This window comes from Tamandua tetradactyla, chromosome 18 (assembly GCF_023851605.1).
Source record: "Tamandua tetradactyla isolate mTamTet1 chromosome 18, mTamTet1.pri, whole genome shotgun sequence".
In the NCBI taxonomy this organism is placed as follows: Eukaryota; Metazoa; Chordata; class Mammalia; order Pilosa; family Myrmecophagidae; genus Tamandua; species Tamandua tetradactyla.
In genome coordinates this window covers 69,147,169-69,214,588 of record NC_135344.1, presented here as the reverse complement: position 1 = coordinate 69,214,588, position 67,420 = coordinate 69,147,169, and the positions used below count along the sequence as shown (strand labels likewise).

The window sequence follows — 67,420 nt, the reverse complement described above, 5'->3', positions numbered from 1 at the left end:
GTAGAGAAAGCAGAAGACTTCGCTGTGTGGTCGCATCCCTTTCTGCCATCTTGTCTTAGACTCCTCTCTTTTCATCAACCACTCACCTTCCCCACATCAGCGCCAATTCAGGGACTTCGTTCACAAGAGTTCTGGGCCTGTGGGATCCCGGGCTGGCACTACTCTCTGCACAGTGTGCCTGCTGAAAGTGGCAGATGGGTTGTGTAGGCAGCAGTTGCACAGAACCCAGAAATAGGTTCCACAGTATTTGCATATATATAAGCTATGGGTGCAGTATAATGGGCTTCTGAAACAGCAATACTATCCAAAGGCCAGCATTGTTTCAAAGTAGGCACTAAAAAGTTAAAAGAACACAAACCAAACTAAAACAAAAGCTCTTCTTACTTGGCATGCCTTCCCTCCTAAACAATCTGAAATTACCGCCAGTATCAGGCCATTGGAGACTCCTTAAAAAGCCTAAAGAAGCTCAAGAGAACATATTACTCTGGACAGGACATCAGCAACTTATTACACATAGTTATTCCAGAGTTCAAGGGAAAGGAAGGACAGGCAGATAATGTTGACTCCAGGACCTTCCAAGAACGTATTGAACAAGAGTCCCAGGTAACCGAGAGCTAGGAGATCGCTGATAAAGATATAGTTAATCTACTTGACAAGCTTATCAAAGGCCATTAGTGGTCCACCTTTGCCTTACCTCCCTATAAGAGGCAGATATCTGGCACAGCCATGGAGCCATGGGATTTCTAAACATTCCCATCACATATTTGAATCTAGTTTATGCTAGCCCTTGAAGAACAAGGGAAATGTTTGAGAATGGCTAGATATTAGAATGAGTCATTTTTAGTGAAGATAAGTCTTATAGAGATTTGGATTCCTGCAAAGAAAACATTTACAGCTTAGTCATTTAAAAGCCAAACTGCCAGCACTTTACTTATTTTTAGTTAGAGAAGAGGGATTGGCATTCACCTTTTCTAGGGGTTAACTCATTTTATGAAAGAGGTGTAGCGGATGATTAGACTCCCTGAGTTCAAATCTGTGCTCTGCTCCTTGGTGATGACACGAGACTCACAGCTATTTATAATTTAGCTTGTAAAATAAAGACACCAGAGGTTCTTAGGACACTGGGTGTTTGGAATATGAGTCAGGACATACCTAGAATTAAAGCTGGCACATTGCAGATTATTGCTAGTTGTTACAATCATCATTGAAATCATCACCCTTATCTGAATTTGGATGGAAATTCTTCCTGAGACAGCAGAAGAAAGGGATTTTACTCATTCCTGGAAGAAGGGAAAACTGAAGCAGCAATCGCCGTTGATTGTGTTACCAGGCCTGAGTGGAAAAGGGTCTCCAGACAAGTCAACAGCTGCACTTTTTTGCTTCGGCAACAATACATCTTAGGTTTTCTGGTTTCATTTTCTTTAAAATATTCTGTTCCAATTTGCTATAAACTTCTGGAATATCTCAGAAATTCCAAAATTATGGCATCTACACATCTCCCAGATGGCCTTGTCAGGCAAAGAAAACACAAAATTCCTATAAGTCATCCTATCCTGAGTTTATGTTAAAACTATGGCCACCTTAGTACACTTTCCATTTGCACCTGCCAGGGCTCTTGCCAGATTCCAGCTTACACAGATGGGACATTTGTCCTTATGCATTACTTATTTGATTCCTTAGAAGTTCAGGTCTGTTTCTTGCACCGAAAAAGCAGAGGATGTTGGATCTTTGTCAAGAAGCTTACAGAATCAAAGCAAACCTGAAGAGAACATTCACAAAGGCAAACAAATTATTTCAAATGAGACAATGATGTGTTCTTAAGGACAAGATACCGTTTTTTTATTCAAGACCCAGCTCAAGTATCGCATGCTTTGTTAACCTTTCTCAATCTCCCCAATTGAGTAATACTCTCATTCTCACCTTTGTCATGTTGTACTTTATCCAACTACAAGTTGGATATTCCTTCCCCCTTTCCATGCTCCCTCGTTCCCCTTGCATTATGCAGTCTCACTGTAGAATTACTTTTATTAGTCCCAGCGACTAATATAGTATATGGCATAGAGTCAATGTCCAAAAATGCCTGTTAACATGGTGAACTTTATCTGCTCACAATATAAGTTTCTTCTCTCCTTGTCAGTATGCAAAGCACCAAGATTCCTAGCTCACTTGCAATTAGTGCCCAGTTGCAGCACCCTCCAGGGGGATGAGGGCAGAAGGGATGGGATGGCATGAGATCCGAAGACTGTGACCAGCACTGAAACTCCTTGTTAAAACAGTGGACCCTCCATCAGCCTAGGTTCTCAAGTAACAGTGAAAGAGCAGAGCTCCCTGCTACTCACTTTGGAGGTGATTGAAAAATAAACCTCTGTAATGTTAAGCCACTTGGAATTTTGTTGTTGTTGTTATCACAGCATAGTCTGACTTATCCTGACTAATATACAATGGATGAGAAATTTTTTCACTTCACTGGATTCAGACATCAGCTTGGAAGCATCTTAGTGTTATAGGCAAAGCACTCTCTTAGGATTCCAGAAATAAGATGTGTGCATTTATGAATCTTCACTTGGGATTTTAACTCCCTCGGGGGCAAAACTAGGTTGCTGAGCCAGAATGATGCTAAGCTTCATATACTTCTATTCCATGGATGTGAAGAAATACCTACCTATAGGGTCAAATGCTGAAATTTAAGAGATTACTGATTCCTGGGCCATAAATTCAAAAAGGTCACTGATCACCACAAATCCAGGGTGGAATCTCATTTATAATTCACCCAGAGGCTATATAGTTCCTTAGCAAGAGCTCTTCTCTCTCTGATCGACTTCCAGAAGAAAATGGATTTTGCAAAAGTATACCTACCTCTCTGAATGATCTGGTGATTAAAGACAGATTTCATCCATCACACCCAACCCCCTGGGCAAACTGGCAACATAAAAATAGGGACTCCTAAGGGACTGCTACCTAATAGTGTGAATGCATCCCAAGGGAAGTATCAGCTATTGAGGAACATGAGCTTGTGGATTTAACTAAATGGGTGGGTCTGACTTGGCAGCCAGTCATTTACGTAGATGGTTGTGAAATCAGGCAGGCAAATCAAGGAGCTCAGGGTTGCAGGAAGGTCCATTAAGTGCAATCTAGCCCAGCCACCTTTCTCCCGATGCTTAGGGCCATTTAAGTCAGGGTTCAGTCTGGCTTTTGCAGACTAGGTTAGGCATTCTTCCTTCAATGGCAATGCCTTCACTGCAAGTTTCACAGCATAAAGATCCAGGAGCTCTCTCTCTGCTGATTCTGCTCTCACAGGAGCAATGCTCAGGGCTGATTCTGCTCTCACAGGAGCAATGCTCAGGGCCCAAGAAATGATGCCAAGGTCCCAAGCTGTGGCAATGGCCCCTGCCCTGTTCTTCAGAAAACAACAAGGCAAAAGCAACTTGGGGTGGAGAGAGGGACAGCCTACAGAAACTCTGAACTTCCTGTACAACTTCTCTACCAACCTACCATGGCGCTAACCCATAAATAATTAATGATAAATAAAAGCAACTGAGCAATCCCTGACCGCCCTTGCTTTGTGTGGCTGTGGCCATTTGTCAGGCTGAAGATGGGACAACGTCACTACTCCTCCCAGCATTGATTCCAGTGGCTTCCAGCACGAGCCGGTCACCTGAGTCCCTTCCTCCCCACACAAGATGAGGGACCCGGGGTGGGGCCTGGGTCTCCATCGTTGTCAGTCTCCCAGTGCTGAGCAGGTCAGGGTTGAGGACCACAGATTGGCTCCAAGCTGAGTTAGAATGGCTGCTCTCCTCTCTCTGAGTTACCTTTAGTGTTGGACATCAACAAGCCAGGGGCTGTCGCATCCCTCAGGCTCTCACAGGGCTGCAGCACTTCAGTACAGTTAGGACCTCTGTGGCCACGACAGGGCAGCGCTCACCGAAAGGCCCTGGCTACTGCTAAGATGCCCTGTGAGAGCCTGAGGGATGTGGCGCCAAGATGCTACAGCACAGCACCTTCCTCTGGCCTCTTCTAACAGGTGTCCCTAAGTCATTTCTTTAAAGGAAACCTTTCTTTTGCTCCCTAGCAATTTCCAAAAGGCTCTCCCATATATCCCATTACTTTGAGGAAGGCCCGTGGGTCTCATTCCTTTGATAACGGGTACATTCTGGGGCCTAAAATGAAAGATTAGTACTCCCTGCCTAAACTACACCCAGTCTCCAAACCCTGGCCCCCCTCTACCCGAGGCCTGGGCAAATTCAGACCCCTCAGTCGTGCTCCGGGGAGCGGGAGTGCTGGTCTCTTCCCCCCACACACTCCAGAGGAAAACGCAGGGACCCCTCAGATTAATGCGTCATCAACAAGTACCTGCACTGGGGACTCATCATGGGCCTAGGGCCTGTTGCGCCCTTTCAAAATATACAAATGTAATGCTCTCAACACCCCTCTGGAAAGAAATTGAGGCTGAGACCTTGAGCCATTTGTTCAAAGATATGCAGTGCTGGAGATGAAACCTACACCCCTATATAGCTGACCCAAAGCCACTGGCCCGGGGTGGGAGGGGAATTCAGATACCAGCTGTTATGGGTAGAGTTACGTCCCCCCAAAAAGATGTGTTGAAGCCCGAACCCTGATACCTGTGAATGTGACTTTATTTGGGAATAGGGTTGTGCGGATGGAATTGTCTGAATTAAGATGAGGTGTTGTTGAAGTAGGGTGGGCCCTAAATCTGATGGGGTGGGGGTCCTTATAAGAAGGGGAGCAGGGACTCAGACACGCAAGGGAAAGAGGCCATGGGATGACTGGAGGCAGAGGCTAAGAGGCTGGAGCTGCAACCCAAGGATTGTCAGCAAATGTCAGAAGCTATAAGAGGCAAGGAAGGAATCTGCCTTACAGGTCTCAGAGGGAGCAGGGCCCTGCCGACACCCTCAGTTTGGAGTTCCAGCCTCCAGAATAGTGAGACAATACATGTCAGTTGTTTTTTAAACCACCCTGCTCATGGCACTTTGTTATGGCAGCCCCAGGAAACTAAAACACTAGCCTTGGTACTCTGTAATAGTCACAATAGTAGATACATAATATGAGAACAGTTCAACAATATGTGGAATTATTATATGTTCTGTTCTGGGGTGGAACCAAGCAGCATTCAGACATAGGAGACAAAAGGGATTCATTGGTTGACTACTCCCTATTCCTTTTGACTTCAGGGCAATTCAAGGGGTTCCTTGTTTCCATTTGTGACTGCGCAGGATGGCTTCCCCAGGGAGGGGAGCAGGGCGATTGAGAATTTCAATAGCGATGTTTCTTAGAGACAACTTCAGAGATTTCAACATGTCGACCTCAAAACAAGATTCAAATTAAAAAGTACTTGGAATCCAAGTATTGGGAACATCCTGATCATTTGGGGTAGATACACTGGAAATTTAATTCAGTAGCTCCTTCTGCAACATTTGAGCTGTGGCTCCAAACTGGTGGCCTCTCTGGCCTTGGGTTGTTGACACCAGCCACTCTGTCAGAGATGGGCCTCCTCGGACCTCTGCACGGTCACCCCTCAGATGCCCCTTTGAGGCCAAGTGTGGGAAAGTGGGAACACTATAACTGCCTTTAAAATTAATTCCACATGGGGGCAGGCCACGGTGGCTCAGCAGGCAGAGTTCTCGCCTGCCATGCCAGAGACCTGGGTTTGATTCCGGGTGCCTACCCATGCAAAAAAGTAATAATAATAATTCCACATGGGACATGACACCCAGGGATGAGCCTGGCTCTGGCACCATGGGATCAACAATGACATCATGACTAAAATGTGGAAAAGAAGTGTAACAAATAAGGTTATCAGTGGATGAGAGAGTTCAAATAGAGCCAAGAGGCTATTCTGGAGGTCGCTCTTATGCAAGTTTCAGTTAGACGTTGCTACTTAGCACAACTTGCCAACCCCCTACCAAAACCATCCCTGCCAACCCTAAAGGACACCTAGGGTGTTATATGAGATTCTACAAAGGTTCCATGCACTAGGGTGACTCTCCAGAAACCTATAACGGGTCCCTGGACCAGATAAGTCCTGATGCAGAGGGGCCAGCCTTTCCAGAACATCAATTAGATCCATCCCCCTATCCCATATTATCGACAGCCCCTTCCAACATGAAAAAGTTAGAATGGGCATAGCCCAGATAGCCCTAAAGAGTGGGAGAAAGATCAAAGGTGATGGTGGAGTTGGGTGGGTTTAACAAATAAGTATGAGTGCTGAATCATTGAACTGATATTTCTTTTACCCTCCAGTACCTTAGAGCAGCTAGAAATAAAAGTAAAATTGTGAAACTGTAACCCATCCAAAACTCTGAAATCTGTTCTACAACTAATTGCTGTGATGTATTTTGAAATTTATTGGTTTTATATACGTATGTTATTTAAAGAGAAGGAGAATAACAGAGAAGATAGGATTTAACAAATGAGTCGGACTGCTGAATCATTATATTGATATTTCTGTTGGTCTCCAGTGTCCTGGTAGCAGCTAGAAGAGAAAATTAAAAATCATAGAACTGTAACCCATACCAAACTTTAAAATCTGTTCTACACCTACTTGTTAAAATGTACTTGGAAATTTATTTGCTTTTTTGTGTATGTTATATTATATATATATATTTTTTATGTTGGAACAAAAAATAATTCCACTATGCAGCTTTAATCTCATGAGTTGGGAAGCCAAAAACTTGAAGAAAAAAATAGTTTTTTCTAAGAAGAAATTGTAATATACATATAATGAAAGAAGCAAGTGTGAGGATTGGCTTGTGAAGAAAGATACTGAAGAGGGGCCAAGAGAAATGATTTGCAGTTAGTTTGAAAACAAAACTAGAGAGTAAAACCTCCTCGTGGCAGCTCTCTCACCCTCACAAGCATCTCCTTCAGGGCTGAAGAGGTGAAGGCAGGGCAGGCACTTCAGAAGTCAAGGCTAGACCCTGGAGCTCAGTCCAGCTTTCAAGGAGAAGTAGAAGAAGCTGGCAGAAACTACAGCAATTATCTTCTCTCTCCTCTTGCTCCTATACCAACTCAGCTTAGTCCTGCTTCTTAACACAGTCAAGCCTTATCTTTGATGCTTTAGAGACAAGAAGAAATACCCTACGAATACTGTGAAGGTGACATATCACCTTCTCTTTCTCTGCAAGCCTGTGAGTGCCAATCTCAAATCCCAGAGCCCACGTCCGAAAGGTGTTCTCGTCAGTGTAAGCAGAGAACTGACAAAAGCGAGTGCTCGTTGCTCATTTATTTTGCAGCCACCGTTTGTCTTGGAATAAACGCCCTTCTGGACATGTAAGAGGTAGATGGACAGCCAATGCTGAGATTACATGACACTTGCCAAGTGCTCCCCGGGTAGCCATTGACTGGAGCCCTCTAAACGAGATTTGTGTTGTGTCTTCCACTGAACTGGTGCTGAATCCAAAGCACCAAGCAGAGCTGTAACTTACTTTCGAGGAGTATTTAATCCAATCCAACATAGCTAACTTTCCGGGACATATTGTGCAATCCTTTCCTGAAGTGCACTTACAGGAAAAAAAAAATTATTTTCCTCTCTGTAGGGTAAATGGATGTTTAGGGAGAACAAATAAACCTTCCCAGGTTCATCGACTAGAGCTATAAACCCAAGAATTGCTTAATTGCTTACTCTCACAATAGTAGGCGACCTTGGGAGTGTAAAATTTGAGTCAATGCAGCCAACTAGCAAAAGACCTACTATTTTAGCTAAGCTGTTCTGGGGGTTGCGGGCAGCAGACCCCATAGCAGTGGCCAGCAGCTGGAATTCCCCCAGCTTTAGCCTCTTCTGCAGATGGGAGGCTCCTAGGATAACAGTGACCCAGAGTGTTTCCACGAGAAGAGAAGGGTGGGTCGCCCAGTCTGCAGCAGCTCACAACTGCTTCCCGGAGCGCTGGGAGGAATTTACATGCTCCTTCTTTTCCCTATCAGGATACCTTTCCTTTTCCTCTCAGAGTAAATATTACCTAGAGGCATGACCTCCAATTAATAGTAAGCAGAGCTATTTAGGATGATAGATGAACCCAGATTCATTTTACACAAATGACAACTCAGTGTCAGGTTCTTAACCTGCAATCCTGATCAAAGTCCACTCTTCTTCTCCAGACATCTTCTGGGATACGGCTTGGTTGTGAAAGTGACCACATCCATGGAATGTCATATTAAGTTCTCCTTGCAAAAGCCCACCTTTAGTTTTGCTCTGTTCCCAGGCCAAGATGGCGCTGGTGAAAGACTTACAAAAAGAGAACCGTATGGCAACAGATCTCCTCCTTTCTTGGGAGTCAAGAGAAACAATGGCTCAGCATACCAGGGACTCAGGAAGGGGTGCTCACTCTTCAGGAAAGCGTGGAAACATCTGCTTATAGGAACATGAACCGTGTCCCCAGGATCGGCCAAATCTCCTGCCCGCCACCACTTCTCCAAGCCCCTCACCAGAATGGGAACTAAAGGGTCTTCCATGGATAGACCCGCAGTGAATATGAGCATCCCCTCAAAAGAATGCCAGCTGCCATTTGCCTTTTAATGAAAGGAGGCACACTTTGTTAAAGGCCGCAAGATAGACCAGAGACTAGAATTTTCTAATCAGAACTAATCCCTCCAGGCATATAGCATTTGATACATCAAAGGCTTTATATTTGATACATCAAAGGCCTTCTCAGTAATTCTTTTGAGGAATCAAAAAACTATGCTAATGAATGTATGAGCTCTGAGATTTTAAATTAGAACCTTTTTTTTTTCCTGGCTTGGGATAAACTTTTCACAACTTCATTTGATGGGGGAAGTATCTGAATATGTGCTGTGCTTTAAGATGATCCAAGAGAACCAACTTCTCTTCAGCACCTTCCACGCTAGCTGCCCACCTCCATGATAGGCTAAGGATTTGATGTCCTCATTAAAAGACATGTTCCTCCAAAGACATAATAGTTAAAACAGAATACCCCTTAATGCATCAAGGTAGATTTCATTCGTCCACTTAGCTCACCTGTCTTTAAGGTAGCACTGAAGGATTGGGATTGCAACAGATACCTTTTAATAGGACTCGATTACATCATAGAGGTTCATTTCTTGGAGGTATTGGTCGCTGGGGCAAGAGGAAAACATCCAAAGAGGAAAGAAAAAGTGGCTACAAAAGGACACAGGATCACTGAAAGCAGGCTGATCATATCATTAATATAATTCTTGATTTGAAGACTCAGAAATAGGCTTTGAAGAAGACTTAACTTTTCTCCACCTACCTCTTACTACACTGTCTTTTACCCTCCTGGGCTTAGTTAGCATTTTATGAAATTTTTGTTTCAACACTAATTATAGGGCAGTAGTTCTTTAGTTTGTGTGTTTCCCTTCCTACTCTCTGCTCCTAAGGTAGTAAGACTCACGAGCTCCCCAAACACCTAACCCAATGCCTGGCCCACAGGGTCACTCAAAGGTCTTTTGAATGAATTATCCGGGTAATTCGGTAAGCTCAGAGAGAGTCAAGATAACTCTGATCTTCCTTCTATTTCATCTTGAACAAGGGGGCCTTCTTTTCCTTTGACAGCAGGACTTCTCAGCAAAGCTCCCACCTGCAAGTACCATAGAGTTATCTGGATCGTACCACAGGGGTGGGCAAAGGGCAAAAAGATGCCCTTTCCACCAGGTCATGCCAGGGCTTGGTCAGTCGAGAGCTGACCAAGGGTTTTCCAGAGTGCGGGGTTTCCACCTCCCGCACTTGGCCAGTGCACACTCTGCCTTTGTGCAAATACTGTATTGGTGCCCTGGGGCAGCTCATAGCTCAGTGGTCCCATTGCTTTGGATCATGAAGAGACCACTAACCTCAATTTAACACGAACCTCTGAAGCGTTCCACCTGTGTCATGTGAAGTATGTATTTGAAAGATTCTCACATAAGATTGTCTACATAGGAATGTTTGCCGAAAAAAATTATCAGTATAAAAGACCACCATGGATAGCCCTTTCAGTAAAGACTTACCCCAAAGGCCTGGATCACTACAATTGCTGCTCTGTGTAGGTTTTAATTAAATGACTTTGGGTGGTAAGCATAATGAATCACAGCCAAGATCACTCTCTTATAAAAACATCGGGAGGTTGATGAGGAAGTCTTTACTCCAGAGCATGATTCTTCACTTCATTACTTCTAAAGTAGAGAAAGATTAGAAAGCATTCCATTCTGGGTCTTGTGAGCATGGAAAAGTTTAGTACCTGAAACCCAATCATCCCCTGCAAATGTTGACCCTGGAGCACTCTGAGAAACTCTTGGAACCCAACCACACACTTTGGGGTCAAGGACTCAAGGCCTCGACGTGTAGTGTCCATAGGCCTGCTGGTCTCCCAAAGAGGAAGCCTGGCCTTGATACCAATAGAGAGACCAGGTTTCCTGTACTAAGCTTGACTTTCTTTAGCTTTTGTTCCCGCAGTGTCTTTTGCGCTTTAGAAATGTATTTGATTCATTATTGTTCCACTTATATCCCCTTCCCTGATGCTGCATAGCAGCAAAGACTTGTCCACCAAATTCATTTCTGGATGAAGGGAAGCAATTCTTCATCAAACATATATGCTGTCTTTCCTTTAAGTGTATCACATTGCTTTTTCCACTTACACCTAAGGCCATCTATTCTAAATCCCCAGCACCATTTGAAAAAGAAACCCACATTTCTGTCCTCAACCCTTCACAAGCTTTAATCATAAGCTCTCATTACACCTGAAAGCCCTTCTTACTACTCTTTCAAGTGACATAAAGCTCAGAATTTGATTTAAAGTTCATTCTGTGGAAACCGAGGACAAGGAGGTAGGAAACACTTCTCACGCAGTAAGCGCCTTCCACAAAAGGGAAGGTTTAGGGTACTGCCCTGAGTCAGTAGGGGCCTCCGTGCCTGTAGTCCATAGCTGGACTATTTGAAGAATTAGCATGATCCACAGCCCACTTAGAAAATCCAAGGACCTAAAGGTGGTTTAATAAAATTAGCCAGGAGTACTGAACTTGAAAATAGAAGAGCTCTGCAGAACCAGTTCTCACTGACACAGTGAAAGACCCATTTCAAATAAATACTTCATGAATTTCCTGGCTGCTATTTTTCTTGGCATTTTGTCTGTATGTAGTTGCGTATTGCTAACATCCTTAAGTTTGTATTTTAGTCATACACACCTAAGATTGTATTCACATCATAGCTCCAAAATGATCAAAGAAAAATTGCAAAATTGATTACTAAATTTATCATTAAAAATGCCCACATATTCACCAAATTCATTGACCACTATCTTTGCCTTCCCTGACACTAACAAAAATAGAGGCTTCAGTTATATTAAGAAAGAAAAGTCTGCTTTGGCATATTCCTTTTTACTGTAACTTGGGTGCTTCCACTATTGCTACCTGGTAATGGCTAATGGCCAATGCTAAGTGACTGGTGGTGTAATAAAATAATAAAAAGTGTAATAAAAATGCAAAGAAATCCCCACTGGCTCAAAGGCCAAGGGAACACAGTGTTTTGCTGAACACATCCCTTCAGCCCCTAATTCTTACTGGTCTGGGAAATGAACTGTTTTCAGCATGCCAAAAGTTCCACCTTGTATCCCACTGACAACTGGCTGCTGTATAGACAGGCAGGAAGAACGCAATTCAAACCTGAATATTTAAGAGTGCTAAGTATCTAGCTTTTCTGCCCTTTTATAACCTACACTGTAAGTAAGAACACTTCATTTGTGCCCATGATGGTATGTACACAGCGTCCAGTACATATTCTGAGGGTGAGAGTTTTTCCTAAGTATGTGTTCTGGAAACCATGCCAAGAAAAGGGGGTGGGGGTGGGGAGGGAGTATCAAAAGATTATGTCTAGACTTATTTCCTTAAACAATTTGTGAAAATGATTGAAGTTGGGAAAATACAGTTGTGGCCAGATTTGTGTACAGCTGAGAGAGTCCTCACTTTTGATATCATCATCAATCTTGAGATGAAGGTTGAGGGTGATGCAGCAGTCTGTCCTTCATTGGCACAGGGCACAGTGCTTCAGCAGCTAGGTCTTTACTCCACTGGAATGCCTGAAGAGCTCCCATTTTATCCAAAACTCTAAAAAGTCACAAAGGAAGAGAAAAGGAAGAAACAAAGTTTATGCTTTCCTGGAGAAGAGGAAAGTGGAATGGGAGTCCATTTACCTGGGGAAAGGAAACAGTACAAAATCAGGAACTAGCCAACCACAAAAATGGGCTTTAAGATCCATTCCAGGGAGGCAGAAGCCAGAGAGTATCTGTTTTAGTTTGTAAGCTGCTGGAGTGCAATATACCAGAACTGGAACGGCTTTTATAAAGGAGAATTTGATAAGTTACAAGTTTACAGCTCTAAGGCCATGAAATGTCTAAATTAAGGCAAGACTATGAAAATATCCAAACTAAGACATCTAGGGAAAGATACCTGGGCTCAAGAAGGCCGATGACATTCAGGATTTCTCCCTCTGCTGGAAAGACATGTGGCGACATCTACTAGCTTTCTCTCCTCATTTCATAAGGCTTCCCCGGGGTCACCTTCCTTCCGTATCTCCAAAGCTCTCTGACTGTGTGGGCTCTGTCAGCACGAAAGCTTTTTCCAAAATGGTTCCTTCTTAAAGGGCTCCAGTAAGTAACCCCACCTTGAATGGGCAGAGACACATGTCCATGGAAACCACCTAATCAAAAGTTACCACCCACATCTCCGTGGAAGCAATAAAAAAGATTCCATCCAGCAATACTTACTGAGGATTAAAGAAACGGTTGCCCCCAAGATTGGATCAGGATTAAAACATGGCTTTTCTGGGATACATAATAGCTTCAAACTGGCACAATATCTAAGGGGAGGTTCTTAAAATTAGTAACCCCTTTCTTTTTCCCCAAGAAATATGTATATTTTTTTCTCCTATCATCCAGACAGAAATTACATAGAGAAGATGTTTTCTGACCAGGTCAGGCTGAGCAAGTTTGCCCTCCTGGGCTCTGAGCAGAAATCATTCCTGCCAACACAGTTTTCAGCAGGAATCAACGCCTTTGAGAAAGCGTCCATGTACCAAATAGTCCACAACTCTGTGAGTTAACCAATGCCAAAGATGCAAAAAAACTTTTGATGTAATAAATGCTCATTACAATGTCAGAACATTTTATACAAAAATACCTTAGCCTTCTTACCAATGCTTGCTTTTTTATGCTATGCACATTATTTCGCAATGTTTTTCATATATAACTTATTTATTCATTTTAATTGTACTAATATATACATATCATAAAAAAATCTTTTAAACCATTTCAAGTGGATGATTCCTCGACATTAAGTACATTGACAATATGGTATAACTTTCACCACAATTTTCAGATTATTTTCATCATCTCAAAGCAACACTTATGCTCACACTCACACTCAAACCCCTGCTCCCCACTTCCCTTCCTGTAACCCTGATTAAACACTAGCAACCACTTTGTATAAGAGACTGTGGACGAAAGTATATAACCGTGCTCTCTCAGCTCAGGGCTTGGCACTGCAGGAAGTCTGGAAGGGCAGCCCTCCACGGCATATAGCTTAGGTGTCTGCATGACTCTCAGTTGGGGGCGTGGGGGGGGCCCAATTTAAACACACATGAAATGGGAAGCAAATCAGCTCTCCTTTCCCCGATACACTTAGTCCAGCAGAAACAGCAGAGTGGTTTCCCCCAAGAGGGGTCAGAAAATGAGCCCCAAGGGAGGAACCACTGCTGGCTGCCTGAACCTATCGCAGTATTGATCTGTAGGTCTCTACTTCTCACCTGTGACGCAATTGCATCCATGTGAAGGCAAATTGCTTGCAATTTCGCCTGAATTTCAGGCTCTGATTTTCATGCCTGCGTAGGTCTGTCTAAGGCAGCTTGTCCAAAATTTGCCTTCAGCCTGTACACATAAATCTTTTCCTGAGAGTTATCACCTAAACTAGGCAGCTGTGCATACAGGCAGATTGATGGCTGTATGCAATTTGGAGAAAAATGGATCTGTCTGGCCCCAGATATTGCACCATTCCCCAATCTCCTGACTTTTTTAGTTTCAGGATCTTTTCAAATTTTATTTTTAAGTTATAACAATGCCTCCTAAAGGTTTAAATTAAAATGCAAATGTATTACCTGGGAGAAGAAATGCTCTAAATTATTTGCATTTACTAATGAATTAGCAAGGATTCTTTTTCAGGATTAGAAAGTTACCTCCTTTTGAACACAGTGTCTTAATGGACTAGATCTTTTAACTGTTGTCTGGAGTGGGGGAGAAGGCTTGTGCAATAGGCCCCGCTCCCGAGGTTTTGACCAGAGAGAGTGCATGGAGCATCGGTTCAGTGTGATCCAGAGAGGACTGGGGGAAGAGAGTGGGGTAGGGAACTCTAGGACTGTGCCACCAGAGCAGCTATCAAACAGGCAGGAACTGTCTTAAACAACTATTTTGAAACTCCAGAGGCCAGTAGAACACTGTATGGCATCCAGGGAGCAGCAGGAGAAAGAGGCTGATAAATCGAGGTACAGAACTGTAAATTACTCTTTGCATGCGGCGGTCACCAGCACCCAGCCCCTACTCTTGCAGCAGCCCTCTGTGGGCTGCTGGTGACAGAAAGGGGCACAAAAATCCTCTTCCCCAAGACCAGGGGTGGGCATGGCCAACCGCTGATTATATAATCACTGTTTTGTTTTGCTTTTTGCCTGGGCAGGCTCCAGGAATTGAACCCAGGTCTCCCGCAGGGAAGGTGAGAATTCTGCCACTGAGCCACCATGGCCTGCCCTAAAACTTTTTTTCTTTTTAACACGGGCAGCACTGGGTCATCGAACCCAGGTCTCCGGCATGGCAGGCAAGGATTCTGCCACTGAGCCACAGCTGACCGCCCTGTAATCACTTTTGATTAGCAAACTCCGATCACCGGGGTGGGGCAGCTCTGAGGGCGGTCATTGTTTCAACTCACCCCTGACAAAGATGGCGTGGAGAAGATTTACAGACGTTATACTTCTCCGGGCTGGGGGGACAGTTAGCTGAAGGGCTGCACTTGCTGGGCAGCCGAGAAGGTTCAGCTTTGGGGAGCCAAGGAAGAAGCTAGAGGAGCCCTTCTGGATTGCCCCCCACCCCCACCCCAGGGCACTTTGGAGCTTTCTGCACCCCCTTTGTGGGGTCCTGACCCCACTCCTGCTGGGAAAGGCTGACCTGGGAAAGTCTCTCCAGTGTGCCCCACCCCCTCCCAGAACCTGCCTTCCAGGACCAAAGGCCTTGAGATAAGGAAAGGAAGGAAAGCTGCAAGTCTTTGAAATGACTATGATGAGGTAGGTTTTTAACTCGCCTAGTTTACAGATAAGGGAACTAAGGCTCAGATATTTTATATTACGATAATGAGTTAATTAGGGGCAAAGCCAAGAGTTAAGTCCTAGTGTCTCAAGACTCCAAAGCCTGTACTCCACTTGTAGGGGCTAGAGGACTACCCACAAGTAAATAAATCAATAACAGCCACTGCCTTTCCCTTTCTCTGAACACCAAAGCAGAAGATGCAATGTGAAGGTAATTGCAAACCCCTAGACAGTTGGACTACAGAAGGCCTGCGTAGAGAGAGACTTCTTGCCAAGGTACTATTTTCAAATGTCTCTAGGGGAATAGGCATGTTCTATAGCTTGATTTGAGTGTTGGCTATACATTTGTCAAAACTCATCTAACTGTACACTTTAGACCTGTCCGTTGCATACATTGGATAATGGATGACGTCCATTTACATGTAATCAAACTATGAAAATAAGCAATAGGCTTTACTTAATTTGACCGCTTCTAAGATAAATATCAGGAGTCTGTGCTATACCTTACTTTGTTCAGAGCAAAGAAAAATAATTTCCTCAATTAAGGGAATATAATAGATCTTCAAGACTGCACCCAGCTATCATAGGGATCAGAATTTTTAATCCTAGGGTCTGTGGGAATTTGTGTTCCTTCTGACCTCTTACCCTGAACCTAATGACAACTGTGGCAGGAATTTGTGCAAAGAAATATTCCTGTGATGATGGTCGTGGATGATAAAGAAAATCAGTGCTAATTTGATAAGCATTTATTTTTAATCCCACATCCAAAGTAAATTCATGTATCCCTTGACTGTCAAATTCATTTTTAAAATGATGCTAATCAGATTCTCTTTTAAAAGCCTAAATATACTAAAATAAGACTTGTAGTGCAGTGCTTGCAGAACAATGTAATTATTGAGGTTTTCATACAGTTGCCTGTTAATTGACTATTAAAATTGAAAAGCATTTCCATAGTTAATCTCATACCACTTTCCAATTATAAATTTGATACAGTGAAACTGATACATCTTCAAAAAAAAAAAAAAAAACAACTGAAAGTAATGGATTGCTCTGGGGAATGGACTATTTTCTGAGAAATTCAGAATGGTTTCCTGATCAATATTTAGCTTTTTTAAATCCTATGCACAGAGGGAGTAAAGTAGAATCTGCATGAAAGCATTATTTCAAGCTCATCTTTGAATAGGCTGAAAAAGGTGAAATTTGGGGGGATAAAAACTAATGTGATCAGACATACTGTAGTTTATCCAAACAGGTTCTGAAGCCCATAGCATGTCGCCTGCAATCAATGCTCTTTGCTTCTCGTGTTAAATTCTCCATATACCACTCAAGATAGCAACATTTTAGGAACAACAAAAAATGATGGTGGCCAGCTCTGTGCAATTTAAGGAATGCCATTAAGGACCACCTGTTCCTATTTAATGGCTATGAGCCCTTCAACATGGCCAAAATGAACCACTACAGTGATAGGTCTTATTTTATCTGCTAGAGATAGGAGCTCAGAAAGACACAAAGGTTTCTAGAAAGGGAGAGGGCTCATTACTATTAAAATCTGACCCATCTCCTGGTCAGAAACAAATAGATTAGTTTGACACATTTTTGTCCAACATCATGGAAAACCTAGAGCTGGTCTCTGAGACAACAGGACAAAGAACTAGTGAAGTGAAAGATGGAGAGGCAAAAGTGAGCAGTGTACCAAGCAGAGGGTGCCATGCGTGATAATACATGGTGCTTCAGTTCTGTGCTCTTGGAGAGTCTCCTGGGCAGAGCAGCCCTTAACAAATATTGGAAAAAGGGCAACCTGAGAATAGCTATGAGGACTTTGGTGCCCAATTTCACTTCCAGAAAGGGGTGGTCTTTCCATTTAATACCCAGAGAAGGATAGCCAATGTCTGGCTTGAAGGGTCAACCTGCTCACAGAATCCCAGTTCCTAGTATGCTAGATGCAGAGGACAGAGTCTAGGAAATAAGAAGACTTGGAGTCGGGTTTTGGATTTGCTACTCTACTGTTTGACTCTGCCTTGCTTTACCTTTGGAGGCTTCAGTCTTCCCCTCTATGTTCACAGATATCAAATTAGATGATCTTTTAGGCCCTTTCTACGCTAATATTGAATATTTATGTCTTTTTCTCAAGGAGATTGGAACACTGACCCTTGGGATAAAATTGGAGAAGAGAAAAAAAAATGTTTCACCATCAATATACTATTCACATCCTTTCTGCTTCACAGACTCTCAGCCCTTCCACCTTGGTTCTGTGTACATATCCTCCTTAGCAAATTCTAACCAACAGTTCTCAATCAACTTCTCTTAGAACTCAAGTCTTCCTTTCCTCCTTCGGGTCTAACTCAGTGTTCTTGCCATGTCAAGAAGCCCTTTCCATAAATTTGAATAGCCTGGTGCCGTTCGACTTTAGTAAGGGCATAGGGTTAAGCCACTGACTTCTCTATTCAATCATGAAAATTAAATTTAAGTCCCCCCACATCTATCTCCTCCTCCATTACCTAAAATGTGAAATCTGTTTAAAATGTTACAACAGCAATGGCAGATGAGTGAGGAGTAATAAATAAGACATCCTGGAATAATCATAGAACATTACAACATTTCCAGTACAGACTTTCTTCCTTTTGAAGATTGCTAAGCATTTTCTGTTAGGCTTCATGCCAGTTCTTTTTGGAGAATATTGAACTGGATCTGTTGAGATTTAATGTGCCTGTCCATTAGATTAGATTTTGCACCTACAACCTTACCCTCCAAAGAAGTGCCAAATCCAACATTACTTTTAGAAATTAAGGTTGAAATCTGAGATAGAAAATATGCCAAGCACTTACATTAAAAAAAAAGACACCTCCTCAATAAAAGCGTAAAGCAGAACAGTGTAAGAAGGACATGGTTATTTTTACAATTTTGGTCTTATAATGTATAGATTGAGTAATTTTAAAACCACCCCTCCTCAGATACTCAAAGTCCCTTAGGGAGAGTTAGCGTCTCCCTGTTAAATGGGAACAAATAGAGAGCTTAAAATAGTGCATCAATTATAAATAATGATGAGTCTAAAATAAACTATCCTAGGTCATTGCTTCTCAAACTTTCATATACAAAAAGGATTGCTTGAACTGTTGTTAAAATGCAGGTTCCTGGGTAGTATAGCTTATCCTAACTCAGTCGAACCTTAGAATCTGCATTTTAGCAAGCATCCTAGTGGGTTCTGAAGCAAAAACTCTGAAGATAACAGTTTCAGAAACAATAAACTCTATTTCATGGAACATTTTGCTTTTCATTAAAAAGCAGTCCCTTAACCTTTCATAATAGTCTTTTCTTTTAAATAAATATTCAGATCAGAATGACAACCAAAACTCCATCAGACTATACATTCTGATGTTTGGTTCTGATGCTTTGCTTGGAAAATATGATGGAACTAAACTGTAGTTCCATCACAATCTTATCAAGCACAAAGATTTACAAATGGTCCCGGTGGGACCAGAACTCACAGAAGTGAAGATTTGAATCTTCTGATTTCCTTAGTGTGGCAGCCAATCAGAGCTAAAGGATGGGACAGATGTTTTAGGAGGTGGTCTGAGGTAGGAATCATTTTACTTATTTTGCTTGAACATCTAGAATTTGAATACATTTGCCTCTCAAAGAAGGAGAGTAGTTTCAGAGTTTATTCCCTCCACAGGCTCTCATTGAAATATTATTACACTGTTATATTTTATCAGACTTTATAGCTACATGGTGCTTTCTCATTTATTCTTGCATTTAATTTTAATATGAAAATGTTATATAAATTCAGTTCCGGCATCTTCCTCTGATGAATTACAATTTAAATATCTGAATCTACAAGCTCTTTTGAATTCTGTGTCTTATGACCGATTTTCTGATATTTATACCTGCATCCCAAGCACAGCACTCTTCAGTCTCCGGTCCTGTTCAGTCTCTTATATTCCCTGCCTGGTGAATGATACAAGCATCCGTGCTGTGTTTAAGTGCCAAACTTGTGAGTCAAAGTAAACTTTGTCCCCTGGCCCACTTGCAATTGGTCACTAAATCCTACAGGTTCTTTATCTTAAATATCTCTTGAATCAATTCCCCTTTTCTCTATCCCTAATGCCACTACCTCAGCTCAGAGATTCAGCTCTTCTCACTTAGGCTGGTGTTTCTCAAACTTGAGCATGAATTAGAATGACCTGGAGAGCTGGTGAAAACACAGATTGCTGAGCCCCACCATCAGATTCCATTCATCAGGGATTCTGACTCAAAAGGCCTCGGATGAGCCTGATCATATGCATTTCTAACAAATCCCCAGGTGAGACAGTTGTTGCTGGGACCAGCCTTTAACAACGAATATTCTCCATGACATCTAGAGTGGTGAATCGTTTCCAGAAGGTTTTCAGTTGACTTTGCCCAGACCCATCAGAGGAATCACTATCTATGGCAGTCATAGCTTTACCTATGTATTTCTTAAGTAGTAAGACTTAAAACTGGAAATGACTCCTTGATCTGTGGGCTGAAGAACAGATGCTATGTTCAAAGGCATGAAAAACAAGCATTTCTGTTGCTGTCCATCTCCATCAGAGCTTTTGGGTGACCAGGTATTGTCACAAAGAATTCATATTCTGAAAGGAGTCTTTTTCTGAGCAGAAGTTCTCAACAGTGGGCTTAAAATATTCAGTAAACTGTGTTGTGAACAAAGCAGTCCAGGCTTTGTTGTTCTAATTATAGACACAGGCAGAGTAAACGTAGCTTAATTCTTAAGGGTCCTGGGATTTGGGGGATGGTAAGCAAGCATTGGCTTCAACTTCTAGTGACCAGCTGCATTAGCCCCCTAACAAGAGAGTCGGCCTATCCTTTGAAGTTTTGAAGCCAGACATTGACTTCTTTCTCTCTAGCTATGAAATGTACCTTCTCATAGAACACTGTCTTGTCTACATTGAAAATCTATTATTTAGTGTAGCCACCTTCATCAATTATCTTAGATATATCTTCTGGGTAACTTGCTGCAACTTTTACATTAGCACCTGCTCTTTCACCTTATGCTTTGATGTTATAGCAATGGCTTCCTTCCTTAAACTTCATGACCCAACTCTGCTAGCTTCAAACCTTTCTTCTGCAGCTTCCTCAAGTCTCTCAGCCTTCATAGAATGGAAGAAAGTTGGGTCCTCTCTCTGGATTAGACTTTGGCTTAAGGGGCTCTCGTGGCTGGTTTGATCATCTGTCCAGACTACAAAACTTTCTCCATATTAGCAATAAGGCTATTTTGCTTTTTTTTTCATTTTTGTCCACTGGAGCAGCACTTTTAATTTCCTTCACAACCTTTTCCTTTGCATTCACAACTTGGCCAAGTGTTTGATGCAAGAGGCCTAGCTTTCAGCCTGTCTCAGCTTACAAAATGCTTTCCTCAATAAGCTTAATCATTTCTATCTTTTGAAAAATGAGAAATATGTGACTCCTTTCATTTGAACACTAAGAGGCCATTGTAGGGTTATTTTTTTTTAAACTCTTTATTCACCATCATACAGTCCGTCCTAAGTGTACAATCAGTGGCTTCTGGTATAATCACATAGTTATGCATTCACCACCACAAACTATTTGAAAACATTTCCATTTCTTCCAAAAAGAAAAAAAATCCCACGCCCCTACCTTATATCCCCCTATTATTGGTATTCAGCTTTGGCATCATGCCTTTTTTACAATTAATGAAAGAATATTTTAATGCTACTGTAAAGCATAGACCTTAGTTTGCATTAATTGTATTTTTCCCATATACCATCCCATTATTGACATCTTGTAATAGTGACACACATTTGTCCTAGTTCATGTAAGAACTTTCTTATATTTGTGCAATTAACCACCAACATCGTCCACTCTAGGTTTTGCTAAGTTACACTGTAGTGTCATTAATTGGTCTAATTTCAGTATTGTCTCTCAGGGAATACAGAGGCCCAAGAAAAGGGAGAGAGACAGGTGAACAGCCAGTCAATGGAACATTTGGACACACACAGTATTTATCAATTAAGGTCGCTGCCTTATGTGGGCATAGTTCATGGCACCCAAAAACAATTACAATAGTAACATCAAAAATGACTCAACACAGACTCATCACAGATCACCATAGCAGATATGATAATAATTTAAAAGTTTGAAATATTGTAAGAATTACCAAAATGAGACAGAGAGACATGAAGTGAGTACCTGCTTTGAAAAAGCAGTGCTGTTAGATGTCCTCGATATAGGGCTGCCACAAATCTTCAATTTGTAAAAAATACAATATCTTTGGAGTACAGTAAAGTGCAATAAAAACAAGGTATGCCTGTATAAATCAATGGGACAAAACTGAGAGTCCAGGAAAAAAGTGCATTTGTGGTCAAAAACCTTTTTCCAGTGTGCCAAGACCATGCAGTTGGAAAAGAATAGTCTTTTCAATAGATGGTACTGGGACACTTGGATAGCCACATGCAAAAGAAAAGTTGAACCCTAACCTCACACCATATATAAAAATTAGCCTAAAATGAACCAGAGACCTACATATAAGAGCTAACACTATAAAAGTTGTAAAAAAAAAAAAAAGTAGGGGTCATTCTTTATGACCTTGGATTTGGCAAGGAATTTGTGGGTATGATGCCAAAAACGTGAGCAACAAAAGAGGAAAAGAAACAATAAAATAGTGCTTCATAGGACACCATCAAGAAAGTGAAATATTTTCAGGGAAGGAGAAAATATTTTTAATCATATATCTGATAAGGAACTTGGACCTACAATATGTAACCCAATTAAATATAAGCAAAATTTCTGAATAGACATTTTTTTCAAGAAAGATATACAAATGACCAATAAGCACACAAAAAGATGCACATCATTATTAGCCATTAGGGAAATAGAAATCAAAATCACAATGAGATACTGTTTCACAATTGCTAGGATGGTTATTTAAAAAAAAAAAAGTATAGACCAAGTGTTGGCTAGGAGGTGGAGAAATTAGAACCATCATATATTACTGGTGGGAAAGTAGAGTGGTACAGTCACTGTGGAAAGCAATTTGGCAGTTTCTCAAAAAGTTAAAGAGCTAACTACCAAGTGACCCAACAATTTCACAACTAACTCTCTTCCCAGTTGAAATGAAAATTTAGGTCCACACAAAAACTTGTACATTAATTATTATAGCAGCATTATTCTTAATAGTCAAAATCTGGAAACAGTCCAAATGCCCATCAACTGACAAATGTATAACCAAAAGTGTTATATCCATACAATGGAATATTATTTGGCCATAAAAAAGGAACGAAATACTGATACATGCCACAACACGGTTTAACCTTGAAAACATTATGCTGAGTGAAAGAAGCCAGCTAGAAAAGACCACATTTTATGATTCCATCGACATGAAACTTCAGAATAAGGAATTCTAATGAGACAGAAGATAGATTAGTGATTGCTGAGGGCTGGAAGTGGGTGGCAAGAGGGGAATAATAGCTAAAAGGTACAGGGTTTCTTTCAGAGGTGATGAAAATGCTCGAAAGTTGACTGTGGTAATGGTTTCACAGATTGTGAATACACTAAAACCCGTTAAATTGCATACTTGCCATTGGTGAATTGCATGGTATATAAGTTATAATTCAATAAAGCTGTTTGAAAAATACTGCAAAATACTGTTTAAATGCAAGTTGGTATTATTTCTTTCCTTCTGAATTATATGACAGTTAAAAGACTAATTATGCAGTGTTATCACAGCACTCAGGAATCAACTTTTTTTAATGCTGAAAGGAATCATTAATATTGTAAAATATATGGAGACCTTTGGGTGACAAAGAATTTCATTGTAATATTGTTATAAGCAATCACCATCACACAAAATGCATGTTATTTAAAATTGAGAGATAAATGGTTTTACTTTATTGAAAAATCTATATTTTTATATTAGCTTTAAGGTTTCTTCTCCTATTTTAGTAGAAAGATAATGTAAGGGGAAAGTGTGTTTGGCTTGTGATTTGATAGATCTCATAAATATGTACCAGTTTGTTTTATTTTGCTCATATCATCTCTTATAGGGTATAGCACATTATATAATATTTGGAGTATCCTTTCAAAAACTGAGATGAAATAATTTTGCAGAAGTCAGAGAGAAACTGTATGTAGGGTTTGGAAGTGTAGTCAAAACTATAGAAAAAATGTTTTCCTTATCTGCAACTTAATGATTTTTTTTCTCTTTGATCAAAGATTTTGTTTTGTAGCAGATTTTAAACCTAAATAAGTGCTTATCTGTTACAAAGAATGATGCACTAAGAAGAAATGGAAAGGGGGAAGGTTGGCACAGATCCTTGCTTTCACGTATTTCTGTTATATTATTTACAAAGGGAAACCGGTCATAAATTCTCTACTTTGTCCATGATCAGCTGAAAATAAGAAAAAAAGATAAAATGATACTCCAGTCTGGTTTTCTAGAAGGATGCCAAGAAGCCTCCACAAATGGAAACCTATATCTGTATTCCCCAGGTAAGCCATTCATTGGCTATACAGATTACCAGTATAGGCAACGGTAGACGATGCAGTAGAGAGCTATGTTAATGACAAGTAATGTTAAATGGTGTGCATCAAAGGAGACCAAGAATGACCTCAAAATTATTCTGTTTTTATGTTCTTGCATCATGAATCAATGCTTAACAGTTTCTGAAAAAGAAAACAACATTCAAGGACCTCAAATATCTTATTCCAGGCACTGACCTCCCCTCCCACTACTGTGCTATGATGAGCAGGAGTCCCATTTTAGAAGCGTGAAAGATCAGAGAGAATATTAGTTGATTGATCTAACAACACAGTAAACAGTGGTTTCTAGATTCTACCCAATTGCACTGCTTTTCCGTTTCTTGCCTGAAACACAAGATCAAAATATTGCTGCCTTCCTTCCTCTGGCAAGTGAGATTTTTCAGAACTTAATGCTTAGTGGCTTTTAACATACATGGCATAATCCAAAAGAAGTAATCAATGAGCATTCCCAACACTTTAAAACATTTAGGCCAAAGAGTCTACTCAATCAACTCAGGCTAAATCAGATAAAAAGGTCATGGACAAACTACGTAGGTATTTGAGGATCTGGAAAGAGTGCATGGTAAAGCATGGCCAGGAGTTTTGGGTCTAACTGGACAATCAGAACTCATTCCCAATGGATATTAATTCTGAAGTTGAACATTTGTTGGTTCTGAAATAATTGATTGACGACAACAACTTAGGTTTCTTTTCTCTTAAAGCTTTTAGGTGGAAAATACTTACTGGCAGGTAAGTTTCAGGAAGAACAGACAAAGTATTACCAGCCAGCAGTGTTTTAACAGAATTCTGTTTACCAGTAATTTCACACAAGAATCCAAACATGCATTTGTAAGCCACCAGATGCAACCCCATTGAAACCAGGAGGCTTGAACTTGGTGCCTTTGTTTGCCAGGTTGCTATGACAAATACCACACAATGGGTTGGCTTAAACAACAAGAACTTATTGGCTGATGTGTTGGAGGCTGGAAAGCTTGCTTCCTCCTGGGGTCAGTAGTATGATGACTGGCCAGCCATCCCTGAGTTCCTTGGCTTCCCCATCACAGGGCATTATCCTCTCCTTTCTCTTAGTTCTGTTGACCTCTGGGTTCTGGCTCTACCCTGTGTTTTTATCTCTCTATCCAAATTTCTTCTGCTAATAAAGGACTCCAATAACCCAGATTAAGGACCAACTTCATTCAGTTGGGCCATAAACCTTAAGTAAAATACCATCTTCAAGAAGCCCTAGATGCACTGGGGTCACGGTGACAGGAATGCAGATCAAGTCCAAGAACATGTTTAAACTGAGGTATATAATTCAGTCTACCCACTCGGTCACATGGATAGTTTATTAGCAGGGAATCACTCACATCCTGTCCAAGGGTAGACTCTCTAGCTACATTCAGGCGACAATGAAAACTACTAAAGTGCTATAGACTCCCTAGTGCCTGACTTCCTATCACTGGGTCTGCCTGATGGGAGGAAGAGAGATGCATGCTTTGAACAGGGCTGGGGGCGGGGGGGGACAAGACATCAGACCCCTGGCATTTCAGGTATCTTCTCTAGAAAGGAACTATCTCAGTTTCCACCAGTGCTGGTTTCCTATCCTCCCTCATTGTAGCCTCCCAGGAGTGTGACCAATTGATTTGTTTTCCTGGAGGATGAATAGATGTCCTGGGCTGCTTGGCAGTACCAGAATTAAAATAGAAGTACAAGACAAGAAGCATTTGGTAAAATGACCCATGCTCAGAATGTGGTCAGGGAAATTGGGCTTGTTTAACTAAAGGAGAGCTGGAGGGCTTTGTTTTATTGGCAAAATATCTGAAGGTATTTGGCCCCACATAAGAGTTTTTAATTCCAAGAACTACAGGACAGAGTCACTCCTGACCCAGCTGCTAAAGATGATATTTTGACACATCCAGGGAGGATATTCACAGCAGCTTTGCAAACTGTTCACTGGGCCCACACAACCTCTGTGTCATCACATCCACCCATGACTTCAGTTCTTCTCCATCTTCTACTGCTTTGGTCAGTTTCTCTAGGTTTGATAAGGATTTCTTTACATAGGCATTTCTGTTCTAATGCAATCATTTTTACTTCTGAAAAACTTTATGTTCTACAAAATCGTGTGCCAAAATCTGTAGAATTTACAAGACAGATAAGGTTAGAGTAGACCATTCAAAATCCTATGGACAGGGAGCGAGAGTAGTTCCGTGGTAGAATTCTTCCGTGCCATGTGGAAGACCTGGTTGGATTCCTGGCCCATGCACTTCCCAAATAAACAAAGAAACCAACAAAAACAAGCAAAAAAAAAAAAAAATTCAACAAATGCTGCTGCAATAACCAGATACTCACATGGAAAAAGAATGAAATGTGACCCCCACTATACAGCATACAAAAACAAACAAACAAAAGCTATGGAACTTTGTATCATAGAATAACAAAGCCGTAATCCTAAATAAAATACTGGCACGGTTAAATGTCCACTGGCATTTGTGTCTGGCCTCGCATCATTGCAGTCGTATGCTTCCAGGCCTCAGGCATCTCCCCTCCAGATGTCCTTGAAGACATTTGCTTCTGACAGAGGCCAGTTCCATTATCATAAATAATATGATCTGGGGGCAGCCTTCTTCATCAGTCAATTTTTGTGAGCACAGGAGAAAACATCTTGGTAACTTTTTCCTCTACACTTGCAACTTCCCCAGACAGCTTAACATAAGGCACTGGTTCTCTAAGTGTGGTCCTGGGATCAGCAGCTTCAGCATCATGCAGGAATTTGTTAGAAATGCACATTTGTAAGTCACACCCAAACCTACTGAATCAGAAATCCTGGGGTGGAGAGGGATGAGGGGGAGAGTGGGGGGGAATGCCAGCAATCTATTTTAACAAGCTCTACAGGCAATTCTGATACATGCTAAAGTATCAGAACTGCTGATACTGTGGGAAATGTCGCTGTTCTAGAAACCACATTACCTTCTACTTTTTGCAGAAGGAACATCTGCATGACATCAGCTTTTTTTCCTTAAGGTCTCCATATAGTGCTAAGACTTTTGCTTTAATTGCGAGAAAGCTAGCTCCTGGTCTCATCAGAACATTATCACTCTGGAAAGACCATCTAGTTACCAACTGGATGCCTGTGTTAAACTGATCTCAATTCTCTATCAACTGTATATGGGCTAAGCCTCATTAAAGAATCTCATGTTGTAGCTAAATAGACTGAGATGGAACAGAAGTGTCGGGCTTAATGGAAAGACCACTGGTGCTGGACTCTAAATGTGCTGATCCTGAGAAGTTCCTTGGTCTGCCAGAACCTCTTGTCCTTCCTCTGCAAAGAGATAGTAACTCAGCATCACAGAGGCCCAATGTGTATAAATGAGGTGATGCGTGTATAATGTCTAGCATACTATAGGTACCTAAGTAAAAGTGAGTTCTCATTCCTTCACTGTTTTCCTTATAAAGATTGTCATTGTAAAACCAAAATGAAAAGTAGAAACTGAATGCATGGTATTTGTAGAGGTTGAATGCCTGATTTTCTACAACATTGTTCTAGTTTTTTCATGTATCTGATTCTCGTTGGTCCTGACTTTAATAAGAGCCAGGCTGGCATATGCAGTGTGAATCATATTGAAAGTAAAAACTCAAGCTAACGAATGGAATTGAGGGTTATTGTATTGCTGTCTATGAAATCGCCAACAGATGCTTGGGGAGTGAAAGAAATCATTTAATGATGGTGAAGATGCTTGCTCTAAACACTATGATATTATAAAAGATATTGCTGGTTACACAGTAATAGCAACTTTCTTTAAACACCAAGCAATAGTATAGCGGTAGTAGTAGTAGTAGTAGTAGATGCTAGTGTAGTAGTTCTGGTAATAATGGTAGGAATACATTCATGCTTCAATTGTGAGAGCAGCGGCAAAGTCTGTCCAGACTACATTTCCATTCCCAGGACCTGACACGGCACCAGGAGCAAAGCAGATACCCAGTAAATATTTGCTGAATGAATGGATGTCATATTTGGGAGAATGCAGAGTAATTTCACACATACCTTGCTTATATCCCCATAGCACAAAGGTTTGATAGGCTGAGATTATTAACTCTATCTTACAAATAAGAAGACTAGAAAGGTGAAGTGGCAGACGACCGCAGAAACTCAGAAAAGTAAAGGTAAAGTTCTCAAAATGACTTCTTGTCAGATTCTGAGTATCACAACTTCCTCAAAATCTATGGCTAAACAATCTGCTTTGAAATATTTACAGTCTGTAAATGAGGTTTTTTCCAAATGTTGGCACCTTCTGGTTGAAGTTCCCACTTGGGGTTGCTGTGCAGATGGCTGCCAACGTATACTTTGACCGAAACAGGCGTTTCAGAGATTCCTTGTAGAGGCATTCAAGAGAAGAGAAGAGACAACCTTCTGCCTAATATTATATTATTTTAATTTTAAATAAGTAATTCTAGACATTACAGCAAAATAGATTGCTGAAGTCATATTCTCATTTTCCTGCCCCCCACCTATACCCCCTACCCCATGGCTAAAGCACTGAACCTGTGACCTTGAAGAAGGATTACTCCATTTGCTTAAAAAGTGTCTGTGATGGACAGGTAGGTCCCTGGATCAGATAAATCCTGAGATGCAGGATGCCCAGCCTCTCCAGAACATCAACTAATTCCATCCCCCTATTCCATATTATTGACAGCCCCTTTCAACATGGAAAAGTTAGAATGGGCATAGCCAAATACCCCTAAAGAGTGGGAGAAAGATCAAAGGTGATGGTGGAGTTGTACAGAGAAGGTCAGGTTTAAACAAATGAGTATGAATGCTGAATCATTATATTGCTATTTCTTTTACTCTTCAGTATCCTAGAGCAGCTACAAGTAAAAACCTAAAATTGTGGGATTGTAACCCATACCAAACTTTGAAATCTGTTCTACAACCAATTGCTGTGAAGTGCTTTGAAATTTATTGTTTTTTTGTATATACATTATTTTTCACAAAAAAGGAAAAAAGTTGATTGTGAGCATTTAAAATAAGTATCTGTGATGTGAGACAAATAAGCAATTGAAAGAAATAGTGGGCTGTAAGTAGATAGACCTTCCATAATTTATTAGTACAGATAAAGTAAGGGTAACCTTCCAAAGGAAAATAAACCAATAGTTGTGGATTTCTGGGCAAGAATAATATAGGAATCAAGTTACTGAGCAAAGTTGGTGAGATGAGAAAGTGCAAGAGTCTGAGAATCAAATATCACCGGGTTATTAAAGCAGTGGCTGCAATTTTAAACCATGGAGTAGTATCTAAAGACACGCAGATCTAAAACAGTTGGTTGCACCAGCACAGATAATACATAAGACAATGAAATACCCACATAGTCACTCAAATAGAAAGCATGGAAAATTATTTATCAGCTTAATCTTGAGTGTCCTGTTCACTCTTCCAAAAAGAATTAGATTTTTCCTAGCACTGGTAAAAATAGACCATAGGGGCAAGTAAAACATTAGTCCAATCCAGTGTGAAGTCATTTCTAACTGTTAAGGATGGTTGACTTGCAACTTGTACCCAAGTACTGTCTCTCTCTTTCTTTCTCAGAAGATGTTTTATTAAAATAATTTTGTTTGCTTGAGGTTTTGAATTTCTTAGTTTTGCAGAAACATGCAGTTCTGACACAGAGATCTGCAGAGGTCTGAGTCCCTTCTGAGTGGGGCAGTCACCGTTCTGCCATTGCTGACTGGGTGGGCCTTGATTTCTATTAGCTTGGGGGACCTTAACCTCTTCTCTATGTGCCTTTCTGAACAGTTACAAGTATCAGAAGTATTTACAATTTAGATTTAGAAACTCCATTAAATGCAATGTATTTAAATCTAAAACACTGGGAAGACTTGTTTTTTGGATGTTGTCAGGGGTGGGGGGTGAGCTAAGAGCTGTTCTTGTTGGATAGGAAAAAATAGAAAGCATTATCTCCCACTCCAATTCATGTGAAGCTGAGGAAAATCGCATTCGATTTTATTCAAATTATACTCTGGCTCTCTGTGAATGATATATGCTATTTGAGAAAATGAGGGAGGTGATTGCTTCCTGGTTAATAGCCCATGATAAGACATGTGTGTGTGTTTGTGCGTGCGCGTGTGTGAGCATGCACAAGTGTGCTTTCACAAAAGGGAAAAAAAGCTTTGGCTTATTTAGATTAGCCAAATTTAGAGTTAGATTGAGGTTTAGGGGGCATGAAGAGTTTTATGGTCAAGTTCAGTAGGATCAACCTTAAATAGTAATTGATTTGCGGCACGATTCCCATTTTGATGAATTTAGCCTTTCTCTGTGCACAAGAGGTGGGGGGATTATGTTAATAGCCTTTTGAAATTCTGTTTTGTGTTTTTGGTACTGGAGTTGAAAAGTCCTTTTAAATCACAACTGTATGTCAAAGTCAAGTATTTTATTCAGTTTGGTTTCTAATTAAAACTAAAAGAGGGCATGTCAGTCACTTTAAAGTAACATATGCATTGAACAAAAATACTTTTATCCAGAACTTTCATCCTTGAGAATGAGAACTCATCTCTAGAAAGAAACAGGAGACTGCAAAAGAGTCCCACCAGTTGGTAGACAAATTTCAGTGCAAGTAAAATGCTATTTTAATGACCTTTCTCCTTCTCCAACGCACACGTCTCTTCCCTTTCCACCATCAAGGCTGGACCATTGAGATGTTGCCCTGGGCAGCTCTCTGACTAACCAAGCTCTTCTCCATCCTGCCTTAGAGCCCTGATCACCAGGACTTTCAAACCTTCCCGCCCCATTGAGCTCTGTCTTCCCTTATATTCTCCCTGGTCTTGTGTGCTTTAGAATAATGTGAGAGTATATGGGTGTGGAAGATTAGTGCACCGCCTTCCCAGAACCCCAGCTAAAATTTACAATTTAATTGGACCTCCAGCAAAACATTCAGGAACATTAAGGATGGCCATTCATGTAATCATTGTCACTTATTCATTCAATAAATGTTTACTGAGCACTGTATTGGTTTCCCCATCGCTGCAGATTACCCCAAACTCAGTCCTTAATGCAAACTGATTTGCTTCCAGTTTTGCAGGTCCAAAGTCAATTTCCCTGGTCTGTGTTCTAGGTGTCAGCAGGACTGGGTTCCTGCTGGAGGCATGGAGCTGGTGCCTTGCCTTTTTCAGTTTCTTGTGTCCACCTGTATTCCTTGGCACATGTGCTCCTCCTCCATTTTGAAAGCACACCCTCCAATCTCTTCTGCCATGACACATCGCCTGCTCCTCCTCCTCCTATGTCACTCTTACCTAGGTTGTGTGTGCTGTGATTACATCAGCCCCACCTGAGAATCCACTATCTTTAAGTTAAGAATTCTGAGATGAAGAGATTTTCATGGATTATTCCAGTGGACCTGGAGGAATCAAACTTTGGGGGGTTGCTGTTAAAGCAGCAAAAGGAAACTAGAGACAATACTCAGTAAACATTTGTTGAATGAATAAATGAACAATAATGAATAACCGAAGTGTCTTTCTCCATATAAGGTATCATTCACAGGTGCTGGAGATCAAGACATGGGCATATTTGGGGGCCCCTATTCATCCCTTCACAAGCACCAGGGGCAAAGTGCAGTGCTTGGTGCTTCTAGGAGCAACACGAAATCAATCCGATTCAGACTGATCCCTAACAGCCTTGTGTAAGCCATCTAGTAAGGAAGATGAGGTATATGTATTAGTGATAGATAAAAAGTGAGAATTGTGGTGAGATGGGTAGCGTTGGTAAGCTATGGGTGCTCAGAAGAGGGAGAAATTGCAGCAATATGGACCAGAAATGCTGGGACGAGGGTAAATAAGTACTGTTTGGAGATGGCTGAAGAGATCAACCCTATTGTTTTATGTGAAATGGAGTAGTGGGAAATAAGTTTTAAAGCAGAACCCCTGAAGTTTAGGTGAGGGCTTTGGTTTATGTTCGGTAGACCTCAGGGAAGCCATGGAAGCAATCTGGATGGAAGCATTGTGTAGAAGGGTTGTTCTGTGATGGCAATACGTGCTACAGGCGTACTAGCCTGGAGACTGCAGATGCATCTGTCCAACTGGCAGTCCTCCCCAAGGACCACACCAGCAGCAAGGAACCTCACGTTGGGATCCCAGGGACTGAGATGCAGACACAGGCTCTAGCGCCTTCGCTTTCTAGAGGAGATATTATTTTCCCCTATGCACTTTTGTGTACACTGAGATCTAATTAACAGAATGCGTTCAAAACACACATTGCCCAACCCGTTGTCCATCATTTGGGTTCAGATGATCACATGCGAAAACAGATTCTCTGAAGATTCATGATTAGTGCTAAGTGGTATTCGATCTTTGTTTTGATGTCGTTAAAAATAAAAACATAACAAAGCATGGGCTTCTCAAGTGAGAAGATTATCATGTGTGTATTTGTCGCATTGCCACTTCCCAGCTTTGTGACCCGGAAGAGGTCAATTTAACCTCTCTCAACCTCAGAAATAATAAGTAATAACAACGATTTTACCTAACACACGGGGTTGTTTGAATGGAAGGATCAAGTAAGAAAATAGGAGACGATGCTTTGTGCATTGGAGAGAATATTTAAAAAAGTTAATCCACATTCAAAAACTTTATGCAGAGTCTCTCATTGGTTTGAAAGGTGTTCCTTATTGTATGAGGCTGTATTGAGCCTGAGGCAGATCAAGTTAGGGAGAATAAATTGGGCCTTTGAGCTGTGGGTCACCTAGAATGCAGCATCTAAGGTTTATGGTTTGGAGGGGTTGCCCGTGGAACTGGTTTCCATCTCAGGAAGCAACAGGGTGAACTGACCCCCAATAACCTGACTCTGGAGACACAGATAAATCAGCAATTTAATTAGCAGAGTAACTCAGGTGTAAATGTTGAGGCCTGACTCAGTTTCTGTTTCTATTAAACAGATCTGATTTGTAGTCTGCCTCAATTAGCTATAAATTAAATATATCTTGAGGAAGAAATATCATGGATGTAAATATTCTTATTGGGGAAAAGAAGACCTTCAGTAAAATGGCAAATAGCTTTTCACCTCTTTCTGCAGAGTCTTATTTTAAGGAGACTGTACCTTCTTACAAAGCCACACAGTCCTTTTCTTGGTTCCCCAGCCCATCCCCACTTCCATTGGCTCTTTAATCAAAATGTAGGTACCATTCCCTCAGTGCTCTAAAGTAGGTATTTACAGATAGCATGACAAATTGTTCCTGACTAATACATTGGCAAGTATGCCAATGAGTTCATAACTGCTATTTCAATATAGGAAGAATGAAAAAAATTGAAGCAGAAGTATTTCCTTAAAAACCTTATTACTATCCACTGACAGTACCTTATAACACGTTGGAGCAGGTGCCATTGGAGAAGTGAGCTTTCTTTGTGATACGAAAACAACATAAGCTGCAATTAAAACACTACGTTTTCACTCTTCACAGGAGAGACTTGGTTTTTTTCAGTGTCTAATCTATGTGGGAAACCTGTGATGTTTCCATACAAAATTATGACTGAAGAGAAATTCAGGTTCCTCACCTGCAGGACTCCTCCACTGTGACCCATAACCCGAGACCTTTCTCTTGAGATCAGCCACATGTCCTCCTGAACAGTCTCTCTTCTGTCCTTACCATCATAGAGCAGGACCCGAGACGTTGACGCATGAGCCTCTCCTACCAAGGCAGCTGCACTTGGAAGAGGAGGGTATTCCTGGGGATGGAGTATGTACCATCACAGTTCTTTAAGTTTTGGCTTGACTCAAGTCCTTAGCTGTGACTGTGGTTGCTGTCACAAAATTTGCCAACCCTTAAATTAATATAACTTATTCAAACTTTTGTTTATTGCTTAATTTCTATCACTATTAGAGTCTCCAGTTTCTTTTGTGATCCTCCCCTTGCCACTTCTCTTTCTTGGATCCCAAAGTCCTTGGGAAAGGGAGATTGAGCTGAGATTCCAACCTCTCTTCTGAGCTGCATATTGTCTTGGGGAAAGTGGCTACTAATTCTGTGATTATAGCTCTTCAGAGTGGAAGGCTGTCCAACGAGCATGATTCCTAGCACTGGGGAATTCCATGGAGAAGGAATGCCAAGAATCCATGCTGGGGCAGGCCTTGAGCATTCAGGGGTGAATGACTACTGTGACTCTGGACCAGCTTCTGGCTGGCTCACTCCACTCCCACTAAAGCTGAATTTTTTCATTTCCTTCTGGTCATTCGAGGCCAAGGTCATTTTGCAGGGCTGCTTGGGGCCATCTCATTTGGTGCCTGTCCCAGTATCTCCCACCCCATGCGCACTGTAGGTAGGTGCTATTTTCTTTCTACGCTTCCCTTGGCCCTTGCTTCTCTTCTTGGCCTCTCCATTCTGCTGCCCTTCTTCCCCCAAGAAAAAAAAAAGAACTTTATTAGCTTTATAGCTCTCTACAACCCTGATACTGGCATCTCTGTATGATCTGCATAACTTCTGCCTTCAACGTCCCTAACTTGGGCAGCTGCAGCTACTTTACCTGGGCTCAACTCTGTCTGAAACTCCAAGAGAAGTTCTTAGTCCCAGAGAGAATCTATAGGAAACCTGTTTAACCTAGATTTCCCTAGACATGAGTCTTCCTGCCTTCCTGCCCAAATCCTCCAAATGGTGGCCCATATCTGGGAATATCAATTATTATATTCTATAGGATCTTGGTTGTAGATCTTTGGGGAAGAGTAGCCCATTTCTGGCTGAAGTAAAACTCTGAGTCTTTGATTTTTCAGAATATTGGCAAAACATTCTTATGAAACTTCAAAGTGCTTGTTCTTTATGGCTAACACCAAGAGGTTTCATTGTAAGTAGATAATTGTGGTTATCAAGAGACAGCAGATATGATCTGGACATTCTCATGTAAAGTTGGCAAAGCTTATACTGGTGTACGTAGATACTAGCACTGACTTTGCCCTTGGCTGTGTGGCCTTGGGGAGGGTCGTTTAATCTCTCTGGGCCTCAGGTTCCTAGACATTGAAGTGGAATGGAATTAGACAACCCCTGAGTCTCACTCAACCATAAAAATATTGTTATTCCTGAATTACCACCAGTAGTCCCTGTGAATGAACATTGCTAAACTGGATGTAGGACAGATGTGCATTTCTTAAATATCTGCTGACTGCTTTCCCTCCCCTGCTTAACTACAGCCCAGAATTTGAATGAGCTTATATTAAAAAAAAAAAAAAAAAAGTCTCCAATAAACAAAATCTGAAGAAACTAGAAAATGAAGAGCAAAATAAACCTAAAGCAATAAGAAGAAAGACACAACGAAGACTGGAGCAGATATAAATAAATTACAGAACAGAAAAACAATAGAGAAATCAATAAAGACAAAAGTTGATTCTTTAAAAAGATCAACAAAATTGATGAACTTTAACTGGACTAACCCTTTCCCCCAAAAAAGACAAGTTAAATTATTAAAAGCAGGAATGAAAGAGGGAACATCACTACTGCTCTTGCAAAAATAAAAGAGTTTATAAGAAAATATTATAAACAATTATATACCAACAATTTAGATAACGTGGCTAAAATGGATAAATTACTAAAAAGATAAAAATTACTGAAACAAACTCAAGAAAAAATAGAATAGCTGAATAGACCAAACAGATACCTAAAAAGTAATTTTAAAGACTTGCCAGGAAGAAAAGTCCATGACCAGATGACTACACCATTGAATTCTACCAAATGTTTAAATAAGAATTAGCACCAATCCTTCGCAAACTCTTCTAAAAAATAGAAGTGGAAACACTTTCCAATTCATTCTATGAAGTCAGTATTACCCTGATGCCAAGACCAGACAAAGGCATCAAGGAATAGTTACAGAATGCAATACCTCAGAGACGGATCAGCTTTTAATAAGGTGATTATTTAATTTAAAAAATTATAGTTCTTCAGAGGAAAGGCAGCTAGCTTTCACCTAAGTTTTTCTGTCAATGGTAACGCACACAGCAACGTCTGATGGCCTTCTCTCCTGGTTTCTGATTCTACTGGCTTTCCCTGGGGCAATTCCCTTCTGCATCTCCAAATGACAGGGCTGAGCTGTGAGTGCTGAGATGTGTTTTGTTGAGCTGCATGATCTCTCTTCTGACCTCTCCCTTTTAAGTCTCCAGCTCATTAAATTAAGCATCACTCATTGTGGAAGGCACCACCTTAGCCAACCACAAATGTAATTGGCCATAGATGAATTTCAAATGCTGATGATTTAAGTCCACACCAACAGAACAATGGGGCATTATCACCTTGCCAAGTTGACACCTGAACCTAACTATCATAGAGCAATATAGATGCAAAATTCCTCAACAAAATACAAGCACACTGAATCCAGAAACATAAAAATGATTATACATCATGATCAAGTAGAATCCTAGAAATGCAGAATTAGTTTAACACAAAAGCCATCATCATCTTGTCTCAATAGATGCAGAAAAGCATTAAAAAAAAAATCCAAAATCCTTTATATAGTAAAAATATGATTTAAAAAACTCAAAAAATTAGGAATAGAAGGGTTTTCCTCAACTTAAAGGACATCTAAGAAAAACCCACAGTTAAGATCATACTTAATGGTGAAAGAATGGAAACTTTCCACCTAAGATTAGGAACAAGGCAAGAATGACTGCTCTTGCCACCTCTCTTTAACTCTGTACTGAATGTTCTAGTCAGGGCAGTTAGGCAAGAAAAAGAAATGGAAGTCATATATATTGGAAAGGAAGAAGGAAAATTATCTCTATTCACAGACGATAAGACCATGTGTATAGACTATCTTATGGAATCCATTAAAAACTATTGGAAGTAATAAACAATTTCAACAAGGTTACAGGATACAAGACCAACATACAAAAACGAATCATTTTCTAAACACTGACAATGAACGATCTGAAAATGAAATGAAAAGCATTCCATTCATAGTAGCATCAAAAAGAATAGATATTTAGGAATAAATTTAATAAAACAAGTGTAAGACATGTACACTGAAAATTATAATATGTCATTGAAAGAAATTAAAGAAGATCTAAATAAAAGGAAAGACATCCCATGTTCATAGATGGGAAGATTTAATATTTTTAATTGCCAATAATCCTAATTGATATACAGATTCAATATAATTCCTATCAAAATTCTAGTTTACTTTTTTTCAGAAATTGGCAAGCTGATTGTAAAGTATATATATATATATATATATAAAGGATCCTGAATAGCCAAACAAATCTTAAAAACAAAGAACAAAGGTGGAGAGTTCACACTTCATGGTTTCAAAACTTATTACAAAGCTACTGTAGTCAAAACTGACAAAACTTAAAATAGATATGTAGATCAATGAAATCGAATTGAAAGTCCAGAAATTAACCCATGCATTTATGGTCAACTGATTTTCAACAAGGGTGCCAACACCATCCAATGGGGGAAAGAATAGTTTTTTCAACAAATGGTACCAGAAAACTGGATATCCACAAGCTAAATTATGAACCTGGAACTCCATCTCACATCATATATGAAAAGTAACTTAAAAACATCAGATACCTAAAAATAATCATTAAAAGTATAAAACCCTTAGGTGAAAATAAGAGTACATGTTCATTAGGAAATGGTTCATTAGGAAATGTTTTTTTAGATAAGACAACAAAAGTATGAGGCAAAGGACAAAGTTGTATTCATCAAAATTTAAAAGCTTTTGTGTTCAAAGTGCACACCATTAAAAAAGTGAAACTGCAGCCCACAAAATGAGATAAAACAATATTTGCAAATCTAACAAGGGTCTAGTATCCAGAACATGTAAAGAACTCTTACAGTAAAATGACGAAAACACAATGTAAAAAGTGGCCAAAGGATTTGAACAGATATTTTCTCAAAAAAATATATGCAAATTGCCAATTAACACATGGAGAGATGCTCAGCATCATTAGCTATTAGGGAAATGCAAATTGAAACAGCCGTGAGATATCACTTCATGCCAACTAGGATGGCTATTATTCAAAAGTTGGCAAGAATGTGTAGAGATTGGAACCATCATGCATTGCCAGTGGGAATGCAAAATGGTTCCGCTGCTTTAAAAGATAGTCTAGGAACTCCTTTTTATATATCTGAGAAAACCGAAACCACACGTCCACACAAAAACCTACATGGATGTTCATAGAAGCATTATTTGCAATAGTCAAAAAAAAATAATAAAAAAATAAAAACCAACAGAAATAATCCAAATGTCCACCAAACAATAAATGGATAAATAAAGCAGGGGATATCCATGTGTTTTGGTTTGGTAAAGCTGCCAAAATACAAAATACCAGAAATGGACTGGTTTTTAACAATGGAGATTTACAGGTTTACAGTTCTGAGGCTGTGGAAAATGATCCAATCAAGCCATCAACAAGATGATACCTCCTCCCTGAAGACTGGCTACCTCAATCCTCAGGTCCTCTGTCACATATCCAGGCATGTGGCAATATCTTCTGGTCTCCCATTCTCTCCCGGGTTTCACGGCTTCCAGGTTCTGGCTTCAGTGGCTTCCTCCCTGAGCTTCTTTGGGTGTCCTTATCTCTCAGCATCTCTGGCTCTCTTAGATTCCCTCTCTCTTAAGGTCTGTAAGAGAGAGTTTCTCTTCCCTTCTGTGTCTCTTAGATTCCCTAGGACTATTTTTCTGTGTGTTATTCTCTTACAAAGAACTCCAGTAAGAGGATTTAAGACCCACCCTGGGGCACGCATCAACTGAAATAACCTCACCAAAAGTTTCCACCTGCACTAGGTCTATACCCACAGGAATGGATTAAAATAACTTGGTCTTTTCTGGGGTACATACAGCTCCAGCCAGCCCGTCGTTCAATGGAATATTATTTGGCCACAAAAAGCATGAAATTCTGATACCTGCTATGACATGAATAAACCTTGAAAAGATGCTAAGTGAAAGAACTCAGACCCCAAAGGCTATATGTTTTATGATTTCATTCATATGAAATATATAGAGTAAGCAAGTCCATACACAGAAAATAGATTAGTGGTTGCCAGGGGTTGGGAGGAAGATAAAATGGGGAGTGACTGCTAGTAGATACAAGATTTATTTTGGGGGATAATGAAAATGCTCTGGAATTAGATATCTCAACTCTTGGAATATATATATATATATATATATTTAAAACCTGAATTGTACATTTTAAAAGAGAGAACTCTGTGGTATCTGAACTATATCTCCATAAAGCATTAATTAGAAAGAGAGAAAGCCTCCAGTGGCTTCCCGCTACCTACAGCAGAGAGTCCAAGCTCCATAGCATGGCTTACTTGTTTCTGCTTACCTTTTCCATTTACTTTATCTGCTGTTCCCACTGGAAAATTTTTATTGTGTAATATAACATATATACAAAGAAAAAAAATAGCAATGGTTTTCAAAGCACTCTTCAACAAGTAGTTACAGGAGAAATCCCAGAGCCCACTGGAATTTGACAGTCCAGAAAAGCTGAGCTCTCTGTACGTCACCATACTAATTTTACCTCCATGCCTTACAGCACATATAATACCCTGTGCTGGAACGTCCTTTCCCTTCTTATCCAATTGATATTTCACTTTCTTCAGAAAAAGTTATAAAATTTTTTAACACTTAGAAAAATAGACTAGTACACTCACCACCTAGATCCAACAATTGTTAACATTTTGCCATATTTGCTTTTTCATATATAATCTTCTAGGGTTAGCTAATGTATGATTCCAGCTTCAGTTTTCTCACTTAACCCCAAGTATCTTTTATGGCTTTTACCCCAAAGCAGAACCCTACATGATGGAAGACGCATTGCATTTGGCTATGTCTTTTGAGTCTTTTTAAAAATCTAGAATATTCCCCCCCACTTACCTCCCCTGTGTTTGAGAGTATTAACTTATTTAAGAGACTGGGTCAATATCTACATTTGAATGACTGTTTCTTTTTTAAAAAAAAAATGTTTTTTAGGGCAGGCAACAGTGGCTCAGTGGCAGAGTTCTCGCCTGCCATGCCAGAGACTTGGGGTCAGTTCCCGGCGTCTGCCTATGCAAAAATAAATAAATAAATGCTATTCAGTCAATCAATGAATGAACAAATAACAAATAGCAACAACTAAAAATGTTTTTTATTGTAAAACATAACAAATATACAAGAAAAACTAAAATTTTCAAAGTGTACTTCAACCAGTAGTTACAGAACAGATTTTAGAGTTTGTTATGGGTTGCCATTCCACTATTTCAGATTTTTCCTTTTAGCTCCTCCAAGACACTAAAAGCTATATATATATATATATATATAATCAATATAGTGATTCAGTAGTCATACTCATTTGTTAAACCCTATTTTATCTGTTATAACCCCTCCTTCTTCTTTGATCCTTCTCCCAATATATAAGGATCTTTAGGCAATGCCTGTTCTGACTTTTTTATGTTGAGAAGAGGTGTTGACACTAAGGGATAGGGGGATGTAATCAGTTGATAATCTTGGAGAGGCTGGTCCCTCTGGGTTTCAGGCTTTATTGGGCCTAGGAACCCTCTGAAAATTATAAGTTCCAGAAAAGCAAACTTAGTGTATGAAACTTTTATAGAGTCTCAATTTGAGTCTTGGGTGTTCTTAAGAGTTAACAGGAGTGATGTTGGTTGGGTTCTAGCAAACCATGGCAATTATCCCTATCTAACTGAAACTTGCATAAAAGTAACCTCCAGAATAGCCTCCTAACTCTTTAATCTCTCTTAGCCACTGATGCCTTGTTTTATTATACACCTCTTCCTTCTTTTGGCCAGAAAGATGTCCATCCCTCAGTGCTAGGGCCAGACTTATCCCTGGGAGTCATGTCCCACATGGTCAGGGAGAATTTCATCCCTGAATGTCATGTCCCATGTTGGGGGGAAGGGGGGAGGAGTAATGATTTTCCTTGCAGAGTTGGGCTTAGAGAGAGAGAAGGCACATCTGAGCAACAAAAGGCCTTTCCTGGAAACAACTCTTAGGCCTCATTATAGGTAGTCTTGCATTCTCCATTACAGAAATAACCCTCAAAATCAAGGGCTTGACCTATTTTCTTGGGAGTCCCCAATGGTTGAGAGGGTTTCCCAGTTGGGAAAATTAAATAGCTCCTTTTTTTTTTTTCCTTCAGACCCTCAAGGGACTCTACCAATACTTTTTAATTATCAGCCCACCATAGTCTGAGATGTAGGTCAGTATTACATTAAGCTATACAGAATGAAAAGACCTCATTTCCATTCTGGACTCTAGGAGTTTGGGTTGTTTAAATGAGCTATCTAGACAGGTTGACTTAGATTGTGCGTTACAGAAAATTTAGGTTCTGGACATAATAAACCTCTCTGCCTTTGGTCTCATACTACAGGTGAAGGTCTAGAGCAGACACGCTGTCATCTTTTACTCTATATTCTGATTTTCCTTAGTCTGAGCCAGATTGGCTTCATTTTTAACTCTGATTGAGGACTGATCTCTTTTTCCTTTGCTTTGTTATTATATATAGCCATGCTAGCTTTCAGGGCTGCCACACTCCATTTCTGGGTCTTAGGTGTCATGGAGTTACTCAAAGTTCCAGGGAAATACCAGCTGATGCACATATAGCTCAGCATCTCAGAATCTAGAAATACATTTACAACTTCAGACTGTGTGTGGCTGCTATAAGGGCTTACAATGTAGGCTCCAATTTTCTTTTAAGTATTTTCTAAAAGGCACCTTAGCATATTTGTTCTTTTGTTTCTGGCGAATCTTGTGTAACACATTGTCCCTAAGGTTTATGCAGTTCGTTGTGTACCTTCTGACGTCGTTCCCTTCTGTCACTTCATGTATTCCATCATAAATATATATCACAGTTTGCCATTCTGTGTCTCAGTCACTGTACCCTTCAGCTCCCTCTATCTGTAGGGCATCATGGATAATGCCCAAAACAATCATGTCTTACAGTATCCTCACTCGGACATACAATCTGTGGCACTCTCACTTTCAGACAATTTTCACTGGTCCAAGAGACAAAGAACCAACAAACACTGCCTTACCAAATATCAAATCAGAAGTATCCCTTGAGACTTCTGGGAAGATGGTAGAATAACCTCTTCTCCAAGGAACGGCTAGAGAAGTGACACAAAAATGACCAGAGCAGTGATTTCAGGGTGCAGATGATGTGAGTGGGTCTTCCACACTCCATGAGGAGGTCCTGGTTAAAAAAGCTGAGGAACTGAGACGAAGCGAATGGATGACCATCCAGTTAGTGCAAAGAGCCTAACATGCCCCTTTCCGAACAGAGGCCTGGGCCTGTGAATGTACGAGCAGGGAGATGGGGACTAGGAAGTAAGCCATGCTGTATATCTTGAACACGCCACACCCATGGACACTTCTGCCCCCCTGCTCCCCACAAACTCCTGCACCCCATGCACCCAAGCCCTGTCTGTGCACCTACCACCAGGCACGCATGCCATGTCCTCGTGCTCCCCACACACCACCAACCCACCATGCCCCATGTACCCACACAGATCCCCCGATCTGCCTCCTGCCTCTTTGTCTCCCATACTGCACCCTGCCCCTATACTTTGGAGCCTGCCTTAGCTGCACCCACTCCTCCAGGATGCACATTGCCATCCTACAACCCTATACCCCACACTCATGCTCCCAGGCACCAGCATACCACCCCTGCCCAGTGTCCAGGCCTGTGCCACGCCCCACACCCTATGCCCCAAAAGTCCTGCCCCATGCCTGTCCCACAAATACAAAACCTTAATCTACTGAGGGAAATCAACTTACAAAGTACCGCTGTCTAGGTAATTACATGCTTTGAAGGCTACAGAAAATCACAAAGCATATGCGCCTGTTTGAAACTGTCATATAGCCCAGAAAACCATGTTCTTTAATCCTCATTCAATATTGCTGGGTGGGATCTTTTTTATTATTTCCACGGAGATGTGACCCACCCAATTATGGGTAGTAACTTTTGCTTTGGAGATTTCCATGGAGATGTCTCCACCCATTCCAGTTGGAGTTGCTTACTGGAGTCTTTAAGAGGTAGCCATTTTGGAAAAAGCTTTAGTGCCGACAGAGCCCGCCAACCATCTTTGAAGATGCAGAAGGAAAACACCCCCAGGGAAGCCTTATGAGATAAGGAGAGAAAGCTAGCAGATGTCACCATTTCTTTCCCAGCTTAGAGAGGTGTCCAGAAGCCAAAAACCCCAGCAGACACAGGCACATGCCTTCCCAGCTGACGGCTGTTCCAGACGCTATCAGCCTTTCTTGAGTAAAGGTAACATTTTGTTGGTGCCTTAATTTGGAAATTCTCATGGCCTTAGAACTGTAAACATGCAACTTCATTAATTCCCTTTTTAAAAGCCATTCTGTTATGGTATATTGCATTCTGGCAGTCTTAACAAACTAAAACAGCACATGCTGATCAGACAGATACAGCCCAGCCCGAGACAACATTAAAACATCCAGGAGACACAGACTTTGGAACAACTAATCAAAGATATTCATACAACTCTATTAAATAAATTCAGTGGGATGGCTAATGACATAAAGGGGATCAAGAAGACACTAGAAGAGCATAAAGAAGAATTTGAAAGAATAAGTAAAGAGTAAATAGAAAAATAGCAGGTATCATAGAAATGAAAGATACTGCAGACCAAATCAGAAGTATACTAGAAACACAACAGCAGATTTGAAGAGGCAGATGAAAGAATAAGCAAACTAGAGGACAGGGTAATTGATTTTGAACACACGAAAGAACAAATGGCAAAATAGAAGGAAAAATTTGTATCGGATCTTAGGGAAATGACGGACAACAAAAGGTGCACAGATATAAGAATCATTGGTGTCCCAGAGGGAGAAGAGAAGAGCAAAGGGCTGGGAATATTAGTTGAAGATATAATTGGGGAAAACTTCCCAACCCTTATAAAAGACATAAATATGCAAATCAAAGAGGCCCAATGAACCACATATAACATACATTAAAATAGGCCTACACTAAGACACAATAATGAAACTGTCAAATGTGGAAGAGAAGGAGAAAGTCCTGAAAGCACCACAAGAAAAGCCATCTACTACATACAGGGAAAACTACATAAGACTGAGTTATGTGGAGGAGAGAAGGCCGTGGCATGATAAGATCCTGAAAGAGAAAGACTTCCAGCCAAGAATTCTGTACCCAGCCAAATTGTACTTTAAAAGAGAAAGATCAAAGGAGAAGGTGGAGTTATAACAGAGAAGATAGGATTTAACGAACGAGTATAACTGCTGACTCATTATATTGATATTTCTTTTAGTCTCTAGTATCTCGGAGTAGCTAAAAAGAAAATTCTAAACGTTGTGGAACTGTAACCCATACCAAACTCTGAAATCTGCCCTATAACTGATTGCTGTAGTGTGCTTTGAAATGTATTAGTTTTCTGTATGTATGCTATTTTTCACAATAAAAAAAACGGTACCCTTTATCACTTGTCCCTCCCCACCCCCAATTAATTCCTCCTGATAATGCTGTGGTACTGTTGATGTCTTCCTGTTAATTATCGGCTAGAGCATGCAATTTTAGTTGTTCCCCTATACCCCTCTACCGTTGACTCTTTTTGTCCAATATCAACATTTGAAACAGTTCATATGAGAATGTATATATAATTGTAGATTTAATTGATGGGATGAATGGCACTATACACCCCCTTTCAATCATATTCACCTCCAATACAGCAATGTTAATTATAGCTCCACTAATTAGTGTCAATCACTTCTATCCATTCCCTTGCATTTATGTTAAACCTCATTGGGTAAACTTTTCCCTGTCTGTACCTTCTAGGTCTGCTATATTCTACAGTGTAACCTCTGAGATTACTTTTAACAGAGTCATAATAGCAGTATCTGTCCATTTGTGTCTGACTTATTTCAGTCAGCATTATGTCCTTCAGGTTCTTCCACATTGTCATGTGCTTCAGGGCTTCATTTTGTCTTACTGCTGCATAACTTTCCATCGTATGTATATACCACATTTTGTTTTTCCACTCATCTATTGATGGGCACTTGAATTGTTTCCATCTTTTGACAACTGCGAATAATGCCAGTATGAGCATAGGTTTGCAAATGTATGTTCGTGTTAATGTCTTCAGTTCTCCTATGTGTATATCAAGGTCTAAGGACAACTCAGCATTTAGTTTTCTGAGGAATCACCGAACTGTTTTCCACAGCAACTGTACCATTATACATTCCACCAACAACGAATAGCTGTTCCAATTTCTCCACATCCTCTCCAACATTTGTATATTTCTGTTTCTTTAATAGGAGCCATTCTTATTAGGTTGAGGTGATACCTCATTGTAGTCTTAATTTTCATTTCCCTTATAGCTAAAGAAAAGGAGCACCTCTTCATGTGCTATTTAGCCATTTGTATTTGCTCTTTGGAAAAATATCTATTCATGTCCTCTGCCCATTTTATAATTGGGTTGTTTGTTCTTTTGTTGTTCAATTGTATTATTTCTTTATGTACACAGCATATCGAGCCTTTATCTCCTGTATGAGTTTTCCAGGTATTTTCTCCCATTGAATTGGCTGCCTCTTCACCTTTTTTTGACAAAGTCCTTTGAGGCACAGAAGCTCTTGATCTGAAGGAGTTCCCATATATCTATTTTTTTTATTTCACTGCTTACACTTTAGCTGTTAAAGTTTAAGAAGCTACCTCCTATTAGTAGATCATGAAGATGTTTCCCTGCATTTTCTTCTAGAAGTTTTATGGTACTGACTCTTACATTTAGGTCTTTAGTCCATTTTGAATTAATTTATGTAGAGGGTATAAAGTAGGGGTCTTCTTTCATTCTTTTGGCTATTGGTATCCAATGCTCCTATTGTCTCCTATTCTGTCTCAGTTCAGTGGATTTGGAGGCCTTATTGAAGATTAACTGTCCGTAGATTTGGTGGTCTATCTCTGTATTCTAGATTCAATTCCATTGGTCAATACTTCTATCTTTGTGCCAGTACCATGCTGTTTTGACCACTGTGGCTTTATAGTAAGGTTTAAAATCAGGACTTGTTAGTCCTCACAAATAGCTCTTCTTTTTTAGGATGGCTTTAGCTACTTGGGGTCTTTTACCTTTACAAATAAACTTTCTAACTAGCTTTTCCAAGTATTCACAGTAGGTTGTTGGGATTTTGATTGGTATTGCATTGAATCTGTAGATCAGTTTGGGTAGAACTGACATCTTTACAACATTCAACCTTTCTATCCATGAGCATGGAATGTCTTTCCATCTATTAATAATTTGTGCATTGCCTCATGTAGTTTTGTTGTTGATTTCTCCAGGCTTTCCAAGCATAGTATCGTGTCATCTGCAAATAATGAAAGTTTTACTTCTTCCTTCCCTATTTGGATGCTTTTATTTCTTTCACCTCTCCAATCACTCCAGCTAAGATTTCTAGTATCATGTTGAATAATAGTGGTGACAATGGTCATCCTTTTCTCATTCTTAGTAAAGGGGCAATGCTTTAAATTTCTCACTGTTAAGTATGATGCTGGCTATGGGTTTTTCATATGTGCCTTTTATGATATTGAGAAAGTTCTCTTAGAATCCTACCTTTTTAATTAGGAAAGGTTGTTGAATTTTGTTGAATGCTTTTTCAACATCAGTTGATATTATCATGTGATTTTCCCTTTTGATTTGTTAATGTGCTGTATTAACTTGATTTTTTTGTGTGTTGAAACATCCTTGCATTTCCGGTTATAAACCCCACTTGGTTGTGATGTATAATTCTTTTAATGTGTTGTTAGATTCTATTTGCTAGTATTTTATTGAGAATCCTTGTATCTATGTTCATCAGGTATATTTGTGTGTATTTTTCCTTTTTTGTAGTATCGTTATCTGGTTTTGGTGTTAAAGTGGTGTTACCTCCATAAAATGAGTTAAGTAGCCTTCCTTTTCCCTCAATTTTTGGAAGAGTTTGAGCAGGATTGGTGTTAATTCTTTTTGGAATGTTTGACAAAATTTCCCTCTGAAGCCATCTGGTTCTGGGCATTTTTGTGGGAAAATCTTTACCAACTGATTGAATCTCTTTATTTGTAATTGGTTTGTTGAGATCTTCTATTTCTTCTTCTTTTTTTTTTTTTTTTATATGAGCAGACACCGGAAATCGAACCTGGGACCTCTGGCATGGCAGGCGAGCATTCTTGCCTGCTGAGCCACCGTGGTTAAATCAGTATACGTACTTTGTGCTTCTGGATATTTGTCCATTTCATCTAGGTTGTCTGGTTTGTTGGCACATAGTTGTTCATAATATTCTTTTGTGATTTTTTAAATTTCTTCAGGATTCATGATAATGACCCCCCTCTAATTTCTGATTTTGCTTATTTGCATTCTTTTTCATTTTTGTTCTTTGTCAGTTACTCATCTAAATTTCGTACTTACTTGGTTTTGCATTGAAGGTTCCCTTTTGCACTTGGTTTGTCAGTAATTCCCTTCCAAAACAAGGCCTGGATCTTATGTTGGGAGTATAATTCTACTTGAGTGTCTATTAAAAGCTAGGCAGAGGTGCACAGGTAGTTCAGTAGCAGAATGCCCACCTACCATATAGGAGACCTAGGCTTGATTCATGGCCCATGCACTCCCTTCCCCCCAAAATAATAAATTATATATATATACAAAATGCCTCAGCAATAGTAGTTAGACTCCCAAAGTCAGAAGGAGACACTCCAATATATATGTTGGGAATGAACTCAGACTGGTGCCCACAGAAAGGATAGACAATTTTTTTTTAAATAATAAAAAAATCAATAAAACTGTAACTATATAAAAAAGTAAATAAAATTTAAAAATAACAAAATATTGGAAAAAATATATATATATTAAGACCAAGAATATAAGGAGTTTGCCAGACTGCACTTATCTCTTCTTCCTGGCAGGGGGTGCTCCTGAGGCACTTCGGCCCCTCAGGCCCACCCCTCCATGATTGTAGCAGCCTGCTAGGAAGATGGCGTGCATGGCAGTGGGGCTGCTCACAGCAGGCAGTAGCTGGAGGGGGAGCCAACTGCAGTGCCTGGGGGAAACAGCTGATAGCAGCACCCCATACCCAGTGGATTTGCAATTCACCATGCCCCACAGGACGGCTATTTCTGGCACCCAGTTGGCTACTGCTCCCAGTGCCCAAGGACATCGCTTTTCAGGGTGGATGGCTAGGCATGTCTCTGCGCTCACTATGTGCGCTGCCAGCCTCAGAGCTACGTGGTAATGTTTCCCCAGTCAGTAACTTGGACAGGCTGGGGCAGATGGATGGTTAGTTCCCTCAGATCCACATTTCCCCACATGCTACTGCCCACCCGGTGGGGATCTTGGCCTATCAAAGCCACCCCGCTCTCCCTATCCCTATGCCCCTGCCTCTCTCCTCCCTATGAAACATTGAAGACCCTCTTCAATCACCCACCACCCGAGACTGTAGTCCTTTATCTTGTTTTTTTCCTGTCCCTTATCTTGTTGTACAGAGCAGGAGTGAATCTAGCCTACCTACTCCACCATCTTCTCAAAACTTGATTGTTTCTTTTTGATAATAATTTATTTGTTCCCTTATTCTCTGAATTAACTGTGAAGTGGTAGTAGTTCTAAAGATTAAACAAATTCAAATTTTTGGAAAGAATTCTTCATGAGGGATGTTGTGTCCTTCAGATTACACCATAATAGGAGGCACATAACATTTGACTGTCCCTTGATGAGTGGACATGTTTGCGTTCAAATCCATAAAACTTCCCTTTTTATAGTACCTCTTTAGTCAAGGGATTATGCATGGTGTGTGTATGGTAATATATTTTGTCATAAAGTTCTTTCAGAGCTATCCTTCTGGACTTGCTTCTTAAAAGTCAGCATTCTCTCCCTGACTCTAAGGATGAGCCCTGTGTTAGCTACTCGGATATAAAGACATGAATAGAAGATAGTGGGGCGATGACAGGGTAGGGAGCTCCAGGACTCAGTCCTTCCATCAGAACTGCTATTAGATAGGCAAGAACTCTCTGAAACCACTATTTTAAAACTCTGAGGCCAGTCAAACACCATACAGCATCCAGGGAAGAGTGGGAAGAAGAGGCTAGTGAATAAAGTAAAGAATAGTAAATTGCTCGCTCCATATGGCAGTTGCAATGCCCATCTTCCACCCTTATGGCGGGCCACCATGGAGTCCAGCCCCCAGCTGGCTGGTAACAGAAAAGAACCTAAAAAATCATCTTCCCCAAGACCAGCAGTGGGCAAAGCTAATTGCTGATCCAGGCTTTTGGTTAGTAACTGCAGAATGCTGGGGGCGGTGTGAGGGTGGCCAATGTTCCAACATGCCCTGGACAAAGGCCAAGTTGGAAGAGACTTAAAGACCCTGTGCTTCTCTGGACTGCAGGAGACAAGCTCAAGGACTGCATTTGGTGGGCAGGTCAAAAAGCTCAGTGTTAGGGAGCCATGAAAGAAACTCCTGGTGCCTTCTGAGGATTCCCCTCTCCAACGCAGTTTGGAGCCATTCTGTGTCCCTCGTGGGTCCCTGGCCCTGTTGCAGCTGGGAAAGACTGATTTGGAAAAGTCCTTTCCCTTGTACTCCCCACCCCTGAATTTCCCTTCCAGGCAAAAACAGCTTGAGCCAAGAAAAGGAGTGTGAGATACTATAGAGGCAGACAACCTGGGACAAAGGCTTACCCTCTTTAAGTACCCAGGAGAGGGAGGTCTGTCACCTGGCAAATAGAGAGGGTATTCAAATTCCTAGAAAGAGGAGAACTCTAAAACAACTACCAAGGTTAGCAAAAGCTCCGGACAAGTCATGGGCCCAGAAAAGACAGGGAGAACATTGCACCCTAGAGAATTCTGAAAGTTTCTAAAGAAAAGCAATATGTTATGTGCAAGGGCGTTCCAATGAGATTGAGTGATGATTTCTCATCAAAAATCATAGGCAAATGTTGATTATGATGATACATTAAAAAAAAAGAAAGAAAAGACATATAGACAAGAAAGCAGTGTGTTGAAATAGACAATTATAAGGTCTTGCAGACACCACCACCCTCTGCCACAGTTCCCCTATAATAGCCATGATCAACCCTGCTATGTTCTTAGACATCAGTATCAACATTGAACCTTTGGGTTGCATCTCCTTCAAGCTGTTTGCACACAAATTTCCAAAGACAGCAGAAAACTTTCATGCTCTGAACACTAGGGAGAAAGAATTTGGTGATAAGGTTTCTTGTTTCCACAAAATTATTCCTGGGTTTATGTGCCAAGGCAGTTATTTCATCTACCATATTGGCACTGGTGGCAAGACCGTCTATGGGGAGAAGTTTGGGTGATGAGGAATTCACTCTGAAGCATACAGGCTCTGGCATCCTGTTCATGTTCTGGCCAACGCTGGACCTGACTCAAATGTACTGCTAATACTGAGTGCTTGGATGGCAAGCACGTGACCTTTGGCAAAAGAAAAAAGAAAAAAGAAATACAAGACTCGAATGGTACTGTAAACTAACTAGACCCAGCAACAACAGAATATGTATTCTTTCTTTTCTTTTTTTTTTTTTTTTACATGGGCAGGCACCGGGAATCGAACCCGGGTCCTCTGGCATCACAGGCAAGCATTCCTGCCTGCTGAGCCACCGTGGCCCACCCAGAATATGTATTCTTGTCATGTACACATGCATCATTTTCCAGGTTAGACCATAACTTAGATTACAAAGCAAAGTTTCCATAAAGTTTAAAATATTGAAATCATACAATGTATCTGCTCTGACTGTAATGGAATGAAGTTAGAAATCAATAATAGAGGGAGAAAAGAAAATTTCACAAATATGTGGAAATTAAACAAGATACTCTTCAACAACCAATGGATTCAAGAGAAAATCACAAGACAAATTAGTAAATATCTTGGGGCAAATGAAAATGAAAATATAACATATCCAAACTTATGGGATGCTCCAAAGGTAGTGCTGAGAGAAAAAATGCATGGCTCTGAATGCTTACATTAAAAAGGAATAAATACTTCAAATCAGAAACCTCCCACAAAGCTGACAAAACTAGAAAAAGAAGAGCAAACTAAGCCCAAAGTAATCAGAAGGAAGAAAATAACAAAGATTATAGTGGAGACAAATGAAATAGACAACAACAACAAAAATCATAGAGAGAATCACCAAAACTAAAAGTTGGTTCTTTGAAAAGATCAATAAAATTGACACACCTTTAGCAAGACCAATGAAGGTAAAAGAGAGAGAGAATAAAATAACAAAAATCAGAAAAGGAGATATTACCACCAGCCATGCTAAAATCAAAAGGACTGTAAGATGATACTACAAACAACTGCACACCAATAAACTAAACAATGTAGATGAAATGGGCAATTTTTCAGAAACACACAAACTATCAGTACTGACCCAAGAAGAAGTAGAAGATCTCAACAAATCAATTGCTAGTAAAGATATTGAATCAGTAAACAAAAACCTCCCCTCAAAGGAAGCCCAAATCCAGATGGTTTCACAAGAGAATTTTACCAAAAAAATTGTAGAGGAACACTCTCTAATTCATTCTATGAGGCCATAAAGATACCACAAGAAAAGAAAATTACAGACCAATATCTCTTTTGAATATAGATGTAAAAATCCTCAGCAAAATACTAGCAAACTGAATGTAACCGCACATGAGAATTATACACCACGATCAACTGGGATTTATCCCTTGTATGCAAGGATGGTTCAACATGATAAAATCAATTAATGTAATACACCCTTTTAACAGAATGAAGAAAAAAACACATCATCAATCAATTGATGCAGAAAGTTCAACACCTCTTCTTGATAAAAATATGTAGAACACTAGGAATAGATGGAATTTCCTCAACATGGTAAAGGGGATATATGAAAAATCCACAGCTAACATCTTACTTAATGGTGAAAGACTGAACGCTTTTCCTCTAAAATCAGGAACATGAAAAGTATGCCTATTTTTACCACTGCTATTCAACATTGTACTGGAAGTTCTTGCCAGAGCACCTAGGAAAGAGAAAGAAATAAAGGCATTGAAATTGGAAAGGAAGAAGTAAAGCTTTCCCTGTTTGCAGATGGCATGATCCTATACACAGAAAATCCTGGAAAAAAGAAAACACAACAAAGCTCCTAGAGCTAATAAATGAATTCAGTGACATGGTGTGGTACAAGAGCAACTTTCAAAAATTAGTAGTGTTTCTATACATTAGTAGTGAACAATTAAAAGAATAAATCAAGAAAAAAATTCTACTTTAAACAGTAACTAAAATTATCAGATATCTAGGAATAAATCTAACCAAGGATGTAAACGAGTTATACACAGAAAACTGCAAAACATTGCTAAATGAAATCAAAGAAGACCTAAATAAATGGGAGGACATTCTATGTTCATGGATTGAATGACTAAATATTAAGATTTCAATCCTACCTGAAGGGATTTATAACTTCAATGCAAACCTAATCAAAATTTTAACAAAGGCAAAAATGGATAAGCCAATTATCAAATTTGTATGGAAGTGTAAAATGCCCCAAAGAGCCAAAGTCATCTTTATAAGAAAAATTAAGTTAGAGGGCTCATACTTCCTGATCTTAAAACTTATTACAAAGCCACAGTAATCAAAACAGCATGACACTGGCACAAGGACAGACATATAGACCAATGGAATTGAATTGAGAATTTAGAAATTTATCACCAACTGATTTTTGACAAGGGTGCAAAGACCACTTAATTGAGAAGGAATAGTTTCTTCAAATGATAGTGCTTGGAAAACTGTATCTCCATTTGCAAAACAATGGAGGTCCCCTACTTCACACTTTGTACGAAAGCCAACTCAAAATGGATCAAAGACCTAAATAAAAGAGTCAAAACTGTCCAACTCCTAGACTAAAATTTAGGGCAGTATCTTCAGGACCTTGTGTTAAATAATGGTTTCTTAGACTTTACACTCAAAATTCAAGCAATAATAGAAAAAAATAGATAAATGGGACCCTAACAAAATTAAAAACTTTTGCTCCTCAAAGGACTTTATCATGAAAGTAAAATGCTAACCTACACAATGGGAGAAAATATTTGGAAACCGTATATCTGATAAAGGTTGGATATCCAAAATAAATAAAGAAATCTAACAACTTAACAACAAAAAGGAGTTGAAAACAGGATCTCAAACAGATATTTGCTCAGTGATGTTCATAGCAGCATTATTCACAATTGCCAAAAGATGGAAACAACCCGTGTCCTTCAACAAATGAATGGATAAGCAAAATGCTGTAGCTACATACAATAGAATATTACTTAGCTGTGCTAACAGCAAACCCTGAGCTAAACCCTGGCCTTGCTTTTGAGTCAAAACTTGATACACTATTTCTCTTCTGTGCCTGCATAGAAACCTCATTTCATAGCACACCCAGAACTATATGCAGGATTTATATGTGGGCCACTCTGTACTGCTGGATTGATAGGTTTGTTCCCGGATGGGCCAATCGGGATCAGTTTTAAAAATGCAGCTAGTCCTGGAATTGGTAACAACAACGTGTTACAAAAGGGAAGCCAGCCCATTTGTACAATTATTGCTGCAAGCAAGCAAGAACGTTCCCGCAGCTTCTTAATCCTGCTGCAATCCATCTTTAAATGGTCAGTAATTCCCTGGTGCACATGTCTGTGATGTGCGCATTTCACTAGACAATTCTCCTGCACAATTCCTGGGACGCTCATGAAGCAAGTGGAAAATCGATGCCCAGGCTCCAATTCCAGGAATGACCTAGATTTGGGCTCCACTCCTGAGGATGTCGTGGTGATTGCTTTCTACACATATCTTTCATCTTCATTAGTAGGCTCAGCTTCCCTTCTCTAGATAAGGATATAAAAACAACAGAGTGTGAGCAGAGAGAGCTGAAGAGGCACAATTCAGCCGACAATCATAGCGACAGGAAAAGGCAGTAAAGTACGATAAAATGAAAACAGTGCATCTGAGACCCAGCAGCACGGATGGCAAGCCTTGATATCCACTCCACGTGTCTTCTCTTCACCCATCAAGGACACACCGACCACATTCCAGATCTGTACCAAATCTCTCATTTAGCATTCATTCCTACGAAGTAGCTTTCAGATATGTTTTTTATCACCCGGTGGTAAAATAAATGGCTCTTTGGTAAATCAAGGCATAATGCAACTCTATAAAACCTTTTTTTATTATAATATTCATCTTCCTACTTCTGATGGAAGACCAAAATGAAGTTTTAGGTTGTTTGACAAAATGCCGTGCTACTCTGCAAACTAGCTCCAGAATCTATTATATTACTGGTGACATATATTTTTATTACTCAGGAGCTTGCATTTAAAAGTTATAGGGCTGCCTGTTCTTATCCCTCCTGGCAGAATAGCTCATGACTATCAGGAGGGAAAGGGCCCATGTATTACGACTTTCATTTCTCTCTCTGGTCATCAAAAACGAATTCCCCTTGGCAAACAGTTTATTTTGCAAATGAGTTTAAGTGATTCACAGACTGCTGAAAAATAGCATCCTGAAATTTATTCTTAAACATACTGCTTTATAAACTTAGTTCACACATATGGTGTTTCCTAGGGAAACATTCAAAGACTCTGAGATCTGCAAGCCTCTAATGGAGCTGGGAAGACATAAGGGAAGCAGCTCTCTGGTACCTGCTAGGAAATCAGACCTCTCATGGCATCAACAGAGTGGGCTCAAGGCAGGTATGTAAGTGATAGCTGATATGGAAATCAGTGTCGACGGAATCAGTGGAAATCACAGAGAAGAGTTGAGAAGGGGTTCTCCTCCACCCCTTCCTCCCTTCACCCTTTTTACCTCCAGTCCCAAATCCACAAGGGTTATTTTCACTGCTTTATGCTGTATAAGAAAACCCTCAAATTATTTTGAATGCTTCACAGAGCAAAAGCCTCACAGCATCTAAAGCACAAGTGCAGATGGCGAAATTCCAAAATAAAACGAAGTTCAATAACTACAGGCACAGGGTCTTATAACTGGAAACCAGAACACAACAGTTTGAAAACTAATATGGACCAGGGCTCTACAGTCTGGGCAGACAAGATCTAGAGAGAAGGCACAGTGCTTCATTGAACATGGGTCAACCCTGAACCAGCCAATTTAGGAGCATGGCTTAACTCAAACAGGAGACTTCCTCAATCTTTTGAGAGATGATGGAACCACATGGGAAAACCATTTATCTGACCTCAAATACCAGTGTTCTAGATCTCAATTTGGAACTTCAATCCCACCACCCCACCCCAGAAAATCTATCTTACATTGCTCTGTTGAGATTTGTTCAAATAAACCATCTCAAACTACATCTAGTTCATAAAAACAAGAAACTTGAGGCAAAATTCAGAGAAATCCTTGATTTTAGAGCTGTTAAGAAACTGAGAACTTGCCCAAGTGATGTGGTAGCATTGATGCTAAATTGTGCAGCCCCTCTTCCCCAGACATGGCTCTTTCTAAAGTTTCATTGGATGGAAGACCAATGTAAGAGCGGGCAGAGCACAAGCCCACCTTCTTTTGCCTATAGAGATCTCCTTCTTCCTTGCTACCTGGTTGTTGAAGGGGGCCAAAAAGGGTGCATGGAAATTGCGAGCTGTTCTCCACCCCACTGCCAAGGAAAGGGGATGCAGTTAGAAATGGTGAATAGTGATAAATGATTTGAAACAGTAAAAACAAACTAACAATGACCATCTTTCATTGGGCACTTACTAGATTCTAGGCACTGAGCTAAGTGCTCTATATGCATCATTTATTTAAAATTCCTCATGACAACCTTCTCAGGTGGGTGCCATGATTATTCCTCTTTATACAGGTAAGGGAAGAGTGTTAAGTCAGCTACTTGTACAAAATGGCATGGCTTGTCCATGAAGGAACCCAGGCACAGATCCAGACAGGTCTGTCTCTAGACAGACCAGAAATACCTCCTCCCGGTAAGGATTGGGGCCTTAGAGCACCCACATCTTGGAAGCTGTGGCCAGGGAGACAGAGAGCGTGAGAAGGCTGGCTGTCCACGATTATGCTCAGCGGAGATCTGGGACCAGCCATACCAATGGTTTCCTTCTGGTCCTCATCCTTGCTCTATACTCAGCTCCAAAGCTAAAGAAATATGGAAGGAAATTGAACCGTCCAATCAGAAGGAGGAAGGGTCGAGATTCTGGAAGCAGCTGGAATAATTTCATTATCATCTTTAGGTATGAGAAGGGGTCTTACCCAGATGACAAGAAAGCCCTCTACTCTGTCCCTCATGAGGAGAGAGCAGCAAGAGGCATGTTTAAATTGTAAGTAAAGAGACTGATGGAGAAGAAGGCATTTTTGTGACTCGGCATTTGGCCACTGGAAGAAGCAGCCAGGAAAGGAGTAAAATCTTCTCGGAGTTCCTGATGGGAGGAAACATCTCTGCATGTCAGTGTGTCAGTGTTCATTCCAACACTGGAGCATTTTAAATCAAAAATGAGATTTTTCAGAAATGTGTGTTCCTAAATTCTTCACACGAACAGGCTATTAATATGGAAATGAGGAAAGAGTTTAATCATGTTTGACTGTTTTGCTGGAAAGAGTGCAAACATGCTGATATGCTAAGTATCATCAGATTTGCTAAATGGGGTCAGGATTACAGGGCTGACGTGGGACGGATGGATTTCTTGATGCCCATTATCCCTATTGAACGGTTGGAATAGATTCAGTGCTGAGAGCCGCAAGGCCAGAGTGGGGCCACCGGAGATCTGCCCCTGGCATCTGGCTCCTGAGAAGCCCTTGGCCTTGGCAATGACCCGGGAAGTGGTTCTCCTGCTGTCAGGTGCCTGCACTGCTCCCCCAGAGCCTGGCCACACACACCGCACACCACACAGAGTGGGGCAAAGCTCAGAGAAGTCAGAGGGCACAGGTACATCACCAAACCCTGGTTCCTCCCCACTGTCTAACTGATCACTGTTAACAAACCATGGGTAATTAATCCTCCTAAGACTACAGTGAGAAAGGCAAGACAGATACCTTTATCTGCCCTTTTTATAGGTAGATAAAAATCCAGAGACATTAAGAGATTTGTCCACTGTTGCCCAACTGACTGGGCACAGAAGAACCCAAGGCTCCTGGCCCACCCCGCCCCGTATCAGTAGGTCCACCTTAGACCTGGCTTCTGCTCCATCAGTCCCACATCCTACCCTGGACCTCCAGCCCCTGACTTAGACTCGGTGCCTTATGCATTCTGGAATGTGTCCTGCTCCCAGCCACAGAGGACATGGGAGCCTCAGGGTAATTTTGGAACCAAGACCTTCTTCTTAATTATTCTGAGCTTTTTTAAAAGGGTCAAGAGGCCAAGGCTGGTGTGTGACAGATGAATTTCTTGATCCTCATTATCTTTATTGAAGGAGAAATGAATTACAATTAATTAATCTCTTCAAGGATGTTTACTGAGCTGCCATTGTGAAGCCACTGGGGAGACCACAGCGAACAAAAAAAAAGAAAAGTCCCCGCTCTCGTGGAGTTTGTAGTCCAGGGCTCTGCTCCCTAAGCTGCAGTGTACCCTCACGAATCACCCAGGGGCCTTGATAAAAGGCAGATTCTGATTCAGTGGGTTGGGGCTGGAGCCTGAGGTTCTGTATTTTGAGCAAGTGACACCAGCTTCTGGTCCACAGATCCTACTTGGAGTAGCAAGGCTCTAAGACCCAGTGGAAGAAACAGTCAAATTAATGGGGAATAATAAGGTGATTTGTGTTATCATCGGGGCTTATAGGATGAGCCAAGGATGCAGACTAGGTTTACCTAAGTCAGAGAAGTCTTCCTGGAGGGAATAAAGGCGAAACTGGTATCTCAAGCTGGAGGAGGAATCAGCCATACTAAAGGTTATGAGTGGAAAGGATTATCTCCTCTAGGCTGTGAGATCTGCTCATGCAAATTCCTATAAGCAAGAAGGTTCTAAAAGTTTCCTCAAATCGAAGGAAGATCCCAAGGGAAAGCAAGGAGGGATAATACAAAGTCCCTGGACAGGATCCAAGGGCCTGATAAAGGAGTTGGTGTGTAGCTCCAGGCATTATGAAGCCACTTACTAAGGGGCTGGAAGTGGAAACCTGATGGGATCGCGTTTGCATTGTTGAAAGCTCACCCAGGCTTCTGTGCAGAGCGAGGACCAGTGAGGGACAGCCTTGCATCTGAGGGATGAGTTTGGAGGCTTTGTCCCAGGGAAACAGGTGGGGGGTATTTATGGCCTGAACTAGGGCTGTGACCCTATGGGCTGGATATTCACTCAACTGGATGCTGGGTTAGACAGTGTGGGGCTGGGTCAGTGGCTGTAGTGGGGGAGAGGGGATAGTTAGGTGTCCTGTCTACTGTTCCCTTGGCTTTGCTTTGTAATTCCTTTTTTTTTTTTTTCTTTCTTAAGAGTAAGCTCTTGCTTATCTGGTAATGATCTGTGGTGCAGTCTCTCAACAATGTCACAGCTTTTTTTTCCCCGGTAAGTCTTGTTTCTACTTGTCCTCTTGAATACTTCCTGTCTGCCCATCTCCTGCACCTGGCTGCGTGCCAGCCTCTCCCTCTCCCTGTAACTAGCTACCAGACTCTCATAATGCCCTCCTCTTGTCCATCTCAGCTTCTTTCCATCTGGAACTGTCAATTTCTAGGTCCCAGCTCTGCCAGTTCAAGCATATGCTGCCATTGGCTGGATAGGACCTGAAATTTATCCATCTGAGCCCTGTTAAAAGGAGGAATTAATGCATTTGATTACAAAGCAAGGAGGCATATTTTAAGCTATATTGACCTCTTAATTCGATACTAGTTTTATTTACTGTCTTTTATGAGGAGAAGAACACTTGCCCCGCTGAGGATAAATGTCTCAGTATTCTCCTTTGTGGCCCCCTTGTTTCCACTGATAACTTTATTTAAAGGTAAGAAGATTGGGCCTACTTATTCACATCACAGCATGAATCAGGTCTGTGCTATGAATGAACCTCCAGAGATCCCTTCTGAAATTATAGATTGAGAAGAACTAAGAGAGGAGAAATGACTCATTTAACTTTCCAAGGTAGGAAATGTGGGCATAGGGAATGGATAAGGGCATAAAAACTTATGATCAGAAATTTCAAGAGTACCCAAAAGCCCATTGTGGTAACATCCATCATTATGAAACTGCATTTCCTGCCTATGAGATAGGAGTTGGGACATGGGAGATGTCTCTGAGAATATAAATGTGAGATCTCAGAATCTGTAGAAGACTGTGCAGACTTGTATTCTGCCTGGTGGCACAAGGCAATGGTTCTGTGACTCTGAGTTCAAAAAACACTTCTTGCCAAGGCCACTTAGCAGAGAAGTCCAATCATCACCTACTCGTAAAGGATCTTCTGGCTCTTGGGTGCTGATGAAAGATAATTTGTTTTTATATCTCATCCAAACTCTAGCCTTTCCAATCCAACCCAGGAGCAAAGAACTGCTCATGACATTGCATATATAAAAAATAGGTTTTCTCTATTCTCAAACCAGAAGATAAAAGTTTTTGAATTAAAACACATTCTCTGTGATTTCTTGTTTTCAAGTGACATTTCTTTTTAGAACCATAACCCTTTGACCTTAAAAGATGGAGGAGAAATGACTGTGTTGAGTGAAGGGAGAAATAACAGGCATCACAGTAACTAGACTTTTCATAGCACAACCTCAGCATCAAGGAAAGCATGCTTCCCTTTTCTGAAAGATCAGAGGTGCTACAGCTCGGGGAAAGGAGCCTCAAAGAAGATAGAGTTTTCTGGCATCATCTTTGCTCATCCCCAGTCCATCTTTCTAGGGATTCTAGGTTCTGATCAAGTTGAATATTACAACTTTGCTTACTAAAAAAAGATTCATATTAGTGTCAGGGTTGTCCAGAGAAACTGAACCAACAGGATATATATATCAGTGAAATAAATTTATTATGCAAAATTGGCTTATATGACTATGGAGGCTGGTAGGTCCAAATTCCAAAGGGCAGGCAGCAAGATGGAAATTCTGTTAAGGTGGTTCTGAAGTCTGGCAGGTCTATATTCCCCAGGGGAAAGTGACTGCCTGAAATTGAAGTAGAAGTTCTTCTTTCTGATTTCTGAAATATTCAGTTCTGGCTTCTAAGACTCCCCATGCTGCTGAAGGTGATCTCCTTTGTTGACTGTAGATGCAATCAGTCATAGATGCAATCAACTGATTATAAACACAAATTCATCTATGTAATACCCTCTCAGTAACAATCAGGCCAGTGGTTGCTTGATCAAACAACTGGAGACCATTACCTAGCCAAGTTGACACATGAACTTCACCATCACAGATGGCATACATAAATGTTCTTGTATCCTAATGCTCACCTTCTCTTCTCAGACCCACTAAAAATAGAACTTAAAAGCAAGACAGACATATACAGAGCCCTTATGCTGCCAGAAATTAGAGGGTGACACTGAAGCCCTCAGGAAGACATAAACACAAGGTAGAACCCCAGGGTTAAACAAGCTTGGAGACCAAGAAGACCAATGAAAAGAAGAAAGAACCCAATGACTTGAACTGAGGGAAAAGCAGAGGCATTATCATTGAAAGAGATGCAGCCAGGCTCTGATGAGAGCAGGATTAACCAAATGCCTCTTTCCCTGACACCTGAGAAACCCTGGGCTCCAGATCTGAGTTGCATCTGCAGGTAGAGAAGGCGTAGCTGGCACTGTGAACTGGACCTGGGGGGAGACCATGTGTGAGATATCACCCTAATTCCCCAGCACATCAGACAAAGCTCCCCGGACTCGGGGGCGTCTTCTTTAGTTAGTACCTAAAACTAGGCTGGCCAAACAGGTAGTTAACAGGTGTCAGATCAGACATGTGGAATCAGCTCTATAATCAGAGGCTTGTAATAGACTGTAGAGCTCAATTAGGATTCAATAAAACAAGTATAGCATGTATCTGTGCAGTGGTATAACTCTCTTGGGGGCTCAGAAATTCCTAGCACAGCCTAGTCATGGGGTGGGTATCAGGCCTATGGTCTGAGTATTACCTCCATTGAAATTGTGGTTCAAAACTTGACCCCTCTAAGTAACTTTTCTTTTTCTTCCTCATAAACTCCTGTACCATCCAACTAGACACTCCAAGCCTCAGCTTTAGTCCTCTCTACCTAAATGAGCCTTCTTCTGAGTAATCCATGACAATTATCATTATGTAAAAATTCCACATAGACATGTTCTAGGAATGAAAGATGTGCCAAGATTAATAGTAACAATTATTGTTTTATATGATATTTACACACATACTTGTGAATTCAAGTCCATTATCATTTACTGACAGGTATTCAAAAGAGTAGCAAACTAACTGATAACCTCAGTTTAGATGAACAGATAATGAAAGTTGACAACAGAATAACTCAAATAACTCAAATGAACAAATATGTATTAACAGGGAAAAGCCTTTCCCTGTTAATGGGTCCTTAACCAAAGATGAGTTTTTAATTAGGATATAAATTTCAGGTATATTGAAAATATATGTGGAAATGTAAAGGATTGAGCCCAACAAATATGTATTGCTTAGTATATACTGGGTACTGATGGATACAAAGCTGAATAAATCAGGTTCCTGCTCTGAGGCTCTGACCATCTGGAGAAAATGACTTGAAAATATTGGAAAGCAAGAGCAAATAGGCAAGAGGGAAATTGAAAACACACAGCAGATGAAGTAAACTTTGGGAGGACACATGGTCCTTTTATCTGAAAGTGAAAGGGAAAAATTAAGTATGGGTTTCAATATAAATAAGTTGTAGTTGAAATTATTATATTGCCTTCATTTTCCTGATAATGTAGAAAGCATGCAGCTTGCTGAGAATGAATGCTACAAGGTGGGGAGGGATGGCTAGAGAGCTCGCAGAAAAAAGGAAACAGATGAAAATGGTAGTTGACAAAACAGAAACTGTTTCCCTAAACTGGAGGCCCAGCCAAAGTAAGAGGCCAAGACTTTGTAGAGGTGAGAGGTGTCAACCCATAGGATGAGGAACCTTCTCCAGTAGAGCTAGCAGCCTGACTGTGGTCGTAGATAATTTATGGAATGAATCCATTATCCAGGTGTTTTTGGACAGATACAAGAGAAGAAAAGGGATCCAAATGTGTATAGCATGCTCATAAACCATGCATGGCCCCATGTCATGTTGGAGAAAAAGAGAAACCTTTGGGAGTCTTGTCGGAGAGCATTGGCACTGGTTGGCTCTGTACAGAAGAAGTATCGGTGTGGTAGTGATGAAGACAGAAGAAGGGGAATAAAAGATGAAGAGTCCTGGAGTGGGTGGTTCTAACTAACATCAAGTTCTTTGGTATAGATCTGGGGGTAAGTGATGAACATGGAGTGGAGGTGGAGACACTGGATCTGAAGCTTTCCAGAACTGTGAAGTTAGGCTATTTGTTGGCCCATCCTCATTATAGCTGAGTTACCACTATTGTTAACAAGACACAATACAGAGGAAGTTGTTGGTCAGGGTTTTAATACCAGAGTGAGTGACCTGGGGACTGGTAGATGGAAAGACAATGAGTGATAATTGTAGCAGTAGCTGATTTTGGCAAGCTAGAATCTGTTTGGAGAGTTCTTGACTTTAGGAGGTGGAGACTGGCTTTCCTTATGAGATCTGGACCATTTTCTCAGAATCCCTGGCATGAAGGCATATGGCCACCATTCAAGGAAACCTTCCCCAAACTTGCAGCAGGAGACTCAGTCTTGTGGCCCTTTCACAGAATCCATTCTGATGAGAATGGCAGCTAAATCCCCATGCCCAGTTTCTAGCTGCAGAGGCACTAGTACGGACAGTGACCTCCAAAGGTGCCTGGTGCTGACCAAGGACAGAGTAGGATTTCAATAGACCAGTTCTGCAGGGTGGCTTTGATCATTGTTCCTGGTTGCATAGCTTGTGAACCTCATTCTTTGACCAAGACCCTCATCCCACCCCACTAGCCTATCTCTGCCACATGATTATGTGACTGTCCATCATCCTTTTAATACATTCATTTTCATCCTAAGCCAGACAGCTGATTTCTTTTGCTTACAATCAAGGGCATCCTGACTCAAACCTGATGTAGCTGGTCTCAAAGTACCTCAAATGAGGGAGGGTTTTCACATAAGGGTGCAAGAGTTGTTATGTGAAAGAGGAATTGGGAGGCAGGAAATGCTGACCCTGCTTTGATCTAGGAGACTGAACCTGGCTTCATCCTCTGGGATCCTCTCTGTGCTCTCCTGATACTGGAGGACACCACTTTCCCTGGGGCCCTCTGAAGAGAAGGTTTCTGCTTCCACCTATAGTTACCTGTAAGTCCAGGCACTGAGCAAGACTGGGGTTAGTGCTGGAGGCTCCAGGTTTGATCAACTCCACATCAGATTTGGCCTTGGGTCCCCAGGGTAACTCCCAGGATGACTGTTATTTCTCCTCAGCAGCTACACTCCAGAGGGGGCATGGCTAACCTCCGCTCCTAACCTGAGCAGCTGCAATGGACCCCAAATTTGAGTTGGCTCTACCTGGTTCAGGAATTCTTACATAACAAGCACATAGAAATAACATGCAAACCTTGTGATTTAAATGCCATGCATTTCCGAGATCAACCACCTCAGTCCGACGACAGTGAAATCCTCGACCTATATAGAAAGAGTTTTTTTCCTACATTCCATTTAGGTCCATGCCAGTTAGATTCAAACAATATTTATTATGTATCCATGATCTGAGTTACTCTGCTAAGTGCAAGTGGTGGTGGTAGTGGGACGGGGGCGGGGTGCAGGGTGGGCAGCCATTTCCCTGAAAGGGAGTTTCGGTCTATCAGGGAAGATAGAAATTATGTATGGGGAGATGAGCAACCCTCTGGAAGGCATGAGAGCACAGAGGAGGCATGGCTGCGTGTCAGGCTAGCCATTTCTCTGTATCACGCTAATATACCAGAAAGGGAGATATCAGCCTATTTTTCTGAAATTACTCAAAGTCCATAGTTTAATACTATCTCTATTCTCTCAATTGCTTTCTCATTTGCTATTTCACAGATCCATGCTGGATTCTAGAGCAGCTGAAAACATTAGCAGTGCAATTCTCTCCCAATACAAAATACTCCATTGATGTTTCCCTCAAATGCCCCCCTCCCAAACCCATTCTGAAATACATTCTGTAACCGGCTTGGAGGGGCTTTATAGTCCTTCCCAGGTGTAAGCAGGAGAACATCTTCTCCAATAACGGCTGGCTGGGAGACAGTTCCCCATCCTGGGTGACAGTTTCTTATTCCCCGCATTGACTACCAACCCAGATCCTACAGCCATGGTTCAAAGCTGTCTGTCCCTTTATGACAAATTGCTTTGTTAGATTTTTGCCACTTAACAGGTTTAGCTGTATGACGTGCATTTCAGAAGCCTTTGAAATTTAAAGCCTTTAAAAATTTCATGCAATTTCCCTTGATAGTACTCTGCCCACTCCTTGGATGAAAACATGATCCATATTTTACTCTCTGTCCTGCTTTCTCCCTCCCCATCCTTCTGTAATCTTCTACACAGAAGCTTAAGGGCTGTAGGAATTCAGAAGGGACCTTAAGAGGATGCACACTGTAATGGATTTTGTCTTCCTTTTGCCATTCTCAATTGAAGCCCTTTCTTCAAAGCAAGTCTTATGGAGTCCAATATAGGGACCAGGCAAAAGTGTAGCTTCTGTGGTTGAGGTGCAAGCTGCCTCCTCTCACCCCTCCACAGCAGTCCCCGTGGCACGGGAGGTACATGCTTAGCAGGGCTTCTCAAAGCAGGTTAGCCTCAGACACTTCTGAGGCACTTGCGGGATAAAATGCAACTTTCTAGGTCCCACACTCTCATCCTACTACGCACCAAATCAGACGCTCAGGCCAGGGCCTGGAAATCTTCACTTTACGAAACTCCTCAGCTGAGTCTCATATTCATAAAATTGGAGGACCATTGCCTAATACTCTGAACATAATTGTCACATTGTTGACAATGCATGGGAATGCTTACCAGAGCATGATGTCATCAGAGGAGGAATTTAATAATCAAGTGGATAGGATGACCTGTTTTGTGGATACTATTTGGGTTCCTTCCCTAGCCATTCCTGTCATTGCTCTATGGCTTATGAACAGAATGGCTATGGTGGTAGGGTTGGAGGTTATGCATGGGATCAACAGCCTGGCCTTCCCCTCACCAAGGCAGCCTGGCTAAAGCTACAGCTGTGTGCACAGTCTACCAGCAGAGACTAACATTCCATCCCCTGCCATGATAGCGTTCCACTTCCATCATGTGGAAAACAGAGCATTTTATTCTAATTGGAATATTCATATACTCTGGATATGAATTTCCTTCCTTATGTGGAAGCTTCTGCCAAAACTATCATCTATAGACTTACAGATTGTCTTATCTACCTTCCTGGCATTCCACACAGCATCGCTTCTGATCAAGGAACACACTTCACAGCAAATGAGCTGTGAGACTGGGCACATACTCAGGAATTTACTGTTCTCACAATGTTTCCCATGATCCTGAAGCAGCAGGCTTGACAGAATGGTCAAAAGTCCTTTTGGGGTGCACGGGTAGTTTAGTGGTTAGAATGCCCGCCGTCCATGCAGAAGACCTGGGTTCGATTCCCGGACCATGAACCAAAAAAAAAAAAAAGTCCTTTTGATGCCTCAACTATGGTGGCAAGTGGGTGGCAAAACCCTGTAGGGGTTGGTCAGTGTTCTGTAGGAAGCTATGTTCTAAGTCAGTATATACTCTATGGTAGTGTTTCTCCTATAGCCAGGAATCAAGGGGTAAAAATCAGAGTGGCATTATTCACTATTACCACTAGTGATCCAGTAGGAAATGTTGTGTTTTCTGTTCCCATGACTTTAAGTGCTGCTGATCTATAGATCTTAGGTCCTAAAAGGATGATAGCTTCCACCAGGAGATAAAACAATGATTCTATTTACTGGGAAGGTAAGCCTTCACCTTGCCACTTTGGGTTCCTCAAACCTCTGAATTAACAGACGAAGAAGGAAATCAGTACTATTCTAACTTTGTTTATGAAACATAGGGCAATGACTCAAATGGCTGGGGTTATTGATCCTAATTATCAAAGAGAAATAGAACTGCTACCACCTTCAAGAGGTAAAGAAGAGCTTGTCTGGAGTACAGGAGATTCCTTAAGGTGTCCCTTAATTCTACCATGCCCTGTGATTCAAGTCAATGGAAAACTGCAACAACCTAATCCAGAATGGACAACTAATGGCACAGAATCTTTAAGAATGAAGGTTTGGTTCACCCACCTTGCAAGGACCATATCCAGTTGGGGTGCTTGGTGAGGGCAAAGGAAATATGGAAAGCATAGTGGAAGAAGGTAGTTATGAGTGCCAGCGATGACCACATGACCCATTACAGAAATGAGGAGTATAATGTTCATGAGTATTTCTTGCTTGTTTTGTTATTTTATGCTTGTGTGTATATATATATATATATACATAAAGCATACATATTTGCCTTTTTCATTATCATACCTTATCATATGTTTTATTAATTTTATATCATATTATTTAAGTTATATGATATCAAGTTTAAGTGTGCATGCTACCCAAGGACTTGAATCCTCTTTGAGGGAATGAATTATTTTGTTTCCTGTTGTATGCAGAAAGGTTGAATTATGTTAGGTGAAACTACGACTATCATATTTAGAGAATAACTGTGCTTAATGGAAGTGTATGGGTGCCAAGTAGACAAGGGGTGGACTGTGATGGTTAAGTTCATATCTCAACTTAGCTAAGTTATGGATTCCATTTGTTGGTAAAGCAAGCACTGGCCTGATGGTTACCGTGAGGATATTTGTGGACTTAAACCATTAGCCAATTGATTGCTTTGATGGCTGATTACATCTCCAACCAATTAAGGAGATCACCTTCAGCAGTGAGAGAAGCCTCCAATCATGTGAAGGTTTTAAAGGGAGAACTGATGACTTTAGCAGTCAGAAAAAAGAATTTCTATCTTTGCTTCAGCCACTGAGATCCTCCTGGGGAATCCAACCAAATCTACATTGGAGTCGCAGCTTGAGACCTGCCCTAGGGAATTCAGATTTGCTAATCCCCACAGTTGCATGAGCCAATTCCTATTAAAACATCTCATCAAATTTATATTATATATATATATATAGAGAGAGAGAGAGAGATATTAATCCTGATCTATATGTTTTTCAGATTTATTTCCCTGGAGGATCCTAATATACTAGATTTCCATCAGTAGGAGATTAGATAAACAATCTGTGCTAATTCATATAGTTAAAAATTACTGAGCAATAAATATACTTTACTACTTATATAGATAAAACTGCTCTTCTGGGACAACCCATGCATTTCACGTGAGTACGAGAGAGATGGACCCAAAGCCTCACAAACAGCCTGGCTACGTGATCACCTCCATTTACAAAGTTGCTGAATCCACCTTCACCCAGATGACCAGTTCTAGCTGCCTGCAGGGAATTACCATAGACATTTCAAATTCCTGTGTCAAACTGAGCTTGCATTCTGTCCCTGCTACATAACAGCCTCAGGGTTAGCAGCCTCCTGGAAATCCCCACCTAGCCTCCAATCTAAGGTTGTGCTTCTAATCCCTAACTCTAGGTGACTCCCTGCTCCTTCTTGGCTTCCAACAAGGCTGGCCTCTTGGCATTGCCACCCTCATTACAAT

General features: G+C 40.8%; 1 long non-coding RNA gene across 1 annotated transcript; it reads right to left on the bottom strand.

Annotated features, from left to right (window-relative positions):
• Positions 1-10,009: 10,009 nt before the first annotated feature.
• On the bottom strand, positions 10,010-24,705 carry LOC143662693 (uncharacterized). The gene is made up of 3 exons (XR_013165545.1): positions 24,563-24,705; positions 11,926-12,066; positions 10,010-10,140 (listed from the first exon to the last, which is right to left on the bottom strand). It is a non-coding gene; the product is annotated as an uncharacterized LOC143662693 (long non-coding RNA).
• Between the last annotated feature and the right edge of the window lie 42,715 nt (positions 24,706-67,420).